Consider the following 72089-nt stretch of genomic DNA (forward strand, 5'->3'; position numbering starts at 1 on the left):
CAGAGCAGAGCCTGGGATGATTCCTATAACGAGTGTACCTTTGAGAGCAATCCTAAGCCAGTCTACTCAGAAGTGAATGCCATTTCAATCATTGGGGCTTACTCCTAGCAAGGTGTTCTTAGGATTGCAGCCATTGCCTAGCCAGAGTTCTTTGCCTTTATCCTGAATACATATCAATGGCTGTTAGCTACAAGAACTAAAGGAGATCTTCATATTGAGTGGTAATGTTCCTCTGAGTATCATATCCTGGAAGATGAGCCACAGGGAATGTTACTCATGCCGACTGGTGATTTTCCCAGAAACATTTGGAACTTGGGGCAATACATTTATTACAATAAGCCAGTGTTCCCATTGACAGATTGATGCACGTCCATGGATATTTGCACCCTGCTTTCTCCCCAGTGGTGACCTGAAGCAGTGTACGGCATCATTCGCCCTGCCTTGGTTTTATCCTCACAACAACAACCCTGAGAGGTGAGTTAGGCTGAGAGAGATTATGATTGGCCTGGCTTCATTCGTTGCAGAGTGGGGATTTTAACCTGGTTTCCCCAGATCCTTGTCTAATGCTCTAGCCCCTACAGCTTTCTTGCTCTTTGCCATTAACAGTTGGGAAAGGTCCACATATGCTTTGATTGGGCTGTTCACTCTTTTAACTGGCTCCTGTGTGCTGCAATGTAATGGTACACACCTGTGTCTTGGAAACTGGGCCTTCTGGCCTCTTGTTGTAATTGCGACCCCATTACTTTTCTAGCTGGGACTACTGAATAGAGATGGGCATGAATAGAATTACAACAACAACAAAAAAAAAACGTACAAACCAGGCTGGTTTGTGGTTCGCAAACCAGTGGTTCGTGGAAGCTTGTTTCCACAAACTTCCATGAACTGGTCTTCTGGTTTGTTTGGGTTGTAAAGGGGCAGTTTAAATGGCCATTTCCCCTGGGAAATAGCCATATAAACTTTTCCTGTGGCTTGCAAGAGGCAGGTCCCTTTAAACTGCCCAAACCCAACCCTCCCACCCCAACCCCCCAGCCCCAGCCCCACACTTACCTTGCCCTGCGGGTCTGCGGCATCCTCCCCCTCCTCCCGCGAGGGATGGGAAGTCTGTTTTTGGCCTCTTCTGCCACTGCGGGCCCATGTAGCGGCGGAAGAGCCCAAAAATGACTTTTCCACCCCTTGCAGGAGGAGGAGGAGGATGCCACGGGCCCGCAGGGCAAGGTAAGTATGGGGCTGGGGCTGGGGTTTGGGCAGTTTAAAGGGACCTGCCGTTTGCAAATGGCAGGTCCCTTTAAACTATCAGCTGGGAGGTGGAGAGGGGGGATGCCCCCTGCTGCCTGCCAGCTGATAGTTTAAAGGGACCTGCCGCTTGCAAGGCAGGAAAGGGCCCTTTAAACTGTCAAATGCCCCTTTCCTTGCCACTGCTAAGAGCCCAGAAAGGGGCATTTAAACCTCACGAACCATGAACTGGTTCATAAACTGACCCCAGTTCGTGCCAGTTCGTGGTTCGTGGTTCGTGAAAACCCACAAACCACAAACCTCATGGTTCAGTTTTTTTGTGGTTCATGCCCATCTCTACTACTGAATATAACACTTTAACAACACCATGATCCTAAGTACAGTAACACCCTTCTAAATCCATTGAATTCAATGGGTGTAACTCTGCTTAGGGTAGCACTGTGAGCACCTTATAAAATGAGCTGTTCTAATATAACGTGTTAGTATTTAAGGTGCTACAAGTTATTTTGGCTGCAACAGATTAACCCAGCAGACCTGGCTGGCAACTGCTTGCTTTAATATTGTTGCATACAAAGATCTGCTCTGCCACTTGCCATGAACACTCCCATAACTTCAGTGAACAAGCCTGCAACACTCATCATTTCTGCTAGCTTGCCTGATCCTTTTTCTTCCAGTTTCCACTTACTGAGTGAGGGTTTTCTTTCCTTATCATAATAGGAACTCTTTGTCAACCATATCTCTATATATCACTCTGAAGAATCTTCAGGCAGGCAGGGAATAAACGGCCCATGCAAGTTACACACCTCAATGGGAACCAGATATATTTGGGCAGGTTATTGGGCTAAACAGAACACTTCCACTTTGGTGTAGTGGTTAAGAGCAGTGGGATTCTAATCTGGGTTTGATTCCCCACTCCTCTGCTTGAACTTTGTAAACCGCTCTGAGTGGGCATTAAGTTGTCCTGAAAGGCAGTATAGAAATCGAATGTTGTTGTTATTATTCCTGCATGGAGACCCTGGATTCATCAGCAGAGCACAACACTCAGGACTGCAGCAGTGGCAACTTTTTATTTTTAAGGGAAAAGACGCATCCCAGGACTCGCTGAGAAGGAAAAATGCTCCCTCCTTGTATTCAGAGGTCCTCTGGTCTTTATTAGTTAATTTCTAGGGCTGAACACTGGGCTGGCACAGTGCCAAATTGGATCCAGCTCAGACTGAGCCACTGTAAGCCCTGCTCTGATCGACTTCATATAAACAGTGCACGACTGAATGCTCTCCTCCATCAAAAACTTTATGCGCATGGGAAATGTGTATCTCAGGCACTTCTAGAGGAGTACTCTGCCTGATATTGTACATACAGGGATTTACTTTATAAGGAAACATCTCCTCCCTATAATATGAGTATTACAGTCCAGGTAGAGCTTTAGTCTCTGATCTACTACTTGCATGAAATGAGACTCAGGATGCTTGAGTGAAGCAACCTTTTCCTCCTTTTCCTCCTTTGTCTGATGGAGCCATGCTGTGCACAACTCAGGGCTATCTAGGGTCATCCCAGAAGGGATGGATCAGCCTCTCTGGACACTCTGCCCTGTGATCAGCAGCAGATTGTCTTCAGGGCCAGGGTTGAATCTTTCCCTTTTTCTTTAGGTATTCTAATAAGAATGTTCCGCAAACGACATGTGAAAATGCCATGCCATGCTATCTGAGCCAGTCCCCTCTGCAATTAAAGCCCGTCATAGCTGACCTGCTCTTTATTAAACATTAATCCTTGACTGCCGCTTAGTGCATCGGTGAGCACAGGATTGGATCTTATTCCGAACCAGTCAGCTCTGCACTCTTAAGCAGTGAAGTGGGAGAAATGCAGTCTTCAACGTACTTCAGCTGGTAATGGTACTGCAAAAGCGGGCAAATCTTTGTAATGCTAAATTAAAGACGGGCTACAAGCTGCAGTTTGATGCCATAGACAGTGGCTCAACTATTAAGTCTTCTTTTCTGCCACTAACTCTGCAGTATATTGATATCTTCTCTTGGAAACCATCGTAGCTCTGAAGCTTTGAATTTAATATTACTGGATAAAATATAGCTGGCAAAAACCGTCCTTGCAGACAGTTTTGAGAAGCTCAGCGTTTTTGTTGTCTGTGATCCATCTGACACATAACCCGAAGAAGCGGAAAGCATTACCAGGCAAGGAGACTGTACTTGAGACAATGGTGTGAGTTTTCTGTTGAACTGCAGAGGCCGAATAAGGCTTCTTTACTCAATCTACAAAGGCGTCATTGTGTTTGAGACAGAAATTCCAAAAGTTTTCACCCAACAGATGATAGAAAATGTAAGAATAGCCCCCCAAACCAACATGTATTAATGGTCTTGAAAGAACGTCCTAACCTAGAAATTAGGATATCTAACCCCATCTAATCATAGGGTGATCTCTGACAATCCATTTTGGGAGGCTGCCCCATAATTGTTGTTTTAGGATAGCATCCCCCCTCCTAGGTACTCTGCCTATCCAAGACAGGAGCCTGAAAGGGACCAGAGTTAACAACTTCAAAGTAGGACCTGGAATTCTCTGGGAAATGCAACTTATCTCCTGAGTTCAGACATCTGTTCAACTGGAGGAAGGGGCAGCTTCGGAGGATGGTCTCTATGCTATGTGACAGCACTTGATTCCTGCTGAGCTCCCTCCCCAAATTATACCCTCTCCAGGCTCTGCCCTCCCAATCTCCAAGAATTTTCCAAGCTTGAGTTGGCAACCTTAGATTAGGCATAGGAAGTGGCAGAGCTGGCACAGCCCTGCACCTTGTATGTATGCATAGGACATCTACACAGGTATGACAAATGTACAGAACTTCTGTAGTCCTTCTCATGTTACCTACATTTCAACGGTGAGCTCCTTAGGTCATGGATCTGGCTTTGCTTATGTTATTCCTTAATGCTCTGTGTGCATTGGTGTTGCTTTATAGTAATGAATAATAAACAACTGTAGAGACTCCCCTTGATTCTGTTCCTCAATTGACCTGGGACGTTATCGAACAGTTGATAGGGAGTTTAGAGTTATGATCTTCCGGAAAACAGTTTTCTAAAGAAATGGGAGATCAATGTACAGCACAGAGGGCCCTGTCTGTAGTGTGGTGAGCTGTAACAACATTTGACTGCTCTGCCCTACTCTGATGTCATAAGAAGACAAGTAGCTTTGTAAAATGATTATCTTTCTTTGTACCTTCAGCCCTCCAATTGGCTCTCCAACATGAAATGACAGGTGGATTTGAAATGTCTTTGTTATTGCCAGTATGGCATATATTAACCTTATCAAGCAGCTGGAGGAAGACCACCAAATAAGATATATATGAATGCAATCAGCTCAGAAAGTTGTTCACATTGGATTTGCCTTTCTGAATTGTGGTCTTGTCTCTGTTGCTTACCTTTATAGCACCATATTGTGATCCTGTAGGACAGAACAGCCTTCAGAAGTGCCATCATCTCTGAAACTTTTGTACTTTGCATTACCGGATGTCATTTCTTTATGGATGAGTCAAGCATTTGATACAACAGACAAGAAGGCTAGGGTAATAGCACTACCAGAATATTCCCAAATTTGGCCGCATCAGATTGATGACTAATAAAACTCATTTTCTCTGTCTCTTTCTTTCGTTATTTCTTCCCTCTCTCCTCTCCACCTTTGCTGAGTCCATTCTCATTAACAGTATTTATTGGACTGGTAGCATTATCTGGTTCAGAGAAGCTGAACCGAGCAGCTTAATGAGAGCACGGTTGGTATTTTGCTGCTATTCTTGCAATGGGTATAGCTGTGCAGCTGCTGGAAAGATAAGACGTGTCTTTATATTGCAGTATGCAGATAGTAATAGATGGGCTGGAATGGTCAATTTGTGCACAATGCCATTTACTAGGTTGCTATATCCACTATAAGTTGTATTCATAAAATAGATGAGAAACATACACATTCTATGGAATATAAGTGATCTTTTACAAAAAACAGCTACCTAAGCTATGAATTTATAAAATATACATATACTTTTTACAACTAGTACTGTTATACTTTTACTAATGCCATGTCTTTGCATGTTGTTATTACAGTCTATCTCTATGACAAACCAAAATATACTACATAAAAATATATCTCCATATTCTACTAGCAAATCTTGTTCATATTAGATTCTTGGGGAATTGAAATATATGCTTTAAAAATTGGGTTCTGTAAATCTGAACACACTAATTATATATATTGTAAACATCAAGCCATCAAAACTATTAAGACAAGTGTTCTGATTGACTCATCAATGCCTAGCCCAACCCCCTGGATCTAGAACCATGAAATTTGGGGGAAACATTCCTTTCATGATGTAAGCACCCACTAAAACGGGGTTTTAAGAAATTCACCCCCTTATTTATTTATTTATTTATTTATTTATTTATTTATTTCGACTTTTATTCTGCCCTCCCCACACAGGCAGGCTCTGGACAGATTACATCAATTAAAAAAATTCACATAAAATTTTAAACCTTAAAGCGTTAAAACCACAACAGCACACTGTTGTTTTTTTGCCTTCCCTCACCCAGGTCTCAGTCATGCATACCAGGTCCATATTAGTCGCTGCAAAGATATCTTGCAGAGTTTTGGTCTTATCATTTATGGACCTGGCATTGCACAACATCATCGTCGAAGGGGGAGTTATTTTCCTAGCTCCAATACTAGTGTGTCTCGGGATGGGATGTAGGTGAGAAGGGCACCAAGCTTTTCTGTATCTCCATGACCTTCTCACCTTAGACCATGTCCCACCACCATATCTCCCTCATCCCCAGAGGACTGGGATCCCTGGCCCCATCCCAGCCACCCCACTGCATCCACCATCATTTTATAGCAGCATCCCACCAGCAGCAAGGAATGAAATTAAGTCTAATCCAATATGTTCTATATGATAACAGCCACAGAATTTTCTCTAAGCCGTGAAATAACCAAATTATAGATCCAACAGCAATTTCATTTTCCATAATCCCAATGGCTTAATTTCCAGTCAATTCAAATTAACCCAACAACCCCGTCCCCTCTCAATCCAATTAATCTGCAAATTTAGTCTTAACCATTTAACTTTGTGATTCTCCAATTTGCAGCAAATTTTATTTTTATTTTATTTTCTATCTCAATTTATCAATTTAATTTTTCAAGAGAGTTTCCTTTTTGAGCAGTTTTGGAAATTCTCTATTTTAAGGCTACAGCTAACAACTGACAGTGCAGTGTACTCAATAATCCTCTAATTTCTGGGAATAATAAAACAATAAAGCAGTCAATTGATCAAGTACCTCTCTAGCTTGCAGGCATCTCAGGGCCTGTTATCATGTTAACATTATATTAATCATATTAGGTATTAAATAACCAGATAAAGCAAACAGGTTCTAGAGACCCGACAACTCCAGGACCTCTGATATCCTGCATTTATTATCAGGAAGCCTGATGTACTGTGGGCCCATGAGTCCTGCTGAAATATTAAGTCACACAAGATAACTGGATGAATCAATTAAAAGAAAGCAACAGCAGACTGAATGAACTTCAAGTAAGGGGGTAAAAAAGGGCAAAATGTGTTTTCCCAAAGGGATACAGCTTTCCTGTGTGGGTGGCAGGCCACTGCCTGCTTGCACCCCTGCCCACTACCAGCTCAGCCACTCTTCCCTGACTGGGCCAGCCTTTCAAGGTCATTTGCACATGCAGCCTGATTGGTCCTCATCCCAACATTCTAAACAGTCTGCAGTTGCTATTGGGAGTCATTGAATGTGTCCTGAGGTAAAATGCACCTCCTAGTCTTCCCCTAAAAGTAGGGTTGCCAGTCTCCCTGTGGGGCCTGGCTTTCCTGTGTGGCTGACAGACTCCTGTCTGCTTGCACTCCCCTCTCTCTGATTTGTCAGCTGTGGGACTCTGTGTTCTGAGGTAAAAATTAGGTCAAGGAAACTGCAGACAGTTGAAGAAAGGCAGTAACTGGATTTAAAGTAGTTAAATCCCATAGCAAAGCACAGATATATCAATTTCTTGCAAAGAATCTCTGAAAGACAGTGAAGCGAGTGTGGAGGAAGGGCTCTTAACTGTGTGGTCTTTTGGAATGTAGAGAGCATCTATGTACATTCTGTGCAGAGGGACACTGCAATGGGCAAGATTCATCCTTGGAAGAGAGCTGCTGCCTGGGACTGCAGGGTGAGCACCTGTGCTACTGCTCCTGGGGAGGCTGTTCCACCTGGGGCTGAGCTTTTCCAGCTGCTCAGCCCCACCCCCAGTCTGCCCTGGCTGAAGACAGCTGCTAACTGGGATTACAGGGTGAGCACCTGTGCTACTGCTGTTGAGGAGGCTGTCCCACCTGGGGCTGAGCTTGATAGAGACCGGTGAGTACATAGAGCTGTTAGCACCTGAGAACTGTTTGTTGGAAAAAGTGGACAATTGTAAATTGATTGCATGGGTGGATCATATGGTGGCCCCTGAGGAAGAGAACATGGTGAAATGAGCTGATTAACTTTTGCCAGCAGCTTGTAGGGCGAACAGAGGGAGGGGGAGCCCCCTTGGGTTCCGCTCCATCTGTCTTCCTCCACCTTAAAACAAAAACACACGGCAGTCACATCGTCATGGGACTCCACTGCTCCTCATACTGGTTTCATTCCACGAAACTGAGATTGGAGCGGCGTCTCACAACAGCAATTGTCTACCATAGTTGGACTTTCTAACTGCATGCACCACAGTGTTTTATTTCATGGAAGAGAACTCATATTGATTGACTTATAAGATTTTGCATGCACTGTTGGCTTCTGGTAGAGTTATACGGTCTACTATAACAGGTCTTCGGTAGAGTTTTTGTACCTTGGGAGAGTTTTTGAGCCTGTATTGATTGTTTGCATCCTAAGCCGATTATTCATGGACTTATAACAAATTTGCATTGATTTTCTCATAACAAAATTGCATAGATTATTTTGCATTGTCTTGTATTGAGTATTTCATTTGAAGATTTATATTGGAGCTTGAAGTTTAGTGGACATATTCCTAGGAGATCACCCTTCCAGCTATTTAGATATATCTCTTACGGCAGCCTCCCTTGTTGGCTCAATTCTTTGGTATGTGGCATCCCTCAGGGGTCGATTCTTTCCCCGATGCTATTTAACATCTATATGTGCCCCCTCACCCTGTTAGCTCACAGTTTTGGGCTGGGTCGTCACCAGTATGCAGATGACACTCAGCGCTATCTGCTGATAGACGGCCAGTCTGATCTTGCTCTGGATTCCTTGGCAAAGGGTCTTGAGGCTGTGATGGTATGGTTACATCAGAGTTGCCTAAAATTGAATCCCCTGAAGATGGAGATTCTGTGTCTGGGTCGTGGGACAATCGAGCTGGGGACCCGGATCCCAGCACTTGACGAGGTAAAATTGAAACCTTCACCTACGATGAGGAGCCTGGGTGTGACCTTGGCTGCCACACTTTCAGTGGAGGCCCAGGTCACGACCGTTGCCAGGTCTGCCTTTTTTCATCTTCGACAGGTCAGGCAACTGGTGCCCTATCTTTCTCTCCAGGACCTGGCTACAGTAATCCATGCAATGGTCACCTCCAGGCTAGACTACTGCAACTCACTCTACGCTGGGCTGCCCATGGGCCTGACCCGGAAGTTACAGCTGGTCCAGAATGTAGCGGCACACATCCTTACTGGAACACCAATTCGAGCGCACATTCATCCTGTGCTATGCCAGCTGCACTGGCTCCCAGTGGAGTTCTGGATCTGGTTCAAGATGTTAACCTTGGTGTTTAAAGCTCTTCACAGACTGGGACCTGCATACCTGTGGGACCGCCTCTTCCATTAAGTACCCTGCAGAGTGTTGTGCTCTGCAGACAAGCAACTCCAGGTGGTCTCCGGCCTGAAGGACATCCGTCTGGCCTCAACCAAGGCCAGGGCTTTTTCTGTCCTGGCCACGGCCTGGTGGAACGCTCTCCCACTGGAGATCCAGGCCCTGCAGGGCCTGTTACAGTTCTGCAGGGCCTGTAAAATGGAAATGTTCCGCTGGGCCTTTGGCTGAGTGCCAGCAGGTATCCTCCTTCTTCCATCTAAGACCACCACTTTTTCTGGGGCTGCCCTCGGCCATCTATGCCCGTATACAGAGTCCCAAATATTTGTTTAAATAGCCTGCACCTGGACTATTTTAATGACTTTTAAAAGATTATTACTGATTTTATGGTTTTGTGATTTTTAATGTATTTTATTAATGTTGTTAGCCACCCTGAGCCCATTGCGGGGAGGGCAGGGTATAAATCAAATTAAATAAATAAATAATAAATAAATCATGCGCTCCCATATATGAGTGGAAAGTGCTTTTGTTTGTATGGGGTGGGGGAGAGTCTGTTTTCTAGAGGCACATAAGGTGTCACTCTGGTGAGACCCTTGACCTTGGTTACTGCTGAAAGGGGAGGCGCTGAAAAGCCCTTGCGTGCGAAAGGAATAGCACACCTGGAAGTTGTGATCCAGGCAAGTGCCCCTATGTGGAGCTCACTTCTCCTAGAGGAGTGGATGGCAACCATTCATGGGAGGATCCTTACATACATAGATTGTTATTTATTAAGGAATATGCACTGGATGGTTTTTTTTCCTGACTAGCAACCAACCTCGTTGTATAAACAATGCGATCTAGAAAACCTGGTGCCCTGGCCACACTCTTGACCCTCCATGCTGAGGTTCCTGCTGCCCCTGCCCCTGCTTGGACCAGTGTCTGCAGCTTGGAAGATGATGGGGTTGCTCAGCTGGCTGTTCCCTTGGGCATCCCCCAGCGCCTCTGCTGAGTCCGTGGGTGTGGACTCTGTCTCCAGGCTCTCATGGCCAGGTAAGTCTGTTGCTGATGACTCACCTTTATCCCTGTGAGTGCACTTGCATGGGGATAAAAAGTGAGTTGTCGATAACACGGTTTGCCTTTTATATCTTAGGATGGGCGAACTATGTCCCCTGGTCAATTTGGGCTTGGGCTTGGCCAACCAAGCTATTCCCCACCCCCTCGAAAATTGGAAAGTTCCATGCTCATTTCTAAAGTTCTGGTCCCATTAGCCTCCTGGGGACAACTTTGGGTGCACACTGGCATCTAATTCCCTCCTTCAGACTTCCTGTGACTTGGGAAAGCTGCCTTTTGAAGCCCTCCTCCAATATTCTGGAGAATCTTTTTGGGGATCATGAGGAGAAGAGCGAGAGAGCTGTTCCATTTGCAGTTTATTGGATTAAACTCATAGGACCCTGTGATCTTTTAAGATTTTGAGTTTAAACAGTTCACATGCTTGCTACCTTCCTAGAAAAATACCCAAATTAAACAAGGCTGAATAGCCAAAGAGCTCTGTCTTATTATAGATAATACTTTTAATACAAACTTCCATGAAGCCAGCCTAGCATATTTTCTGGTTCAAGACACACAGACTGTTTGAGTATGTAAATACTCGTGCTGAACTTTCCAAAGCAATAGCAAAATAATCCTGTTCACTGTATTCCATAACCAAGGCAAAACCTTTTTTCAGTGTGATAGCTGATTTTGGCTAGCATAAAAGAAATAAGTAGCTATGAGTGTGCTATATGATAAACGCCACCACGCAAGTTTAGAAAATGCAGAATTTTGCTCAAGCCAGTGTGGGATACCTGTAAAATGAAGCTTTTTTGCCCATAAGCAGGTAGAATATTTTACAACTTGCTAAACTCCTGATTCTTAGAAAAATGGCATATTCCAGTTGCTATAACCCTACTAGTATTTCTATTGTCTCTTTTGCTGCTTTATACTGAATCAAACCAATTCTACAGCTAATACAGAATTGTCTAGTCTGTCTAAAGAAGAGATCTTTAGTAGCACACATATCATAATCCATAGTCCCAAGTAATTGCCTTAAAATTGTATTACTTTATTTCTGCCTGAGGATACATGGAAGTACAAAATCTCGAGTATATGCATGTGAAAATCAATAATGATTTTATTTGCAATGTCTGTCCCAGAACAGTGTTTGCAAACTGCTGTAGATCTGATAACTGGACATAAATTCTGCAGGTGCCTTGGATGTTTCTGGCAGAGGGTTCCTATCAACTTGATGGAGTGTTCCATTGATGATCTTTTATTGCTTTACTGTTGGATTAGGGAGCCTTCACATTCCGAGGCAGTAAACCTGTTGATACTAGTGTCAGGAGGCAACTTCAAGGGAAGGACTTGGACTCTTTATTCCATGTTATTGATCCTCCAGAATAACTGATTGGCCACTGAGTGAAACAAGATGCTGGATTAGATGGACCATTGGTCTGATCCAGCACAGTTCCTCTTATGTTCTTATGAGTCTTCAGGAATGGAGACTTACTTGACTAGTGACTTCTCTGGGTGGTGGAAGAGGTTACTGTGGCCATGGAGGCTTTTGAAGTGTTGCCCTATTCTCAGTTGAGCAGCTGGAGAGTATCTGAATGTCAGCAGATGAGATGTCAGCAGTGCTGAGATGCAATCAGCTGACCCTGACCTCTTACAAGGGAGAAATCTTACCTGAGAGGCTGGTGGCCCTATTGAGTCTTTGCACCATGAAGGGTTGCCATGCAGGGGAATTGGAGGGTTGCTGGGTAGGAGAAAATCCAGAAGTGACATAGAGTAGCTCTGGTGATTCCTAGTGCTATCCTATGACACTTCTGTGTTTTCTCTGGAAGTGATGTAGGGCACAGATGGAGTCACCTTTGAATTTTTTTTCTTCCACTGCTCGGAGTGCCATTGAGCAACTAGGGCTGCAGACAGGGGGCTTCCTGAAAAGTAACTCCAGTTCCCATGTGCCAGTGTGAGAATGTGTATGTTTGATCTCAACAACGTACGTGCCTTTCCTCTTATCTAGAAATATTAGATCATTTGGGTATGATGAGCCAAGAATGCAGCCAACCCTGAGGCACATTGCTGTGTCAAAAAATACTACAATTCCTAGAAGGCAGTGTGAGAATGCAAATGTGCAAGCTGATGTCTTCTATTTCATTACTAATCTTCAAGCTGAACAGCAACGCAACTCTAAGCTTCTAACTGTGCAATGTTAATGTTTTGTACACTTAAAGAATGTGGCACACACAGCAGACTGGTAAGCAATGGCAGATGGCAAAGTATAGAGAGGGGAACTATGGGAAAGTAGTGTATGACTGCACAACTGCCCTTTTTGCACAGTTGAATATATGATGACCGCTGGTGGACAGACTGCGAGTTAAACTGGTGGGTGATCAAGCACCATTGGCCTGTTTCAGTTTGATGGCTCGTTCACCTCTCTCTCATCTGTACTGCTTCTTTGGATTTCAGCATTCATGAATTTTTAGCATCTTACATTTTACTTTGGCCTGTATTCTTTTGTCAATCTCTGCAGTTTCATCTGCATTCACCTTGTGTTGGTTTGCTCTTATTCCATGGAATACGTTACATAAACTAGAAAAAAAATTCATGGATAGAATGGATTATGAGTTCCCCAAAACTGAAGCATTTTGCTCACATTTTTGAAAACTCTTAACATCCTTGACTCAGAAACATCAATGTGTTACTCGGTACAGATACACAAAGCTCCTATGAGCATGCTAATAGCAAAGATGTGCATGCTGAGTGACTTTAAATCCCTAAAGTACATTGGCTTTTACTCATGTCGCCTTGAAAAAGTATTTCTGTTTAACTCCATGGCTCTCATAAGGGTTTGTTCTATAAGCATATCTTTCCAGACACAAGCCTGCATTCTGTTATGCCTTTTCAGAATAAAATGTCCATCATTCAACATGGTATAGATGCTGAAATTGTCCTATTTGCTGGAGATACACTTAGGTACATGTTGCATAGGTACTGTGGCTGGAATTTGCAGAATGATTCCTGTATTGCACAGTTTCTTCATGCAGTTGAAAATATCTAGAGTATTCTGAGCAGGACATTCTTTCCTGGTGGTATATGCGTATGCAGTACCAGCACCAGTTTTGGCTGGCAGGCTTGGGCCCCCAAGGTGGTGAATATCGGGAGTGCCAGCACCTCATTTTTTAAAAAGAAAAAAATGCACTGGTTCTCAACATACGAATGACTTGAATATGGCCATTTCCACACATGTTGAATAATGCACTTTAGCAATCCAATGCCCTTTAGCAATCCTTTAGAAGTGGATTTTGTGTTTCACACATGAAAACCCAGTTCCAAATGATCATTAAAGAGCATTGAAAGTGCATTATCCAATGTGTGTGGAAGCAGCCTATATCTACTCATAACCCAACAACTGCCAATTCTGCTTTCTGCCTTTAGAAGGTTCTTCTAATCATGAACCTATTTTGATTAGAAATGGTGAAAAAATACTTGGTCAGCTGCATTTTTTTGTCTTGGAATAAACTGGCAAAAAGTTCAATCATGTTGCCAGCTTCTATAGTTTCATGACAGTAATGGGTAGTGGTTATAGTGCCAAATTAGGATATGGGAGGCCCAGGTTTGAATCCCCAACACTGGCATGTAAGCAGTAGTCTCTTTCGGCTGAACAGAAGCTTACGGGGTGACTTTCAGCATAATCCACCTCACAGGGCTGTGGTGTGAGGAAGGAGGCTGGGAAAATGATATAAGCTACTTTGGTTCTCCACTGGGGAGAAAGGCAGGGTACAAACAAAATAAATTAGTATCGCAATTTCATTTATCAAGGGGGCCTTACACTCCTCCACTGGCAACCTGCAGTTTGGGATGTCCTCTATCAGAATTGCTGCCAGAATGAATGAAACTTAACGATGTCATTGAAGACTAGACTTTGCCTCCTTGAATGTGGCAAACAGTATTTCCAGCCTATTCTGTCTCCAAAGTTTCCTTAATTTCAGTCTGCTCATCAAATCCCCAAACTTGGTAGCTATCTCAAAAATATTAATAAATATGTATTTTTTTCACAACGGCATATACATATTTTAGATATATGATATCAGATGAAAATTCACTGTAAAATAAAAACCATTGTTGAGAAAATTATTTGGAGCTACAAAGGCAGTTGACTACTAGACCTAGTATCCAGTCCTATTACCTAAGATCGTTGAGATCTCCACCTAAGAACTGCTGTCTTTCTACATGAGAATTATATTAACTACAACTGAGCTATGACCTTTTCACACCATCTTCACACTTTTACTTTTTCTTTTTTGGTGAGAAACAGCACAGCAGATGCTGTTTAAAACATAAAAACTACAGTTTCCAATTTGAGAGAATTTGTAGCTGAGGTGTATTGTTAACATTTCACATCAAATAATAAGGCATAATTTATGGAGGGATATTAAATTATTAAAGACTTTTAGTCAATTCACTGTTTTTCTTTCTCACCTACAAGTCAATTAATTAACCTATTAAAATGATTACACTATTTCAGTGCAGATGTTTGAAAATAACAGCTCCTGGAATGATAGCTGTATGGACAGGGGGTGTGCTTTGTGTTTCCCAACCCATTCCTTAAAAAAAATCTTACTAGACTTATCAAAAGACGGTGGAGCTTCCCTCAAAAGTCCTCCAATGTTTCCCTTGACCTAGAATCCAAGTATTTGCTTTGAATTTTGAAACTGATGGCAGCTCTAGTGCAAACTAAACACATACATTATTGTTATTACTTGTAAAATGACCAGAAAGTTACAAAAACAGAGCTGGACTTTCAGTGAAACTTTAACCTAATACAAGATTCTACATATTACCAGTAAAGAATACATTCTTTACTGGTTATTTTTATTTTTTTCCTTACCACCAAGAGTCAATGTGGCTGATAGGAACTATCCTGTATCTATGGTGCCCTTTAAATGCCTATTGCTCAACAGCAGCCCCTCCCTCAAAGCCACCGTAGTGTAGTGGTTAGAGTTTCAGAGTAAGATGTGGGATACCCAGGTTCAACTCACCGTTCTGCTTTGGGAGTTCACTGGGTAATTTTGATCCAGTTGCAGAAGGAGGAGACAGGGCCCTTTCCAGGTCAGTTTGGGTCTGTGAGGAAGGATTCCTTGGGTCCAGGCCCAGAAACAACCACCGGATGACGTGATACCATTATCATATGACTTGTATAACTCACCCAGGCCTAGCTGTTTGCTACTGCTCACCAGCAGCCTGCCCCCCTCCCCCCAACAAAAGACAGTGTAGTGTAGTGGTTAGAGTTTCAGTGTAGGATCCAGGAGACCCAGGTTCGAATCACAACTCTGCTTTGGATGTTCACTGGGTGACTTGATCCAGTCCGACACTCTCAGCCTAACCTATCACTCAGAATTGTGAGGATAATATAGAGGCAAGGAGAATTATATAAGCTGCTTTGGGTCCCCATTGTGGAGAAAGGCAGTATGTAAATGAAACAAAAGAAATATACATGAAGATGGGGGACAGGTAGAAGTTGTTTAGTGGGTTTGAAGGAGAGGAGGACATAGGGACAGGTGAGCATATGGAGGCTGCCAGGAGGAGGGAAAGAGGAAACAATGTGGGGAAGGGGATACAGGGAAAAGTGAAGTACCCACTGCAAGCCCTTGAAGGTTCTCTGCCATGCGACTAGGCCTGGCTCAGCTGGTACCATGCAGCTGGAGCTAGGGAAGAGGCTGCAGGGGAGGGGTGAAGAGGGGCCAGACAAAAGTGGATGGGAAGGAGGAAAGGAAGCAGGAAAAGGGAGGAGGCTATGAAGGTGCAGGAGGGGAACATGGGTTGCCCCGCAAGCCCTTGTGGGTCCCTCACTTGTTAATAACTAAACCAGTCCTCAGGGCTGGATTACTATAATGTACTCCATATAGGCTGCCAATAAAGACAACCTGGAAACTGCAGTTCGACAGAAAGTAGATGTTTTGGACATTTGTGTTCTTTCTGGGCTATTTCCATTGACTTGCAATTGGTTTTTGAGTTTTGTTTATGGTCCTGGTTCTTACCGTTAAAGCCTTTCTTTGGCTCACTTTCTTAAGGGACATTAGAAAACTACATTCCTCCCAACAGATTTGTTTGAATATTCCCTCAAGCAGATCTGTGAAATAATCTTCAGTCTGGTCTTGGACATTGCCTGTGATTGTCCCCTATAGAAAGGCCTCCTCATGAGGTTGTCCTCATTGTTGGAGGTTGCTGCAAGATGGAGTTTTTTAGGCAGACTTCTTGTGTTGGTAAAGAGGCAGAGTTTTCATTCCATTCATTTGATGTTTGCTGTAAAAAACGTACATGCATATGACCTTATTTTATATTGTTGGATCTTGGGAGTGTGTAAATCCCCTTGCTGGAAAAATCAATGTTTGTGTGTTATGTGCCAGCAAGCCATTTCTGACTTATGGCAACCCTATGACTTAATGCCCTCCAAAATGTCCCGTCATTGACAGCCTTGACTGGTCTTGCATACTGGAGGCCATTGGAGAAATCATTGGATACACATTTTTAAAAATAACCCATCCACTAATTAATGAATCTTGTCTTAGAACAAAAGATTATCAGAGAAGCCGTGTGGGATCAGATCAATGACTCAATTTGTCCAGCATCCATTCAGATGTTCCAGGGAAGCCCACAAGCATGGCACATTGGAAACATCCCAAACTCACTGAGTGGCTCCCTGATGAAGGGAACTTTGACTCTCAAAAGCTCATGTCCTGAAATGTAGTTGGTCTCTAAGGTGCTACTTGGCCCAAATCTTGCTCTTCTACTACAGACCATCTGAAACTGACTGCCTCCCAGTATCTGATAATCAGAGGCATCCTAACTCTGCCCCCGGAGGTCCCAGTCAACTCTTGTGGCTAATATCCAGTGATAGACCTAGCCTCGCTTCTCTATACATACGGCCAACCACTTTCAAATTCATCTAAGGCTGTGGTTACTATGGCTTTTTATGGCACAGAGTTCCCTGTCAACTGCTTATTGTGCAAAGAAGTACTTCCTTTTGTCTGTCATTATTATATGCATTTCCTTTCTGTTCCCAGTAGTACACGGAGGCCAGAGATCAAACTTTGATGGGTGTTTTTTCACTGTATCAAAATGTATTCTCTTTGGCTAATTCAAGACTCAGAAGGAAACCCTTTATTTCTGAGAATAAGGAAGGGTAGCTTTATGGATGATACTGTGCTTCGTTTTTCTATTCAACATCAGCAGAGAATGATTCTTTGCTCTTATCACTTCACAGGAATTATTCTGCTTTTATCCACAAATGGATGTCTCCTTCATTCCTAGCTTAGGTGTAAGCAATGTTGCTCAACTTTTCTTTTCCAGAGCTTATCTACAAGTGTTTTGAGCTGAAATGGAAACATTGGTGGGGCACTACATAAATCTACATTTTAACTTGACAGGGTTGCTTTACACATTCTGCTTTTTTAATAAAAGAATATATATATATATATGCTGGGCTTACCATTAGTTATAGACATGTCTGTAATGTAAAGAATGACAGTCTTTTTTTTTAAATTTAAGTGTATAGGAACTGTCACAGTTTTCCAAATGCAATTACACACACATGCCTCACATACACACAGAGAAGGTTAATCAAACCAAGAAGTTTAACATTAAAACAACAGTTAATTAGGACTTGTCTGCATAAGCGTATGGAAATTAATAGTCCTTCAGATTTAGCAGAAACAAATGCAGCCAATTCTTAATGAATGTCCAAACCAATTTCTTTTTGATACTTTCAGTTTTTCAAATGAAGTGGCGATAAATTTTTTTTATGCAAATAAAAAAAAACCCTCAGTAAAATGGATATAAAATACTTCTTGTCCTGTTTTTTTATGATTAATTTATCATAGTATGCCAATGTCCCAAGTATAATATATTAACTACAGTTCTATTTAATTAATAACAGTATTTCATATTCAGATGTATTTATTTATTTATATATAGACCGCCTTTCTCACTGAGACTCAAGATGGATTACATAGTGTGAGATTAGTACAATCAGTATCAAGGACATTTCCACGCAGTATCAAGGACATTTCCAAACAGTGTCAAGGACATTTCTATAAACAATGTCATAAACAATAGATTTCATAATAACATACGATACTTCCTCATAAATTGAACTATCTACAGAAATAAGGAAGAACTGATTTCCAAAAGAAGGATAATAAAGAAGGGAAGACCCAGATGTAGGTTAAGGGCCAAAAATGCCAGTGAAGTTTTTAAAAAATGCAATAAACAAGTTTGTTAAGTCCCTCTCTTCCTAAATACTGGTCTTTCAGTACCAGAAAACTCTGTAGTTATTAAAAAGGGACCTGTGATTCACAAACATTGGATTTTGTAGAACATATAATCTGGTAATCTGTGCAATTTTGAAAGAAATTTATTCTAACTACAGATAGTGGGTAAAGTCGCAAATCAGTCTTGGATATCCCCCTGACACATTATATAACTCTTGTAGTTTTGCTCAGATAATATAGAAAACAAATGAAGAAGTTTTCCATCAGATTTTTTTTTAAAAAAAACATTAAGAAGGAAAGAACAACTTAGTTTGTGTACCAAAAAGATGACCATGACCTTCTTTTACAAAGTTGGAAAGAAGACTTCCTGGTGTAACTCAAAGAAAAGAGCAAATTTGCCAAGCTATGAAGATCATTACTGTAATGGCTGAAAGCACAGCACAATCTGACTTGACATGTGCCGTAGAACAAAGAGCTAAAACTTCAGGAGTGGAACATGTTACACATAATTAAATATGGATCCCAGCTAATCAATAGTGAGTACATAATTACTTTTCTCAAGGTTAGTTAGGCAGGGCATTGAGAGGGGACAGAAGTCACACAATGAATAGAGTAGAGAATCAGCGGTATGCTGTTTGGAAACCAAGGGGGCTGTTAGGACTGGAGTAGAGTCCTGTCATAGTTGAGAGGGTCATGCTGAAAATTTTATCACTAGCCTCATTAAGGAGCCACTAAACAAGGTCAAACAGGCCTCTGAGAAATGACAAAGCTGCTGAAATGGTGCCAACAGTTCCTGGTGGGGGTAGGGGAGCAGACAAATAGTTTAGCTAGACCTTGCTTTGTTGGATAAGAGCTAAACCTAAGTTGGCAAGTTTTAAGATGTTCTCCACAATCCCATATACCAAAAATATAAGAATACACTTGTAACTGTGAGAACTTTGGGGTGTATGGGGGTATGTGGGGTGGTGGTGGTGGATGGCCATGCCCTTTTCTGTCATGGTAACAATTATGAATTACTTGAGAACTAAGTAGCAGGAGAAAATATTTTTGAAATAGCTCAGACCTGGTCATTGGAAGCTTCTACCATGAGCCTGTAATCAGAATGTAGGATAAAGGGGTCATAAATGCCTGATGTGAATGGCCTACTTAGTTTTTTTTTTTTATATAAATTTTTTTATTTTTCATAACTACAAAACACTACACAAGACTATCACAAGGAAAGGGGAGAGGGAAGGGACAAAAGGGGGGTGGAAAAAGAAAAGGGGGGGGAATGAACTACAAACACTAAACGCTACACTTCAATGTTTCCCTTCATACTGTCATAATACAAAAATAGCTCCATAGGATAATGATGGAGTGGTTAATCATACAGAGAATAAACATTTCAGATTCTGATTAAACTTTCCTCCCCCTTCTAGGTCCCGGACGCAGTTCTCTCTGTGCAACTGCTGTTGCGGTGCTCTCCTCCTCCTCCCCCCCTCCGGCTCCTCCTTTTCTTCGTTCTCGGTGCAGCAGAGTTCTGGGTTTTTATTCTCAAAATCCTTTAGTTGATCTTCTGATAATATCTTATAGGCCTGATCTTTATATCTGAACCATATTCCTTCCGGGAATAACCATTTGTACTTTATTCCATGGTCCCTCAGAAGAGCTGCAAACTTTTTATATTTAAAACGCCGTTTCCGGACTAGAAATGGAACGTCCTTCAAAATCTTGACTTTCAAACCCATAAAGTCCAAATCCGCATTGTATGAGTTATATAGGATGGTGTCCCGAATCTTTTTAGATGAAAAGTCAATAATGATCTCACGAGGCAACTGTCGCTTTGTTGCATATTTTGAAGAAGCCCGATGGACCTCCAAAATGGCGCTTTTAACCTCTTCTTTAGTCGTCCTCGCGGGTGTCGCCAGTAGTTCCGAGACCACCTCCCACAGATCCTCTTTTTCCTCCTCTTTCACGTTTTGGAGACGCAAAATTGTCTGCGTTCGTTCCACCTGTAGCCCGATCAGCTGGTTCTCCACCAACTTCAGCTCCTTTTTTGTAGCCTTCACAAGTGACGCACTTTCCAGAGCAGACTTTTCTGCCCCCCCGCTGCTGCCTTAATGGTTTTCACCTCGCTTTCAATTAAGCCCACCCTTTGATCAGTTTCGTTCAGCTTGTCAACAAAGGGTTTTATGGCTTCCACCACTGCCCTGCGCACCAACTCTTCGAGCGACTCCCCCTTCTGCAAGGTAGCCGAGATTGACTTACCGAGAGCGGGACTTTGCTTCTTTGCTGCCATTTGGGGGGGGGGGGCGCCAACAAAATTCTGGAACTCAACGAAGGGGAAGAGCGAGTCTTCTTCAGATCAACCTCTCCTTCACAAACGCTTGTAGAACAGAAGGGATTCGCTTGTTTACAGGCTTCCGCCTGTTTCTTTTACTTGCCGTTTCTCGTTGCCCGGCGGCACTCGAGGCGCCGCGCACGTCTGCCGGCCTCCATAGGGACAAACGGGCAATTCCCCCCCCGCATTGATTTCGGGGAGTTCTTCCCGCCGCGTCCCGGACCCTGGCTCCCTCCCTGGGAGTCCTGGGGGCTAATCCTTGCGGATCAGCCGCCCGGTCAGGGTGCCCGGTCGTTTCCTCCCGGACCAGCCGAGAGGAGCGTCCGGCATGGCTGAGGAAACGAAACCGAATCTCGTGAATGGCCTACTTAGATTGACACAAACTACTCACGTTTCACCATTGGCTGAACATGGAACTGATGGAGTAGATAAAAGGCCACAAAATCAAGAGCCAAAGACCTGGTTTCATTTTATGGAGAAACATAGCCCATAAACCATTTCTATAGACTATTTGTCTGGAAGAAAAGGTGGTATGAAACTGGCCTACAGCAAAATTCAAGCCACATTTGAAGGGACTTTGCCAGGCAAAACATTCCAGGGCAAGTTGAAAGAAATTATTAGCAAAATGTCTCTCTGTTTTTTGTAATTTATTAAAACTGTATAACGCTGTATAAAACTGTATAAATGTCTCTTATCTAAGTTGTCACAGAATTATGCCTCAAGTGAAATGCAAGGAGAAATTGGAGGGCCTGCACAAGAGAAACGTATTTAGAAAATGTAAAGGAAACTTGCTTTTAACAGTCAGTAAAATAGCAATATTTCTCAAAGAAGTTTCACAGCTCCAGGTTGGAAAATTTATGGAGATTTTGAGGGTGGAGCCAGAAGAGGGCAGGGTTTGCAGAGGGGAGGGACATCAGCAGGATATAATGCCATAGAGGCCAGCCTCCAAAGCCGCCATTTTCTCCAGGAAACTTATCTCTGCGGCCTGGAAATTAGTTGGAATATCTCCAGTCACTCACCACCTGGAGGCTGGCAACCCTATCTCACACATCTTTACCTTCCATTCAGATTTGGAGATCATCCAAAGTTAGAAAGGAGTTACAGCACAATGTCTCACAAAATTTCCACAAACGTTTTGCCTAAAGTGAACTCTTGAGGCATATTTGCAGTTTCCTGCTTGTAAGCAACAGGTACGAGATTTTTATGAAATTAGTCAGACAAGAAAAAAATGCCCCAGTAGGTTCCCACGCAGCTCCTATCTTCTTCATTATTGCTTGCTGATTCAGAATTGAAATCTGACACTGAAAATAGTTCATATGGCTAAATCAAATACAAGTAGGGGTGGGGGGACGTGAAAGAGAAAAGTTGAATTTGGGCGTCAATACAGGTTTCATGACAAACTGATCTGTAGTTTAGCTATATGGTTGGTGTGATGAATGAATTGAGAAACCATAGACTGCAATCAAGCAGTAATCCAGAGTCAGAAACCTATTATTAAAGACCAGCTAAAATAAATCAGGACAGCGGGTTGGACCCAGCCAGTTAACTGTTAAGATTTTAAAAAATGGTGGTGGGAGGGGTTTGCAGGCCCTGCCCCTAACCAATCTTGTTGGGAGAAGCAGACAAGTTGTTCTGAACTGCATATATCTATACATTCCAACCAGGATTTGGATATTCATCTATGGCTAGCCAAACCATATAGCTACCACAAATCAGATGTTTCCCCCCAGAGGGTTTATCAAATAAAACCCATCCAGGAAGCAATTTCATAGCAAATGTGCAAATGAGTTGGCTGCCATTTAGTTCTTTTGAAAATTATGTTTGTCAGTCATAGTTCATTAATGATTTGATTTTAATGGATTGATGTGCACATTAATCAATCAACTGCAATATCTCGGTGGAGTAGAGGGAAGTTCATGCATGTTCTCCTAACTAAATGATCATGGCAACTCAGTTACAGAATTTGCAGGCCACTGACCCACACTGCAGAGAATGACCATAACTAGGAGTGACCTGACTTCAGTGTAGTTAGTACTGTAAACTCATGCTAGTAGATTACAAGATGTTAGATCAATGCATCATGAGCAATCTATTTTATTTTAACACATCTTTTGCAAGGAGCTCACAGTAACATGTTTATTATTTATGTTATGTTATTTATAATCTGCCTTTTTTGCTAAGACTCAAGGTGGATTATGTATACAATTCTATCCAGAGTTTAGCCTCACAATAACCCTATGAAGTAGGCTAGGCTGCGATAGAGACGGAGGTCAGCTGGCGTGCATAAAAACAACATGGGGATTTGACCTTCAGTCTCTCCAGATATACTTATTCTAATTACATATCAGCTGTCTGAAACAATGCATAATGACCATAGTACGGCTTGCAATACCATCTGTGTGCCGAAAAAGATAGCAACATTCGTATTCCTTCCTATGGAGACTCATCCAAGGGCCTTTCTGCTCATAGGTTTTCCTAGACTTCCACACAGATCATAAATTCTGCACTTGCGACCAAGTCTTGGATGCATGACCCTCCTGAAAGGGTTGATTTGCCTACCTAAGAGTATTATGAAAAACAAAGCATAATCAACAGCTTTCATTTAAATAATGTGGGATTCTTTTTAGAACACAAAAAATTCTGGTTAAAAATATCTGTGGCAGATGGAGCTTTCCTAAAGCGGTAGCGCTTCAAAAACACCACTCATCTGAGCCACCCAGCTCTGATTACCTAGGATTTATCTTTGCTCAATAACGATTTTTGTACAATTATTCTTACAATTCTAAAGTGATCCTGGGGGTGGGGGACACCCTTTTATACTGACTATGACTGTGCGCATAGCAGGTTTAGAAAAAGGAGCAAAGAGAAACTTTATATAAGTTATTTTCCTAAGGAAGGTGTTAATTATATGTAAAATATTTTAAGCTTGTTAAACATTCACAGATACTAAAGCAACAACACAATTCAATCATGAATGATCATCATGCCTTTTTGGAAGTAAATACCACTGAATAGGTAAATATGGTTAGGTAAATGTGGCCAGAAGATTCATAGAATCATAAATTTGGAAGGGGCCTTACAGACAATCTAATCCAACCACCTGCCCAGTACAGGAACAGTCTAAAGCATCCCAGAAAATTATTCATCCAGCAGCAACTTGAACACTGCCAACGAGGGTGAACCCACTACATCCTTAGGCAGCTGATTCCACTGCTGAATTATTCTTAATGTGAAGAAGCTTTTCCTAATGTGCAGCCGGTACCTTCCCTCCTGGAATTTAAATCTATCGTTTTGAGTCTTATCCTCTGTTGCCAATAGGAACAACTCCTTTCCCTCTCCTCAGTGACAGTGTTTTAAATACTTAAAGAGAGCAATCATGTCTCCCATCAACCTCCTCTTGTCCAAACTGAACATTCTCAGGTCCTTCAGTCTTTCCTCATAGGGCTTGGTCTCCAGGCTCCGGATCATCTCCTCTACACCCGTTCCAATTTGTCCACACCCTTTTGCAAGTGAAGCCTCCAGAACTGCACACAATACTCCCGGTGGGGCCTGACCAAAGCAATATATAGTGTAATAATGACATCTTCTAATTTGGATGTTATGCTTTGATACCCCCCCCCCCAAGACTGCATTCACCATTTTTGCAACTGCATCATCCTGACTGCTCATATTTAGCTTCCCATCCCCCCATACCCCAAGATCTTGTTTACACACACTGCTACCCAGAAATGTATCCCCCATCCAGTGTCTATGCTTTGCATATTTGTTACCCAGGTGCAGAACCTGGCACTTAATCCTTGTTAAATTGCATCTGCCCATTTGTGTTCAGATCTCATTGAATTCTATATCTTCAAAGGCGTTTGCTACTTCTCCCAGTTTGGTGTCATCTGCAGATTTAATAAGTGATCCTTCACATTCTCATCCAGATCATTTATAAAAATATTGAAAAGCACTGGGCCCAAGCCCGAGTCCTGTGGCGCCCCAGAGGACAACTCCCTCCAATCAGACGTGATGCCATTGACAACTGTTCTTTGGGTGCAGTAGATATCCAATCAGTTCCCTATCCATCTAATCATCCTAGAGTCCAGTCCACAGTCCTCCAGTTCACTCACCAGAACATTGTGAGGAAACTTATCAAAATCTTTACTGAAATACAGATAAACTACATCAACAGCATTCCCACAATCCCGTAAGCCTATCACTTGGTCATAGAAGGAGATGAGGTTGGTCTGGCAGGACCTGTTGAGGGCAAATCCATGCTGACTTCCTCGTATCACCCTGTTGTCCATCACATGCTTACAGACTGAGGCCTTTAATACCTGCTCCAGTATCTTCCCTGTGACAGAGGTCAGGCTGACTGGCCTGTAATTCGCTAGATTTTCCTTCTCTTGAAGATTGAGATGGCATTTGCCCTCCTCCAGTCTTCCGAAACATCACCTGTCCTCCAAGAGGTGAGATTGCAGCCACAGATATTTGGCGTGCTTAGAAGGTCCTGGGCTGGTTCAGATAATACACCAGCTTGACATGTGGAGGAGTGTGGGTCGAGGGTGAAGAGTTAACCCACACCACCACCTATCCAGTATGGCAGTTCTGCCATTAATGCCATCAGGTTTCCGTGTGTTGCTGTATCATTCAGTGTGGAACACGTAGGCTCTATGTGCCTGGCAAAATATTAACACGAGCTGTGTGTGTGGATTTAGTGAACCACAAGTGTGGGAGCTTTCACATGACAAATCAGATGATGCAGCAACTCATGGATTAGAGTTGCCAACCTCCTGGTGGATGCTGGAGTTCTCCCAGAATCACAATAGATCTCCAGACTACAGAGATCCATTCACTTGGAGAAACGGCAGCTTCAGAGGGGAAACTCTATGATATGCCATCGATTCTAGAAGAAATCTCTCCCCAAATTTTCCTTTCCACAGGCATTGCCCCCAAACCTTTGGGAATTTCCCAGGCCATCATTGGCAATCCTATGAAGGATCGCAACTGGCATTAGAGACAGGGCCTGTGGCAGGGAGGAAAGGTAGGTTCTCCCCAATCCTGGAAGAGAACTTATAAGGCTTATAACTTATAAGGCTACTATATCTAGAACCTTTTCGGAGATGGCCCCCACTTAGTGTAACTAACTACTAGCCAGTAGCTGTCACCTGGTGGTAGACTGGGAGAGGGCATTCCTGGATTGCCAGTTCCTAGAGTGTTTTGCTTTCACTTCTGGGTATCCCCCAGAAGTGATGTAATTACATTGTGGTTATAGCAATTTTTTCTTCAACCTCCCCCCTTTGTTGGCCTCCCAAGCACTGGTGAGGGGCAGGGGGTTGCCGGTGGGAGGTCTCCTGTCATAGCCAGAAACCTAACAACTCTAATTCCAGATAATGTTAAAAAGGCCCTACCACTGCTGCTTTTTAGAAAGCCATGTAGAATCGAGTAATTCAGGCGAGTATTCCTACTATTTTTCTCTCTCACACATATAGCTATATTAGGGATCTGTTTTCTTCTGTTTTAGGATCATTACAGTTTTATTTATTTATTAATTATTTTTTTATTGTTTTTAAGTGAATAGTGTAATCTGCCTTCAGTCCTGTTTTTTTTAAAAAAAGACAGGTTAGAAATGGCATAAATAAATAAATGTCCTAACTGATCCTCTGTTGGCTCTAGGATATCACTTCATATTCATTTATATGAAGCTCCCCATGGAAATCAGGCTGGGACCCCACTAACAATTTGAAGCAATCAAAAATATTGTCTGGGTTTTTTTTCTCTCTCTCCTTCCCCTGTCCTTCTTAAAGGCTGTGTAACTTTTCTCTTCAGGGTCTGAGCGCACATCTTCACATTAAAACAAAAGCTGAATTATTCTGCTCAGCCAGATTTTCATTTGTGAGTAAAGATTAGAGATGGGCATGAACCACAAAAAAATGAACCATGAGGTTTGTGGTTTGTGGGTTTTCACGAACCAGGAACCACGAACTGGCACAAACTGGGGCAACTTTAGGAACCAGTTCGTGGTTTGTGAAGTTTAAATGCCCCTTTCCGGCTGCTTAGTAGTGGCAGGGAAAAGGGCATTTGACAGTTTAAAGGGCCTTTTTTCCTGCCTTGCAAGTGACAGGTCCCTTTAAACTATCAGCTGGCAGGTGGCAGGGGGGGGGAATCCCCCCTCACTGCCTGCCAGCTGATAGTTTAAAGGGACCTGCCACTTGCAAGCAGCAGGGCCCTTTAAACTGACCAAACCCCAGCCCCCACCCCCTGGCCCCGGCCCCGGCCCCGGCCCCAGCCCCTCATCCCGCTCCCAAGCCCCAGCCCCCCACTTACCTTCCATCTGATTCTGGGGTGGTGGAGGCCTCCTCCGCTGCCCTGCAAGCCCATAATTCATAGTTTTGGGTCATAATTCGATTCGTGCCCATCTTTAGTAAAGATACTCCCACCTCCTTTCTCTGTGTGGTTATACTGTGTGTCTATGCCTAATGGGAACCCATCACTATGGGAAAGAAGCCTTATGCTATCCTCTCTGACTAGGATCCCAACAGAATCTGTAAAGCTGCCAACTTTTGGAAAGAAAATATATGGGGAGTTGTAAAGCATTCTTGTGCTGCTTTTGTGGCTGTGTTATGAGCTGTCAAGTCAAATAAATGTTCTGTTGGATTTTGTGACTGAAGTTCCAGGCTGCCTTTAACAAATGCATTTTATTTATTTATTTTAGTGCAGTTTTATTCTGACTTTCCTCCAAGGAGCTCCGGGTGGCATAGAACAATCCCTCTCTTCCTTTTCACCCTCACAACAACCCTGTGAGGTAGATTAGGATGAGAAAAAGAGGGAGGAAAGAAAGGTGACCCAAGAGCATCCAGTTCACTTTATGGAGGAGTGGGTATTTGAACCATGGGTATACCAGATCCTACTCTAACCTACTATACTACACTGGTGCTATGATGCTGTCTCACACAGCTGGCAGTGTTGCTCTAGGGGTCTCAAGTAATGCTCTTTATCAGTTCTCTAGATTCATTATGGATTGTGATGCCAGGGATAGTATTTTTATATTTTAATGAAGTGTCATTTATGGGTTTTAGGGACAGAATAGCAACTCAACTGGCTAACTAAAAAAAGAAATAATGCTGAGAGGTAAATTATGTTGTGGAATCCTCTATAGATTTATGACAATGTCTTGAAGCCCTCTTGGCTGATTAGATTTTTAAAGTGTGATTTTAATTTTTATAGTAGATATATATGATATTTGCCATCATATAAATATGATATTTGTCATCATAGTAAGAAATAAGATATTTTATTATGAAAAATTAGTTTAAAATGTAACTATGTTATTAACTTTTTATTGTGTTGATCTGAGGTTTAGTATTTGTGTTTTCATGTGTATGCGGTTTACTCAATCTTTCTGTTGGGTGAGGAAATTGGGACAGTCTAGCAAGTCATTGTGCTTTATAGACTATTTTATTGAGAATAAAGAAAAAGAAATAAAGAAGTTATGGAATCCCAGCAATCTTCATGGCTAACTAAGAATTCAAACCCTGGTCTTCTTTAACGAAGGAATTCAAACCCTGGTCTTCTTTAATGAAGGAATTCAAACCCTGGTCTTCTTTAACTAACTTTTCTCCCCAATGGGCCCAAACTGGGCTACATTGTTCTCTGGCTTTATTTTTTTTCCCTCACCACAATCATGTGAGGTAGGTTAAGCTGAGAGTGTGTGACAGGCCCAGTTTCACTCAGCAACCTCCCATGGTAGAATGGGGATTAAAATCGTAGTCGCATAGTCTTAACAACAACATTAGGTATCTAACACTGACGCTTTGGGGATGGCTTCTTTTATAATTCTATCCATAGGAGCCTGATGATACTACACAAAGATATCCATGCATAAACATAATGACTCACTTGCTGGAGAAGGGAGGGTGAGACAAATTGTACAAAAGGCTGATGTCAATTGAAGAGCCCTGGAACTTATTCTTCAGCTGACAGATGCTTGCTTGCTGACACTACAAATGAATGCAGCTTAATAGAGTTGTGTGCATTCTGCTGTAAACAGTTCTTTGGCTTGCATTCTTCCACAAAACCATATGGGCAGATCTCCTAGATGAGGTGGCTTGCATTCTAAACAGGGAAGTCAGGCAGTGCCTATGACATTGGGTCTAAACCGAGGAAACTGATCTCAGCAACCTTCTGCAGAGGTTGGATGCATCTGGTTCAGTTATTCTGTTTTGCTTTGGTGCAATACATTCTAAAAGGGTGTTACAGACATTTGCATGGATGAAGGATGTGTGTGGGGGGAGGCTAGCTAGAGCTATGTTCATTGGTTGACCAAGCAGGAAGCAACTGATGCTTTGGAATATGACAAAAATGGACAATAAGATATTGCCCAGTAAGAAGAAAATCAAGCCAGTATACACTGAACAACGCATATTTCTATTACCTAGGTCTGCCAGTTTCCCACTAAGGGTTAGGGAGGGTGTCCCTTGCCCCACGCTCTCATTTTCCACCACAGTTCCTGAGGCTGGCGTGAGAAAAATAATATAAAAAATTGCCATCAGGTGATGGCTTGGTTTCCCCAAAAGTGATGTCAAAGCTCTTGAGGAACCACAGGAACATCTATGGTTTTACCATAGAGTTTCTGAAGATTCCTAGCGAGGAGGGACATCACTTCCTATTTTTCCCTGAAAGTGATTCCATGCCATTGCCTGATGGTGTTGCCCCATATCCCTGTCACTCCCCTAAACTCTTTCCAGTTGCCAGACTTTGTCTGGCTGCTGGACTATTAGCAGAGCACATGCAAATGTACACAGGAGGAATCATCCCTTGAGACTGTGCCTACACTAGAAAGTTTAATTCCCCCTTTTATAATGAACTGCCGGCTACCATCTCAGTAATTTTGCTTCAATCCGTGTTTACTCTCCAACATCCTGGCAAGCTTGCTGTCATTGGCTCGGCTCCACAAAATGCAACTCCAAAACGTCCTTCACATATCACCTGTTTACTACAATCCAATTTGAGCCGATGTAAAATTGATCAACTACAATTATTGTTTAGCATATGTAGTACAGAAATATTTTAGGATATACTATTTCAGTCAACTTCTGTCCGTATTCTGAGACAGAGGACAACACTGTTTTCCATCATAATGGTTGTGTTTATTAAGCATAAAAATGTAGGCATAGAAACAAATAACATGAATGCCTCTGGAGAATATTGCAGTCGTTTTCGTTGCTGCTGTCAACCCTACACCTCCCCCCCCCCCCACCCCAGGAATCCTGTATAATATCAATTGACATGAATGGGAACTGCAAACAAGAAGGATTTCCCATAAATGCTGTATTCCTTTTAGAATGTTCTGTAAACAATATCCTGTAAACTCTTACTGTTGCACTATTTTCTTTTGTGTTTCTATAATGTGGTGACTGGATAATCTGCTTGAGCCAATTATCGATAAGAGATTGGCTTGTTTAGATTTTAGTTTATAACCAAGGGTACTTTGTTGAATTTCACTGAAGTGTTCCTTCCATTGCACGTAGAATTAGAATCCTAGTTCTATGTGCTGTACACTAATGAAGTTGCTTTGTTAAGTCTTAAGTTGTTTGATGCATCATTTCATCACTATATCTAATAGCAAAGCAGATGGCTCATACCTGTCATGAAAGCAGCAACATCAAGCCACTGAGTGACAGATGAAAAAGAGATTTCTACATATTCAGGAGACACTTCAGGCTGCAGGAAAAAAAAATTAATTTCCAGCCTATAGAGCTGGGCTTAGGGTTCCCAGGTCCCCTCATCCTTCAGGTGGGAGGTGGACCAGGCACTCACCTTTGCCGAGGTCTTCACATGTGTACGTGCCCCTGGACTGCACAATGATGTCACTTCCAGGACGTAATGTCATCATGTGGGACATTGTGCCAGCCCTGGGAGCCCTCCAGCGCTTCACAGTGGGCTGATTTTGGCATGTTTGGGGCCAAATCAGTCCCATTTGGGGCCTAAATTGGGGCACTTCACAGCAGGCCTCCAGGAACCTCCTGGTAGTGCTCCCATGCTTCGTGGCAAGCCAAATTGGTCCCATTAGGGGCCAAAATCAGCCCTTTGCCGAGTGTAGGAGCAGGGCCCTGGAGACCTCCTGTGCTTCACAACGAGCCAATATAGGCCCCAAACGGGCCTGATTTGGCCCCAAACAGGCCCAAATTGGCCCACTGTGGAGTGTGAGAGTGCACTGTGCCTCTTGGGAGCATGGCCCAGAGGCTCATTCCCCCAACTTTCCTCCCTGCCGGCCAGGTAAGTGGTGGTGGGGAGCAGAGGGTGTGAGCAGGGGATCCCCCATCCCAGCAGGGGACTGATTACCCTAGAGCCAGTCTCAGTTTTAAACAAGTGACAAGAGAGTGATTGGCATAATTTGCTGTGTCATGTGGAGAAGTCAATCAGAAGGTGGCTTGAGAAGTTTTTGAGCTCTGTGCCACTCTCTAGAGCTGGCTTTTGCTGCGTGTTGGCCCACCCACCCTTCTTATAGATAACATGGGAGCAGCTTTATGGGAGCATCTCCTTTAAGAGATGAAACAGGAATTTTGGGGGCCTCCTTCAGACTGGCGGAAAAGGGTGTGTGTCTTTTTTCACCTGTCTTGTAGTGTCTTAGGAGCGATGGTGTTCTCCAATTGGGCCTTGTGTCTTGATGGGTTAGACTATAATTAGTTTTGGTAGGGATGGTGTGAGTTGCTACAGGTAGGAGTAATTGGCAAGCACACTGAGCCATTTAAGGATGGAGAATTGTTCCTAAGCTAGCCTATCACTTGCTCAAGTGGCTGTAATGGTCAGGGAAAACCCCAGAAGTGATGTCATATCTCTCTAGGAATCAAGTTTTTTGTGATTCCTAGAGAAGATTTCCTAGGGAAAAATAAAAGTAAAAAATGGTCATTGGGTATACAGTGTGACATCACAGAGATAACCTGGAAGTAACATCACACATCTCTAGGAATTGCTGGAATCTATGGTAAAATCATAGAGTACTCAGAAATTCCTAGAAAAAACTAATATTACTTCTGGGTTTTCCAATGAACTGATACCACACCATAAGCCCAATGGCCATTATTTTTTCCCCAGCTACTGCTCTAACCAGCTCTAACGACACTTTAACTGGCAGCAGGAAACAGGAGCTGGGGGGAATCCCCTACCTCCACCAGGGGACTGGAAACCCTATATGGTGAGAGACTTACTGCTGGCAACCCCCTCTTCCCATTCACTCTAAGCAGTGGCAGGAGGAGAACAAATAATAAAAATCACAATCAAGCCAATGGTGTGACATCACTTCTGGGGTAAACTAGGAAGTGATGTCAGTTCTCTCTAAGAATTGTCAGAAAGTCTATGATTTCCTAGAGAGATTTCTAGAAAGATTTTGCCCAGAAGTGACGTCACAAAATCACTATTGGTACCTTCACAATGTCTTTGCCCCCTGACTCCTGCTGGTTGCCAGGATGTACCCGGCAAACCTATTCTCAGCACTGATTTACATGTTAGAATGAAGGAAGCAAGAGAAACAGAGCTCCCCAACAGACACACTCTGCTGTCCTTTTCTAGTATATATTCATGACCACCTTTGGTGTGGTTGCTGATGTCTGTGCTGTCTGCAACCTATCAATACTATCTGCTCTTTCAGTTACGCTTCCATAGAGTTGTACTGATTGGTGTTGTACATGCTGTTTTTAAACACCCAGCATAAGCTGCAAATTCAGCACCCCTGCCCAGAGAATCCTGGGAATAGTTGAGAATGAGAATACTTTGTGCTGAAATTGCGAATTATCTTTGCTCATACAGACTGCTCCTGCCCAAAGGTATGGTAGCTGCTTGGTGCTGTCCAGCGCCACATTGGTTTTTATTCCACCGGTGGCTGGATACACTGTTCTTTAAAGTATAGACCAATGAGAAGCCGGAATTATAACTCTCTGTATGGCATGCTGTCCTTGCTAAGCTGTTAAACATCCTAGAACCTAGCTTTTCATCTTGAAAATATGATTATTTATTTATTTATAGTCCACCTTTCTCATTGAGATCCAAGGAAGACTACACAGTGTAAGTCAATATGATCAACAATGCAATAGGTTATGGACCGCAGAAATTTCAATACAAGCAGGAATCTGATACAACACTGAAACAAAACTAAGTAATTTAAAACGACATATTAGATGACACAGAAACTACCCAGTAGGAGCATATTTGCAGCAACATATGGTACGCAGAAGTATAGTGTACAGTCCCTTTCTCTTTACCAAAGCATCTCTGTGTAACCATTTCCTTACAGTGCAGCCCTATTACCTACAGATAATTCAGTGTCGCATAGTTTGTGGAAAGCCAGGAAAGTGGGAGCTTTCCGGATTTCTTCTGGTAGGCTGTTCGATAAGGTGGGAGCCACTACAGAGAATGCACATGGATGGGCAGTTGTTAATTTGTAGGGTGGCACTTGAAGAAGGCCCTTTTCAGATGAGTGAAGCTGCTGTGATAGATCATAGGGAGAGATAGGAGATGAAGATATGAAGGACCCAGACCATGAAGGGCTTTGGATGTTATAATCAAAACCTTATGGGTAACCAATGTTGTCACTGTAGAATGGGGGTAATATGCATGCTCCACCTATCTCCTGATATTAATCTAGCTGCAGCATTCTGCACCAATTATGGTCTCCAAATTGATTTTGAGGGGAGAACTATGTAGAATACATTACGGTAGTCTAGTGTCAATCTTAACATGTTATAGATCCAGGTGGCCAGATCAGCTGTGTCAAGGTAGGAGGCCATATTTTGGGCTAGACTGAGTTGGTCAAAGGCATTTTTTGCAGCTGCATTAACTTGGTTTTCTAGCAGCAATACTGAATTCAGTATGACTTCGGGTCTTAACTGAATCCGTAAGGGTCTTTCTAGATGTTTCCAGCCCTCTTTAGATCACCCATCTCTGTGGTAAACCATGGGACTGGCTTCTACCAGAAGGGTAGGAGAGGTAATTAGTCCACATTGAAAAATTTCATAATGTAATTCTTATTATAAGAACTATTTGAACCATGAAGTGGCCTTATACTGAGTCTGACAATTGGTCCATCAAGGCCAGTAACGTTTAATCTGACTAGCAGCAGATCTCCTCATCTTTTTTACTGGAGATGCCAGGGATGAACCTGTCATTTTCTGCATGTAGATCAGAAACTCCACCTCTGAGCTCTGGCATCTCTTCTAAAAAATAAGGGAGTGCTCTTGTGAACACACGAAACTACCTTTTACTGGAGTGGATCTACCCGTATCCTACCCTTTCACTGAATAAAGCTTATTTATTTATTTACTAAACTATTTATACCTCACCTTTTGGGGGCTTAAGTTTGGAGCTTTCCTCCAACTTAAATGGCTCTTCCATTGGAGTGGCTCTTCCGTTGGAAGAAGAGCCACCTAAGTCGGCAGAAGACTCTTTGGGCTACAGGAGGGCTACTTGGAGGATGGTTGAGTCAGACGATTGATCTACCAGGTCAGGATTGTCTGCTCTAATTGGCAGCACTTCTCTAGGGCCTCAGGAAGACAACATTACCTTTTACATGATCCTTTTAACCAGAGGTACCAGGAATTGAACTTGGGACCTTCTGCATGCAAAACAAATACTTGAAGACTGAGCCATGCACACCTCCCCCCCCCCCCATCTTATGTGACATTTGATTAACTTTTTTTGGCCATATTGAAGTTGCATATAATGTAACCAGGCCTATTAACATTACTGGATATCCCTCCAGTGGGTCCACACAGAAAGCTCAAAAGATGCCACATAAAGAGCTTAGTGGCTACTGCGATTCTAAAGCAATAGTATTCCCCCAATAAGACAGCAAGGTGTTCTGGCATGACCATAGAAATTGGTTAATACATGGTATATATTGCTTGGTTTGCAAAATTTTAGAACTAGTAACTTGCCAGGTATTCTGTTTGGAATGAGAAATAGCCTGTGTCAATATTGACTCAGATGTCAGTGCTCAACCCTTGTAAATTGTAACTAATGTAGTAAAATATCAATAGTTTGACTCATTATTCAAAGATGTCAGAGCTCCATGCACATGACCTTGAGGTACAATAGCAAGAAGGCATCCACTTCACAGGAGAAAACAGCTAAACATGCAAGGTTACTGGCTTTAACATTTCAACATGAATTTCCCTACCTCTTATGCTCATAATTTAAAGCACGTAATGGGATGGATTTTCAGGATGATAGGGGACAAAAACCATTTGGTGTGGAAGATATGTATACGGCCATAGTCATTAAGCATACTTGGGCTTTAAGCTTGTGTCATGTAATTTAAAGCACCTATAACCAGTATGAAGTGTGGTGCAAAAATTTATTTTGCTATGGATTCATAGTTTGGGATGTGATGACGCTCTCAGCAGCTTCCTGATGCATATGGCCTCAGCAAAATAAACTCTCGCACCATACTTCATAATGACAGTTTTCATACTTTATTCTACCCAGAGGTCATCATCAGCGTGCTGGGGGGAAAAGTAAGGCATGAAAGAGGAGTCAGTGGACTGCTTATTTTGATCTTCTTTCACCCATCCTGCTCTTGAGAATATCCTCCTTGCCTTCTGGGCCCTCTTCCTATACCACTATTTAACCCCCATGCTTCTTCCTTTTCTGTCAACAGCTTGGAATACCAATATGTTACTTCAAATGTTGCCACAAGTTTCCACATTTTGACAGATTAAAGCCCAAGGAAATTCTTTCACTCCAGTCTTCAACATCTGCCCTGCACAGAATGTAGAATCTCTGAAATATCTTGGTCATCAGATTCCTTTATGCTGTATGGACAACTTCACTATCTAGCAAGCTGAAGACATGCTGAGGTTCGGACATCATTTCCAAGTCTCTCAGCTCTGCAGGATCCAACAAGAAAGGTCAACTCAGAGCTCCTGAGAGGACAATGCAAGATCCGCTGTACTGGAAGTCATGAATGTTCATATCCTGGGGTGTTTTACTACTCGTGAGAAAAGGGTAGAAGGAAAAACCAGACTGAAAACAAGGGCCTTCTGATGTGATATTCTTCCTCACATAAATGAGAAGTGGGAGGCAAGGACAGGTCAGGGCTGAGCAAAACCTTGGATAATGCTCTATCTTCAATACTTTGATTTCCATGTTACCACTACATTAAACCATTGTAATACAATGCTGCTGTTACAGCTATGTGTTACACACCATTAAACAATTAGATTAAGCAAAGAACTAATGAAATGCACTGAACAATAAACTGTTTTTGGTTAGATATCCAGTATAGGAGGGGGAGGGGGGAGGCTGAAACCAACTCCAGATTCTGCTAGGCTCTCCCATACCTGCCAGGTTCATTTGGTTGGCATTTGATTGGCACCTGATTGTATTCCACCAGGTGCTGTCCTTGACATGACAGATCCTTCCTAACCTACCTCTGCCTACCTGACCCCACCAAGAGGTGCAATCCTCTTGAAATCAAAAGTTTACAAGCCCAGCTAACAAAAAACAATTCTAATTTTGCTCCAATCTTGAGTTATTTTGTGGTATTCTTTCAAACATCCCTTTCAGCACTGATTCCCAATCCAATTCAATATTGGCTCCCTCTCTGCTTTCCCATGATAAATTGATTCCAGAAACGCTAGAGATTCAAGCAGAACTTTTGCTGCAGGAGTCAGAATTCTAACTCACCTTAGCTAGGTGCTTTTATTCTGCTATATATCTTCTTAACAGTCAATCAGTTGTTGAAACAGGAGCTGGCTTCCCTATACTTCACTCACTTTTCTTTTGCAATAATTTATGTTAGGAAAGCCTAAAGCTGTTAGAGAGGAAAACAAAACAAAAATAATACCCCAAAGTTACACAAAAATTAGTTTCTTTCAGCTACTGAAAGTATAATGAGCTGTTCCCACTTCTCAAAGCTAAGGACCTGATCTGTATCCCAGAACAGAGAGGTGGGAGACTCTTAGCATTGACCACTAGTCTAGTATTTCCTCAGCCCCTATGAAAAACATGGATCGCCAGCTCAATAATCAGAACAATGATCATACAATTTTAAATTAATTAATTAAAAACATTTTATCCCACCATATGTTGTCAGACTCAAGGGGGCTAACAAAGTAGCAACCGAATTATGAGGACACAAAATATACCAGTCCAATTAGCAAGATTAAAACATAGATCAAAATATGCACATTATGAATTAAGAAGCACTGAAAATGCAAAAACATGCAGAATTAAAAAAAAACCCAGAATAAAACAAACACAGCCAAATCTGCTGAATCAATTTACCTCCCAAATACTTTCTGGAATAAAACTGTCTTGCATGCCTTCCTAAATGTAGCAAGTCAAGGCACCCTCCTCAACCAGTCTGGAAGGCCATTGGGAAAGGCTGGGCCCACCTCAGAAAAAGCACATGACCTAGCTGTAACCGTACAGATAATCCTAAAGTAGAGCATCACATGAAGTCTGTCTGAAGAATGTATCTGGTACTACGTTCTTGTTACACTGGGAGATGTAGCTTGATATATTCAGGGAAGCACACATAGCTGTTCCTCCTTTCATCACCACAGCACAAGGTAAGTTAGGCTTAGTGACAGTGACTGACTCAAGGTCTTCCAGTAAGCTTTATGGCACTGTTCGTGTCTTTGAACCTGGATACCTTCAGACCTTCTTCAACCAATGTGCCAAATTGAGTAGACTATCTAGCCATTCTCCCTCCTTACAGCTGTGCAGTGATGTCACTTCCACTGATGACACTTCCGGTAATGTCATTGCACAGGGGAAGGGGGCATACCCGCTTCAGAGCAGGCCAATTTGGGTCTCAAATGGGTCCAATTCAGCCCATTTGAGGACCAAATCAGCCCCTGGAGTGCTCCTGGGATGGTGTGATGACATCAGTGACATCGTCACGCTGCCCTGGGAGCATGCCTAGGAAGCCTGTTCCCATGCCTTCCTCCCCTACTGGCCAGGTAAGTGGAGAAGGGGGGTGGAGGGTGAAAGCGGGGATTCCCCTGCCCCCAGCGGGGGATTGAGATCCCTACTGGTAGTTCTTTCCAGTACACAGCTTTTTAAATTACATCATCCTAAATTCTGGTATCGCATAGCCTAGTATTCCCTAGGGAGTCTGAGGGGTGGGGACATGCCAGGGTACAATAGGATATCATATAACATCACATTTGGGAAACACCTGGAGGTGACATCACACCACTCTAGGAATTGCTGGAAACTTTATGGTTTTAAAGTTTCAGGCAATTCCTAGAGTGGAATAACAACACTTCTCGGTTTCCCCTGGAAACAGCATAATGCTGTCTCACCAAGAGCGATTTTTTAATCTTTTTCTCCCACTGTGTGCCAGCAGGCAATGGGGGCTGAGGGGTGGGAGCTTTCCTGCCTAGTTGTTCCTAATGTGATAATTGTGGGCTCCAAGGTACCCACCCGCTGATGAGATTTCTGGTCCCTGCTTACTTCTTCCCCCAAACAAACAGTGACTTCTGGCTTTCTTCTACTTAATTGAAGCAGGAGGCGCTTCAGAAGAACCTTCGTGGCAGCTGGGAATTCTCGTTCAGAAACAGGAGCCTCCATCATAGAGACATCCTTGGCTTGGAACATCCCAGCACTTAAAAAAAAAAATTATTGGATGGGTTAACAAATATAAACATACAAGTCATTACCATTTTCCACCCCATTACATTTTCCCCATCCTTCCCCCCCCCTTTTTCTGGTGACTCCCAACAGTTTTCCATCCCCAACTTAAACTAAAGAATATATCATATCCTAAAATCTATAATAATATATATCATATATATCTAGTCTATTTACTTATATTAACTATCATAATATAATACTTATCTAAATTAAGAGTATGAAAATTATATAACCATATAATAAGTACATATATATATATATAAAATATACTATTCCAGCACTTTGTGATAAGCCACAGTACTCCATGGTAGCCATTTTGTGATTGTCAGCCATGGTAATCATTTTGTAGTGGCTCCTACTTCCCATTCTAAAACTTCCAAAAGTGCTCATAGGCTCAATGAGACTGGGAGTCACCTTAAAAATCAAATGCCAGTCATATTGGAGGTGGTGGGAGTGCTTTCAAGCCGTAGATGACTTATGGCGATCCCTGGGGGAGTTTTCATGGTGAGAGACTCCCATCCATTTACTGCCCAAGGCTGATCCTGCTTAGCTTTTGAGATCTGAGAAGATCAGGCTTGTGTGGGCTATCTAGGTCAGGGCCCAGTTGTATAATTGCTCTGCTAATGTTCACCCACATGAACAGCAACACCAATAGGTTTTTTTGAGTTATTATGAAGTTAAATAAATAAATCTGCAACAACTTCTTGTGTCCATCACAAGAAGGTGACAAAATGCACACTTTGGGCTTTTCGTCATGCCCCATATATCATTTTTTTCTCCCCACCTCTTTTACTAAATACTTAGCCCAAAAGAATGTCCACTTCTTTATGACAGTTGGGTTGATCCTAATAAAAAAGGGATCACATTGCTGTTTGGTTTTGCTTTTTGAATTTTTTCCCTAATGGGTCAATACAGCTACCTATAAGACTTGGCTTTTTGCCTACGTAGACCTGCATTTTCTGCTGTGCGGACCACATTCTGCCCATGATACCAAAGACAATTCCCCATTGTATCTTGATTATGTGAGTGATTTTGTATGCTTACTTCTTAGGAAGTTTAGTGTTTATTTTGCTAGCATTATTTGGAAATGAATTACAGCACATCAACTAATATAATATTTCAATATATATCATCATCTCCCTAAGCTCTTTTTAAAAAACCCCAAATTAATAAAAAATTCATTTAAAAACATATAGAAGAGAGAACAATGAATTTCTAAGCTAAATTAAAATAGTTTGTCTTAGAAAAATTAAAGGAAGGCAGTCCTTCCATAAATAATAATCACATACGTTGTCATAATTGAGCAATGTTGTTGCATAAAATCCTGGTAGTTCTAATGTATACACTGTCTCACATTTCCTTGATATCAGGCTGTGCTGTGTGTGCACATTTATTTAGTCCCAAGGTGAACTTTTCAAGGGAGCAGAGAAAAAAGCGGATTAATAAAATGTTCCTTGCTTTACAGTGCCGTGATCCTCAGCAGACCCTTCTGAGGCCAATGATTTCAATGGACTTAGAGAGCTGTAACTCTGCTTGCTGTGCTAAGTCAGTGGGTAAGGAGGATGGAAATCTGCTAAGGGCGGCACTTTTATTCCTGCAGATCTGGTGGTTTTCATTGCATTTAAGAATTTCCATAATCATATTCACCATAGACAAACAAAAGAAGGAGGTATAGGGACGACGACTACTACGACTACGACTACGACTACATTCGATTTATATACCGCCCTTCAGGACAACTTAATGGCCACTCAGAGCGGTTTACAAAGTATGTCATTATTATCTCCACAACAAACACCCTGTGAGGTGGGTGGGGCTGAGAGAGCTCCAGAGAGCCGTGACTAGCCCAAGGTCACCCAGCTGGCTTCAAGTGGAGGAGTGGGGAATCGAACCTGGCTCTCCAGATTAGAGTCTCGTGCTCTTAACTACTATACCAAACTGGCTCTCAGCTAAGAGAAGGAGCAGGACTGGTTTTGGATGATGCAGCAGACTAAAGGATGTGGCCACTCTATCTGATCCATATATTCCTGTGTGTATCACACAGCCAGAATTCATTGATCTGGACCTTCTGGTGATGAGAATGGCCTTCTTCATCCCTCCCATCTTAACCTTTGGCTGCAGATATCATCATCATGGAGATATTCACTCCATGATGGCTGAACTCCATGTAATAAAAGCGTCTGAAAGTGGGAAGAAGCCTTCGCACAGGAATGGTGTTTTGCTGGGATTTTTCTTACAAGACATTGTATCGACAGGTGCTGTAAAGTATATGACAAACACATTTAGCAGGCGACTGTGCTGTTTTCAACAATCACAATTATTCATTAGCTTGATCTTGAGTCTCTCCTCACTGCTGTCTGGATCAAGCAGATGCTGAACAGATCCACCCACCTCACAGGGTGCTTTGTTGTGGGGATAATAATAACATCCTTTGTAAATTGCTCTGAGTGGGCACAAAGTTGTCCTGAAGGGCGGTATATAAATCAAATGTTGTTGTTGTTGTTATTTGTGGCTGCACAGGTGTAATGGTGGACTTTCATTTCCTTCTGCTTTGTGAGAGCTTTTGCATCTGCACAGTAGCAGAAAACAATTTTCCCCAAGCTCATGAATAGTTGTGTTAAGTAATAATGTGTGAGTGTGTGTGTGTGTGGGGGGGGGGACAACAATGACTCCCATAAGGCTATCTGAGAATGCACATGCACCAAATAAGTTTGAAAATGTGGACTTAGGCAAGCCCCCAAATAGTAACACTTCTTTGTAAAAATGCTTATAAGTGAGGGCCGAGCTACAAGTGACAAATGACACTTGAACAGCAAGTGTATTTCTCCCTGTTCACTTGCCCTCCACTCAATCCACTTGCCAGGCAAGTGTCTTTCGTCATGTGTAGCTTGGCCCTGAGTGGCTGCAGAGTGGGGCATAGCAATAACAGGTAGATAGTGTTAGATCGAGATGGGTAGCCGTGTTAGTCTGTCTGAAGAAGTGAGCTGTGACACAAAAGCTCATACCCTACCACAAATTTTGTTAGTTTTATTGGTGCTACTGGACTCTTGCTCAGATCTAGTGTGTGTATATGTGTGGGAAACTAGGACTCCAATGTGGATGCATGAAATGTTTCTGTTGACATTATTTGGACAAAGAAAGACACCGACTGAATAGAAACAAGCTACTCACAGGAGCTGAACTGCTCCACAACAAGTCAGCTCCCACTCACCACCAGCAAGGAGAATGTGATTTGAACAAGTGGGTGTTCAAGCATCCCTAGCTCTGGCTCTTAACTTGACATGCGCAGGTATACCTAAAGCATCCATCCTTTCCCTCTCCTTTCATCACGTCTGCACTTTGCCCTGGTTCAGAGGATATGGCTGCTTTAATAATATCGGACAAACTACTAGTAATTAGATGTTCCACATAAGTGGAACTGGGGACATACTTGCTAGTGTTTGCCTTCTTCTGACCTGTGGAAATTATGGAATAAACAAACCCATTATAGGAAAGAAACTAGGATGCTTTCTGTATAGTGGGCTGTTCAGGTCTCTGGCTGTCATTCTACCTGCAGTATAGAATTATTGGAATATTAACACTTACCTGTCTACATATTGCCTGCCGGTTCCATATACAAAATTGTACATTGACAAATATGCACCTACATTTCACAAGCCCCAGCACCACTATTTTTATGTCTATAATTTCCTATAGGTTGGTGTCAATGGATCTTTCTGCTAACCAAGGTGTGTAAGAAGAAGACTAATGCTATCCTTTACACAGGTTTCAGAGGAGGACCAACCAAATAGTTAGAAAGAGAGAGGTCAGGGATCTGTTTACATTTTGCTCAGTATTGCCCCGGCACTATCCTTTGATGTATAGAATGCTATTCCCAGAGACTTCCTCCTCTTGACATGTCACAGTATCCATCTTTCCTTTCCATCTTGCATGGATGCAAGGCCTCCGTCCTGTCCTGCCATCCATTGGCATCCTTAGACTAGTTAGCTAAATAGAGATCTCTCTCTCACCTTCCCTATCACATATGGAGTTCACACAATAAAGAATACTTATTTTTTTCCTAAAGCTTTTCTGAAGCTTAACCAGGGCTCTGAATGTAAGTTTGTTTCTTTCCCCCACACACATTCACAATGCAAACTCCTACACCCCACATTTCTCTGCTGACTATTCACTCTGCTAATACTCTGCAGCAAGGTGCATTCCGAAAACTTGGGGAAGGGGAGATCCCAATTCTTATATTCCCTCTTTTGCAGCCAGCTCAGTCTCCCCCTCCCTCAACATGGCTCCATCTCCCCCCTCCAGTGGCTCTGCCTTCCCTTCCCCCTTGCCAGTGGCTCCTCACACCTGAGCTCCAGTTCTTCCTTCACCTCTTTCTCCAGCTGGCGAATGCTTACTTCTAGTCTGCCTCCTCCCACTGCCTTCTGCTTTCAGCATTTGTGTGCCATTTAGGGTTGCTAGAGCCTAACATGCCACTTGAACGCTGGAAGTTCAGTTTTTATGGCATTTGCACATGTATAGATATGACTTCTTGAGTTTTTAAAATTCCTATTTCTAAAAACAAAACACAAAAAACTGAACTCCAACCCAATAAGATTATTTTCCTGCAAACTGGGTCATTCTTCTAGTTTTGCATTGTCCAGGGGTACTTGTGCCTGGCCCCACTGTACAAATTTGCCCTAGGTGCTACGACTTGAGATATGGTGATAAAATATATTTGGAAAGGAGGACCATATTCATCTATATTTAAGCCTCTGTGCCAACCACATTTCCCATGGGTAATGTTTGCTTTGATATCTGATGCACAGTTGTATATGTGTATATGTCCATGTGTGTTTTTTCTGTAAAAACCTCAGATGGATCTGTGCTGATACAGTTTTGAAAAGCTTATATGCGCCTTAGGGGTCAACAACACTTCTTTTTCTGTGCTACCTTTCAGCCATACCACACAATGAAATGATTGGCTTCCATTATGCTGATAATAAGGGCCAAACCATTTTTCATCCTTTCTGCCCATCCCTCCTTCTCTCCCATGTATCAAAAGCACACCTTCCAGACTCCAGCAACATCACACTTAATCTTCCAGAGAAACTATTCAAAAAAGGGCATTTTACCGGTTTTAGAAAAGGCATTGCTTGAGAGAAAAGCCCTTTGAGCAAAGTGACCCGACCTTGAGTCATTAGGCATCTATTTTTACCCGGGAAAGCTGCAATTTGATCAAACTGCATCTCTCACAGCTGAAAATGAGCTTCCAATGACCACTGCTGTGTATAAGGCAAGAATAAGTGACTGGGGTGTTAATAGGGCTTGGCTGCTATTCAGCCCATGAGATGCTGGTCCTTTCCCACCTTTTGCTGCTGTTGATTCAGTTGGCAGTTTAGCCAGTCTCTTTGGAGGAATCCATACAAGTGTAGAAATCTTCATGTCTCCTTGGAGACAGAGGAGTGTGTGTCTAAGGCTGATGTAGATTGGCTTTAAACATCATTTTTCTTGCAAAGATGGCAAGTCCGAGAAAAATTTTATCAGCATGTAATTTGAAGATGTAAAATCTCCAGAGGGGAAACTTCTTCTTTCATTGTGTTCACCACCACAGAGTTCATTTTAGAGTGTGGGGTTGAGAGAATAGGTTCTCTACATGAAGTACAAGAGAATTTTTGAGGGGGTGGGGAGCAGGGGTTGCTTCTTAGGACAGAATTACCTCATTGAGGCTGTTTGAAATTGTCTTGATGACCGTTTCAGGCAGCAATCCATCAGCTTGTATTGGCTACTGTGAGGAACAATTTGTCCAATGTATTTTTGATGCAAAGAACAGGTAAACACAGGGAATTATGGCAGAGATTCAAGCAGCTTTCTCTTGTTGGCTGTGGTGTGATCAGTAAACAGTTCCAAAGTACAATATTGTCCCAATCTTCCAGGGCCTATGGTTCCCTTCCATCTAGTCCTTTGATTTTTGATTTATTATCTCTAGGTGCCAGAGACCACCTACATCTTTCAGAAACACCTAATCGCTGCTGCCAATCTTCCTGAATTCCCACTGCCCATTTCTAATACTCCCAGGGCTTTTTTTCTGGGAAAAGAGGTGGTGGAACTCAGTGGGTTGCCCTTGGAGAATATGGTCACATAGCTGTTGGCCCCGCCCTGTGATCTCCAGACAGAGGGGAGTTTAGATTGCCCTCCACGCCAAGGCATGGAGGGCAATCTAAACTCCCCTCTGTCTGGAAATCAGGGGGCAGGGCCAACAGCCATGTGACCATTTTCAAGAGGTTCCGGAACTCCATTCTACTGCGTTCCAGCTGAAAAAAAGCCCTGAATACTCCAACAGCACTGGAAACCACCTGGATGGGACACAAGCACCCCTTTCCAAATCTCTAAAACATTAGTTCAAAGTCATTAGGTGCCTCCTGGGGTTGTTTTGTAGTCAAAGCATTTTGCTTGTAGCACTATTAACTCAGCTGTGCAACTAGCTGAGCTTTCATTGCAAAGGCCAGTTCATACATTCAGTTTAGGCATGATTTGATCATTGATTGCGCAACATTGTTTGGTTCTCATAGAATGTGTGAGCAGATTGTACTTGGAGATGATATGAAAGTTCAGCATGTTGGATTTGGTTACGGATGTTGGTTGATGATGTATCATCTGATGATGATGTGCTGATGTACTGATCTGTTGATCAAGGGATGGACACACACAAGCATGAACCAGCCATAACATGGAAGTGCTTGACTGGAATAGGAGCTCTAAATTGGAACATTTCTGAGAATAATGTTTGTAGTTTAGAAAAGGACCAATTAATATTTTGGTTGTAGAGAAATTCTCAGAATGACAGCTAATTTCCTGCTCAACAGAAAATAAAATATTGCGGCAAAAAAGTTTCAGGGTAGTCAGCTTAGATCCTTCCACTCAAAAGATAATGAAGTACTTCTCAGAAGGATGTGGAATCATCATACTGGAGGCACAGAAGGAGTTAAGGAGTGAAACTGAGGCATGGCATTTGAAATCTTTTCATCCTCCTTTCCCTGTGTCTTATATGTCAGCTATGCATCTCCTGGAAGTCCTTGCAATGTGCCAGAACGGTGCATGTTACATGGCATTTGAGCTGGATTAGAGAATCCTTGCAGTGACTGAATCAGAGCTCAAGGAATAACAGCAGGATGAAATCAGACAAACACAAAGCAACCTGCCTTTAAACTCAGCACCTTCTATGGGCCAGGTTTTAAAGCTTGTCTTTCATTTACCCAGCATGTCGATCCGTTTCAGAAATCTGGTTGGAGGAGATAACGATGGAAATAGCCTTTGTTTTGTGGATCTTTGAAAACCAAGGCCCTTTGAAAACCTGATATTCATTTACAGAGCAACTTATAGAATTAGAAAACTGGCAGGGGCCTCAAAGATCCTCTGCTCACTACGTTTCAGATAATATTCTTAGAATCCGGAGGTCCCTCTGATACTTCGTGGGGGTTCTTTGATGAGAACACCAGTTATGTCATCCAAGGTTCTCTGAAGGACCACCAGTCCTTCCACTAGTACCAATCTTCCACCACATTGCACAGTTGTAAGAAAACATATTCCCCCCCCCATGTTTGGGAATGCGCTTCCATTTTATATGGGGGAACAGTGTGGTCCAACACACCTTCCCATAGAGGTCAGTGAGCATAGAAGGGGGTAACTGCTTAGGATTGCACTGGTATTTAGGGAAGAGGAGAAAAACAACTTAACTGAAAACATTCCACAGACAGTATATTCTTATAATATTTAGCTCTAATTGGCATAAAATACTGTTCATCATGTCCCAATACTTGTAAGGTCTTCCATTATATGCCTCCTTTTGGAGCTCTACAGGTAGAAACCCTACTGATGACTGTAGAGAATACGTTTAGAATTACTCTGACAATTTGGTTCAAGTGAAAAATAAGTACTATGGGCTTCAATGGGAACTACATGAGAATCAGTACACATGACAGGCCTCAATTCCCAACAACTGCTACAAGTAATAATTACCTTTATATTTCACAAGTTACAGTGTGTGTGTTTGTATTTATGTCACTTTAAGAGAGAAAGGCTTTTTTTTTTAAAGGTGCAATCTGTGCAATCTTTAGTCTATTGGAATGTGTGGGTTCCCCTCCTCCAAAGTGCTTTTAGCAGATGCAGATTGCAGGCTTTGCCTAAATGGGATGAAGCAGTTGAAGACAGGGCTAAAGTATTGGACTAGGATTGGATTCAGATACCAGTTCAGCCATGAGTGACACTGGGCTTCTCTTTCTGCCTAACCTACCTATAGGGAGAGCCATCTATGGTGCCCAGAACGCCTTCAAGGAAGGCAGGATAAAAATATGATAGATAGAAGGAATATTACTCCATAATAGATAGCTAATCAAATTAGATATCACAGTACTGTAGAGTGTTCATTGCCTGGAATCAATTTAAATAAAGATGGAATTGGTAATTGGAGAGCCAGTTCGGTGTAGTGGTTAAGAGCGGTGGGATTCTAATCTGGAGAGCTGGGTTTGATTCCCCACTCCTCCACTTGAAGCCAGCTGGGTGACCTTGGGTCAGTCACAGCTATCTCAGCCCCACCCACTTCACAGGGTGATTGTTGTGGGGATAATAATGACATACTTTGTAAACCTCTCTGAGTGGGTATTACGTTATCCTGAAGGGTGGTATATAAATTGAATGCTGTTGCTGTTGTTAATATTGACAGTATTTCACCTGGGTTGCCCAAATGCCGAAATGTTGCAATTCACAGAATATTCCCACAGCTTTAAGAAAGCCACCATTTCTTCGATGCTTATTCAATGCCTCCTGAAAGCATGGCACTTCTGAAACTCTATTTATTAAAATTTGGATTTCTAAAAATCATTTGATTTTACATTTCTTATTTTATTGATTTATTATTTTGTTCCACTCAACTTAGGGTCTCCTTGGTGGTGAACAATTAAACCATTAAAACATGTAGATCAGACAACTAGTTTGATACCTGTGCTTTGCTATGGTATTTAACTACTTTAAATCCAGTTATAATACTTATGGGTATGTAACATTTTTTGTTTTTTTGAGCTGGCAACACCTAGTGAACTTTTAGAGGAAGATTGGGAGATGCATTTTACCTCAGAACACATTCAATGACTCCCAATAACAACTACATACTGTTTAGAATGTGGGGGGGTGAGGACCAATCAGGCCGTATATGCAAATGACCTCTGTGTTCCAACTGTCTCTGGGGGGAAATGAGGTGTGGAATGTTGTGAGCCCCAATAAACCTACATATGCAAATAACCTTGAAAGGCTGGCCCAATCAGAGAAGAGTGGCTGAGCTGGGGGTGTAAGCAGATAGCAGCCTGCCAGCCACACAGGGAAGTTGTTTTCCCTTTGGGAAATCACATTTTAACCCTTTTTGTCCCTTTAGGAGGCAAATTTCTTAAAATCACTTCTTAGTAAGTGTTTAAATCATAAAAGGAATGTTCTCCCCAACTTTTATATTTCTAGGTCCAGGGGTTTGGGCTGGGCATTGATGAGTCAGTCAGGACACTTGTATAGATTTAATCTATGTATAGATTAAAAACAAGTAAAACGCAAACACATGAACAGGAAGGAGGGTCAGTGAGAATCATTGCAAGTTGTCATGGTGCAATCAAGCCTTTAAAAACCTTTGGGATTCAATTCAGGCTTCTATTTTTACTGCTATTCTCCAGCACTAATAATGAGAATTTCTAGTACCCCAGAGACTGGCTTGGTAACAGAGATTTCTATTCCTCATTAAAACTCTGGAGCAGTGAGCTAGGCTATTGCAAGAAAAAAAGAGGATCCTTTGGTAGTTCCCTCTTGCTACAGCCCATTGACCTCCCTGATGCACTGCTCCAGAAGGATCCTCAGGAGTGGCATGGGGAGGGGCAAATTGGGTGTTTGCAACAGGAAGGGGAATTGGCAGAAATTACGTATCTCCTTCTGTTATTCAGCCTGGATCCAACTCAGTGGGTCTGCATAGGGCCTCTTTACACATGACACACAAGGGGATCTTGCTCAGTACATTGTATGCAGAAGGTCTCAGGTTCATTTCTGGGCATCCTTAGTAAAAAGTGATCAGGTAGTGTGGGTTATGTGAAAGACTTCATTGGCTCATCCCGAGTTTCCCCAGGACCATTTCAAGTCTGGAAAATGGAATTGTGGAAAACATGAAGCCCCTTCTTCAAATGTGTCGTAGTCATGATCTGAATCAAGTGTGCAGGAATTGAGGAGAACCCACAATTCACTTTAGATTGTTACACAGGGCACAAGGTGGGACTCTAGACCCAAACTAAGTACTCTGTACTATGTGGTGGTGGAGAGCACTGAAGTCATAGCTGACTTATGGTGACCCCTGGTGGGGTTTTCACGGCAAGAGACTAACAAAGGTGGTTTGCCATTGCCTTCTCTGCAACTCTGGTCTTCTATGGAGGTCTCCCATCCAATTACTAACCAAGGCCAACCCTGCTTAGCTTCTGAGATCTGAGGAGATCAGGCTCACCTGGGCTATCCAGGTCCAGGTACTCTGTACTATGTACAGGGCCGGCACGCCTATTGAGGCCAGGTAGGCGGTGGCCGCAGGCGTGGGGTGCTGGAGGGAGTGCCGGAGGAGGCGCGGCGGGCGGGAGCATGCGCCACAAAGCACCAGCCTCCTATCCCTCCCACCCCGTGCTGCTGCCGCTGCCAGCACAAGCCCCCGGCCAGGCGCAGCCACCACGGGCAGGCATCTGCGGCGGCGCAGGCAACCGAGCGGGAGAGCTCGGAGGCTGCCTGCCGCAGCAATCGGGCCAGCAGCGGTGCGTGCGCTCCCATGATGATGTCACGTGTGACATCATCATGCAGGCTGGTGTGCGCACGCGCTCATGCGCGCGCGGCGGTGCCCGGCCGGCCGTGAGCATGGCAAACCCTTGCACCGCCCCTGACTATGTACTAAGGCTCTATTTGGTCTTAGTGTGCCACAGAATTCTTTCATGGTTGGTGTTGTTTTCATTAGTAGGGACACTGCAAATTTCTCAGCAAACCTGTTCAGCAGTTGAACTGACCTTATTAAGCACTCATGATCAGGCTGCAAACTGATCAGGGATATGTTCAAGTTTGTATCTGCCTGTTGCTCAGAAGATGACCCAGGGCTAATCAGGGGTCAGCTAGAAGCAGGGTTCTGCTCCGCAGTGAAGCTGCCAAAGAGAGAGGAGAAAGAGTTCCTTTCCTCTCCTCTGTCCCCAAGCTGGGCAGGGATGGGTGTGGTGCTTTTCTATTTAAATTCTTTCCTTTCTCTGCTGCCCAAGCTGATAGCTTGAGTTGAGGAGAAGAGAAGGGGAATCAGCTGGGAAATCCCCAATGCTTTATTTATTTACTACTTCATTTATACTCCAGTTTTCTCCCCAATGGGGACCCAGAGTGGCTTATATCCTCCTCCTCCCCTCTGTTTTCCCTCACAATCAACTTTGTGAGACAGGTCAGGCCGAGAGTATGTGACTGGCCCAAGGTCACTCAGTGATCTTCTGTGGCAGAGTGGAGATTCGAACCAGGGTCTCCCAGATCCTCGTATGTCACTATACTCACACGGGCAGCAAGATTTTCAGGATGGGAGATCCAAAGAACTTTACTTCCAGTTGATCAGCTGGGAATCAGCTCCTGGTTCCCTCCCCCGCCAAACCTCTCTGCTGGGTACGGCAGCTGATCAGAAGCCAACTCCCAACTGATCCCTCATTATCTGGGACCTGGCTTCCCAGTAGCCTGTTCCTGTGAATATGTGTGGTTACAAACAGCCCTGCAATTACTTGGCTGCCTGATCACCACTGGCAAATGGGAAGTGAGCTGAATCAGATGATGTCCCTAACCAGAACTGTGTGTCTTATCACAGCACTTTCACAACTCTCTCTATTATAACAGTAATAAAAGAGATGGATAGGTTCAGGAGAACACAGAAAGCACTCTGGGTCACTCTCTGTCCCATATCTTTCATTAGTGGGCAAAGTAGGCTTAATTACTAGGTGGCCTTTGTATTGATGAGAACCATTCCTTTCATTCTCAGTTGGCTGACTGAGAGCATACTTTTTTTTATCTCACTGTCCACCAAAATGCCTGTATAGCTATTGAGAACTTGACCCTACAACTTGTTACATTTTTAAAGAGAGCATCTGAGAGTTCTCAACTCCACTTACACATAATAGAAAAACGGTAGCTAGTGAACACATTTCAGAAATGGCCACTTCGCTCCCCAATTCTCAGAAGCCAAAGATGCCTACCCAGAGCCATTGCAATAGCAGAACTGCTTTGTTCCAGATTGATCCAACCTCTTTGATTCCTTCTCCTTTGTTGTGTTTTTTAGAGTAAGAGTTCAGATATATGCAATCAGAAAGGCATGACTGCATAGGATTGTACTTCCAGGATAATAATAATAACATTCGATTTATATACCGCCCTTCAGGACAATTTAATGCCCACTCAGAGCCATTTACAAAGTATGTTATTATTATGCCCACAACAAAACACCCTGTGAGGTGGGTGGGGCTGATATAGCTCCTAGAAGCTGTGACTAGCCCAAGGTCACCCAGCTGGCTTCATGTGGAAGAATGGGGAATCAAACCCGGTTCTCCAGATTACAGTCCCGCGCTATTAACTACTACACCAAACTCAAAGTGCCTAGAGAAGTGAGGCTAGCATCTTTGTGAGTGTAGCACAATATTATGGTCTTGTGTTTCAAGCCAAGTAACGTGTGCAGGGCAAAACTGGCCATTATGGCCAATGGGTAGGTTTAAAACAAAAACTGCCCAAGTAACCTTACTAATAAGCTCCAAGTACCCAATCACAATCCTATTTATTTACAATTCATTCATATAAAGTCACACAGTAAGTTCACCATAACAAGTTAGGAAATTTCTGAACCATGGAAAATTCCTACAATGCTCCTACTCACAACTGGAAAACTATTTACACAAGTGCTAAAATGCAGGTACCATCAATCAATAACTAATAAAGTGCTAGTGCCCAAAGTGCGATTGTAATTTGTCACTGTACAGAATAATATTAAAGTGCAAATGCATATATAGCACCACATGAACACAAGTCCTTCCAACAAATATAAAAGGTTGCAACCCGAGCACTAAGTGTTAATGTTAATGTTAATGTTCTGTGCAATGACAAATTACAACAGCGCTTTGGGCACTAGCACTTTATTAATTATTGATTGATGGTACCTGCATTGTAGCACTTGTGTAAATAGTTTTCCAGTTGTGAGTAGGAGCATTGTAGGAATTTTCCATGGTTCAGAAATTTCCCAGTTTGTTATGGTGAACTTACTGTGTGACTTTATATGAATGAGTTGTAAATAAATAGGATTGTGATTGTATCCATGGAGCTTATTAGTAAGGTTACGTGGGCAGTTATTGTTTTTTACATTGATTACCGCATTACTCTCTGTTGTAGTTAGCAATGGGTAGATTTGCCATCCCCCCACTGTAGGGGGAGGGGAATCCCCTTCTCCCAGTCTGCCCCTTCTGTTCACCTGGATGGCAGAGGGAAATTAAAAGGGAAAATGGGGACTCATTGACCGGTTTACATGCTTATCAGTGACATAATGATATTGCCAGCTGATACACTGATGTCATGTCCCATGAGCCAGGAAGTGAAGTCATCACATTGCTGCTGAAGCCATGGTTTGGAGTTTTTTCCCTCAAACCAAAGTGGTTCCAGAGACATAGAACCATAGAATCATATGATTGGAAGGGACCTCTAGGGTCATCTAGTCCAACCCCCTGAACAATGCAAGAAATTCACAACTGCTTCCCCTGCCCACACCCCAGTGACCCCTGCTCTATGCCCAGAAGATGGCAAAACACCATCAGGATCCATAGCTAAACTGGCCTGGGGAAAATTGCTACCTGACCCCAAGGTGGTGATCGGCTTTGCCCTGTGAATGTAAGAACTAAGCTCTGATGTAATCCTTCCTGCCCTCCCCTTCATGATCTGCCCAGGTCCACAGAATCAGCATTGCTGTCAGATGGCCATCTAGCCTCTGCTCAAAAACCTCCAAAGAAGGAGAGCCCACACGATCTCCTGAGGAAGCCTGCTCCACTGAGGGACCACTCTAACAGTCAGGAAGTTCTTCCTAATGTTTAGCCAAAAACATCACTTCTGGAAATGACATAGTTATATATTGTTGGTGTGACTCACCAAAGTCACCCAGCTGGCTTCAAGCCGAGAAGTCGGAAATCAAATTCAATTCTCCAGATTAGAATTCTATTACTCTTAACCACTACACCAAACTGGCTCACCAGTGAGCACGCCCACTGGTCATTAAGTGTCCCACCTCACTGCCCACTGTCTCTTCCACTTCCTGCTGGTTGCTAGGCAACTCTGCCACTTTGACTTCTCCTCATGAGATTATGGCCTATCTGGGCCAGGTCAGTCCAGTGGCATGAATGTCAGTGCTCTGCCCAGCCAAGCTGCATGTAGAATGGAAAAGGTGGTGCCCAGCTGAGCCGAGCCACATATAGTGTGGGAAAGACAATGCCTGGCTTAGCTGAGCCATGTGCTGCATGAGGGTGGCCGGACAGGCCATTTGGCTCTTTCTCCCTTCTTTGGAGGGCAGGCCAGGGGGTGGAGCTGGAGTGGGCTGGGGCCAGAATCTTTCCCCAGGACCATTTATTCCTTTCAGTCTGCCCCTGATTCTGTGATTCGACTAAGAAACATGCTGGATAAGACCAATATCCTATCCAGCATTCTATTTTCCAGAGGGACCTACTGGATGGCCCAAAAGGGCAGCGGTGCACAGATTCCTTCTGCTACTGCCCTGCAGCAATGAACATTCAGAGATATATGACTAACAGACCTCTTCTCTATGAATCTGTCTAATTCCTCTTTAAAGCCATCTATGTGAGTGACCATCACTACATCCTACAGCAATGAATTACACAAAGCCAATGATGTTGTCTATGAAAAGTACTTCTCTTTTGATCCTGAATCTACTGCCTTTTAACTCATTCACTCTCAAGCACAATAGAACTTCTACGGGGTACCAAGTTTATGGCCAAATGCACAGGTTAGTTTTTTGTAGGGCAAACTTTAACAAACTTAGAGAAATGATGACAATTATTCCATGGACAAGAATGATGGAAGGGAAAGGAACGAGAGAAGGGTGGGCTCTCCTAAAGGAGGAGCTCTTGCAGACTCAAGCAGGGCCGGTGCCAGAGTTTCTGGCACCTGCGGCCACATGCGTTGACGTCATCATGCAGCGCAGGATGGCTGGGGCGGCACGTGGAAGCTGCTCCGTGCTCCGCACACCACCCCAGCAGCAGCTTGCGACTTCTGCGCCTGGCTGGGGTGTGTGGGAGTGGAGGAGCATGCAGTGGAGCTGGCATGGCTGGCTGCAGCCATCCAGCCCCGTGCTGCCACCGCTGCCACCTGCCCCAGCCAGGTGCAGAAGCCGTGAGCCGCTGCTGGGGTGGTGCGCGGAGGCTGCTCCATGCTCTGCATGGAGGCTGCTCCATGCTCGCGGCTTCTGCGCCCAGCTGGGGTGTGTGGGGGCAGAGGAGTGCACAGCGGAGCTGGCGTGGCTGGCTGCAGCCATCCAGCCCCATGCTGCCACCGCCGCCACATACCCCAGCCAGGTGCAGAAGCTGCGAGCCACTGCTGGGGCAGTGCGTGGAGGCTGCTCCATGCTTGTGGCTTCTGTGCCCAGCTGGGACGTGTGGCGGTGGTGGTGGCACAGGGCTGGCTGGCTGCAGCAGCAGCTGCAGCCCAGTCACACCAGTTCTGCTGCGCGTGCTTCCGCCCCCGACACCCCCTCCGGCACCTCTCCAGTGCCCTCACGCCTGAGTCCACTGCCTACCTGGCCTCAATGGGCGCGCCGGGCCTGGACTCAAGCTATTACCATCCCAGCAAGATGGACATGTGGTAGAGGATCTCAGAACCCAATGCGGATGAACAGAGAGCTCTGTGATGTGCTAAGGAAGAAAAAGGAGATGTTCAAGAAATTGAGGGAAGGAAATGAATCCAAAAAAGAGTATCTAGGCATTGCTAGGCACTGTAGGGCAGCCTCCAGAGAGGCCAAAGCTCAGAATGAAGTGAGACTGGCCAGAAGGGCTCGCCACAACAAAAAGACACTTTTCAGATACGTGAGGAGCAAACAGAAGGTAAAGCGAGCGATCCCCCCATTGCTGGGTGAAAATGGAGAAACTTTAACAGAAGACAGAGAGAAGGCAGAAAGGCTCAATGACTATGTCACCATGACGTTCCCAATAGAGTGAGGTTTGTTTGCTGTGCATGCTCTGGGGTAGAGAGAGGGGCAAAGCACAAAACAGAGCACATTCAGTTAACTAGCCAACTCTGTTTCCCATGAATGCCGGGTAACAAAGCTTTTATTCTATATAATCCTGAGGAGTTAGCCGTGTATAGAAGGTATGGAAAGGTGAATTTCTAGAAGTTATAACTCATTTGACATTCTTTTTGGATTCCTAACTTGCTGATGTTCAGGTTTCTACTCCCAAGAGAGAAGTCACTCTTGCAAACTTAACATCAAGATCTTCCTACCATTCTCAGCACAGATAGATTTCTTTTTAAAGAAAAAAAATCTATTGAATTCATTCTTTCCCTAAATCTTTCATTGTCTTTATTATTATTTTTTTCATTACCAGCAATGCACAAAGATGAGGCCAGTAGAATATGCCATGTAGTTGTCAATCAAAGGGAGAAAAAAATACAATATGTGAATAGTTAAATCAGCTGCCGTGCTTGTTGGAGTTATCTGCATGGCAGAGATGTCAGACTATTGTTTCCAAAGCCTGACTTCTACATGGAAGGAGTAGCAGAGCATGTCCTGGCCTCTTTTATCTTCCTCAGGAGAGCAGCCAAGTGGCATAATCAATTCTTCCAGCCTTTTGTCTTTCACCTGATGTTTATTTTGCTCAGCGCTTAGGGCTCAGAGGTCCTTCCGAATCTGTTGACTTTCCCGCAGTTATTAAAAGGAAAGATGAGGGGCGCCGGACTAGAAAGTTGTATCAGACTGTATTAAAACCTTCTGAGGGACATTTTCCAGCCCCTCCACCACACTTCTTTTCATCCTTTGGCATAAGAGTACAAAGTTTCTTCACTTGTTCCAGGAAAAGTAGGCATATAAGGAGCTAAATGAGAACAAGGGATAACCTTCCCAGGGCCAGCTACTCAGGGGATTTTTCGTCATGCTCACAGCATACTTCATTGGCCTCAGGTATATATTACTGTGTCTAACAGAGGTCATACGTGAGGAAAAATGACTTTTTGGGGTAGCCTTTGGACTTAAAAAGAGAGACCTGGAGCTGACTCAGGAGAAATTTCCACTTCATTTTTAAAATGAGGGGCTCGGGTCTCTTCGTTAGCCTCTGAAATTGGGAGCTGTTTTCCATATCTTGATTAAAATGCCAAGTCAGATGTAAATGAGAATGCGGAGGTAATAGAACAAAAAACGCCGCATAAAACAAGGAGGAGAAATTCATACATATACTCCAGCCTTTGCAAAACCAGAAACTAGCACACCGTATAGATGTTCTAGCCCAGCCCTTCCGTTCTATGCTACGTTTCTGTTTGCAAGGGTACTCTTGTACAAGGACGGGGGTAGAAATAAGAACTACCACCTACATTCTGAACTGGTGTGACCCATTCTGTTGCCTTATTCCGTTCCATTGTAGGCCAGATGTAAGGCTAGATAACATGGTGGGATTCTGGACTATGCCACTTCTAAGAGTAGGTGTGTGTGGGGGGGTCATGTTTTGAAAGCTCCCCACTCATAGACAGCTTCTTATATGTAGTCAATTACGACATCGGGTTCTAATATCAGCAAGCATTGAAAAATATGAACCCTTCGTTGCAGCATTAAATGATACATTCTCCAGTTCTTCAATCTCATGATTGGTGAGCTCAGACTGGGAAACTCCTATCTGGTTTCATGTAGGCAATAGATTGATAATGGTGGATTAATGTTATTATTACAAGCAGGGGACCTATAAGGACTTGCAGGGGCCTCTCATTTCTCCCTTCCCCACCATGTCTCTCTTTCCCTTCGCTGCTCTCCATAGCCTCTCCCCCGTTTCCTACTTCCTTCACTCCTTCCCACCACCTTTGTCAGCTACCCTGTCTTCATCTTCCCCCTTCCACCCTGGTAGCCTCTCCCCTATGGCCCAGTTGAGTGGTGCTGGCTGAGCCAGGCTCAGTTGCATGGTGGAGAATCTGCAGGGATTTGTGTGTGTGTGTGTGCGCATGCGGGGGGGTACTTCACTTTTCCCTGTACCCCCTTCCACACACTATTTTTCTTTCCCTCCTCCAGGCAGCCTCCACCTGCTCACTTTTCCCTTCATCCTTCTTCAAACCCACTAAACAACTTATCTTTTACCTTTCCCCCATCTTCATCTATATTTCTTTTGCTTCATTTACATACTGCCTTTCTCCACAACAGGGACCAAAAGCAGCTTATATAATTCTCCTTACCTCTATATTATCCTCACAATTCTGAGAGATAGATTAGGCTGAGAGTGTCGGACTGGATCAAAGTCACCCAGTGAACATCCAAAGCAGAGTTGTGATTCGAACCTGGGTCTCCTGGATCCTACACTGAAACTCTAACCACTACACTACACTGTCTTTTGTTGAGGGGAGGGGGGCAGGCTGCTGGTGAGCAGTAGCAAACAGCTAGTCCTGGGTGAGTTATACAAGTCATATGATAATAGTATCACATCATCTGGTGGTTGTTTCTGGGCCTGGACCCAAGGAATCCTTCCTCACAGACCCAAACTGACCTGGAAAGGGCCCTGTCCCCTCCTTCTGCTTTTCCCTGAGAGAAACTAAGGGCCAAGCTACACATGACGAATGACACTTGAATGGCAAGTGGACTGAGTGGAGGGCAAGTGAACAGGGAGAAATACACTTGCCGTTCAAGTGTCATTCGTCATGTGTAGCTTGGCCCTAAGATTGGAATACTATTATGGTTGCCTAGTAACAGCCACTGAGGGCATCTGATTCTTAAAGCTTCAGGGATTTCTTGCATTTTTCATGCAGGTAGGTAGAGATGGGCACAAACAGCAATACGAACAAAAAACCCCCATGAACAGCCCAATCTGCTGTTCGAGAACAAACTGTTCATGAGGCCCCATTCTAAATGAACAGGTGGTCATTGCAAGCCTTGTTCGTTGCTGTTCATCAAGCCAGACAGTCTGGCACCTGCAATCAATTCCCTTGGCAACATAGGCAGGGATTGTCTGAACTCTGTCTGAACTCCTGCTTTTGCCCTGGAAACCTCAATCTAAGCCCAATTTAGCTTGATAGGCAGGTCTTCCTTTCAAGTGTGGAGCTCCAAATTTGTTACAAGGGAGCAAAGAGCAGGGGGGAGGGGGGCTCCCAGTTCTGGCTTTGCAGACAGTGGAGAGGGAGAGACAGCTGCTGTTGGCATTTTGATAGAGAGAGTGCATTGGAGCTTGAATTTTCTTTGTGTGTGGTGGGATAGGGATCTACCCCTTCAGGTTCCAGGTCTGCCGCCAGGCTCTGGGGCCAAGCTATTATTTATTATTGGTACCTTTCCTGGTGCCTGCTCAGGTCAGGTTTATGGGAGTGGTGCAGTAGGGATCTTGACCAAACTTGGATGATGGCTGGAGGAGAGCCTGCTGGCCCCCACGAACCGCCAACCATGAACATGTTCGTGAACAGGGTCATGTTCGTGATTGTTCGTGAGTCCCTGTTTGTGGATGGCAACGAACAATGAATATTATGTTTGTTTTTTTCTGTCCGTGCCTATCTCTGCTCTAGATGCATCCTATCTCCCCATGCTGGCTTCACTTTCTCCTGGTGACTCTGTTTGCCTCTCCCCATAGCTTTGGCTCCAGCTTTACTATCACCCCTGACTTCTTCTAGTGCCATTTTGGATTGCTACAGTAACCCAAAATGCCATGTGAACTCCAGGGATTTTTAATGTCTGTGGATGCTCATACATCACTCTGGATTTTTACCCCCTCCCGCTTCTGTTTTTACCAAATCAAATATTTGTACAAGCCTGTGGTTTCCCCCAGGTTTTCAGAATTACAAATAGTTCTTAAGGCTGAGACTATTTTGCAGATTTCTTTGATTCACACAGGGGCCAGCCCTTGCTTGTCTGATATAAGGATAGTATGAGCTGAATATAAGGTAGATTTAGAAGTTTATAAAGATAGCTGTAGTTTAGGATTAGTAAGTTGCTTGCTGTTGTGGGCAGCCTCCTGCCCCATGCTCCAGGTTCTGCTCTCACTCAATGGAGCAGTGAAAGCAAAAATGGAGGGAGGGATATGACATCATGGCATATGTCACTTTAGATTGAGGAATTCTAGAGTGGTGCCAAATGTTCCCAGCTGACAATTCTACTGTGACTACTGACCATTCATATACTGAAAAAGCTCTCACTTTTCCTTTAAAATTTCTAAAGCTGAATATTGACATTGCAGATAGGTAGGGTTTTCTCTTCGCTCCCACACCCAGTATGATGATGCCACTTCTGGTGTGACTCTGTTTTCTGTCTTCACTATGTTTTGGGTTAATTCTTAAAGAATAAGCCCTGGTGTGATGCTGTAGCTTCTGATATAACTGGAAGTGATGTCATCACACAGGGCACAGGAGCACACGTGGAGTCATTTTCCTAGGCTGCCTACCAATAAATGGCACTTGAAATCACCAGAAATTCTACAGTTTTCCATAGAGTTTCTGACAATTCCTAGAACTACCCACTGTCACTTCTGGGTTATACCAGGAAGTGATGTACTGGCACAGAGGCCTGCAGTGTATTTTTTCTCCCGCTACTGCTCGGAGTGGTGGCCTGCAACAGTGGTGATTGGCAGGAGTGGTTAGCCTGGCTACCCTAAACCTAGGTCCTTCTCCCCTGCACAGTTCATCCAGTTGTATTTGTTTGCTTTGCAGGAAGATGAAAGGGACTAGCACCTCCTTCCATAAGCCAGTTCATTACAATGTGGGTGACTAAAAGGAACTCATTTTTATCCCCCCTTTCCGCCAATGAGCTCAGGGCAACATTTATTTTATTCTCACTCCAGCATAGTGAGACATGTAAAATGGAGAAAGGACTTGCCCAGTGTCTTCTAGGGAGTTCTTCATAGTGAGCAAGAATTTGAAAGAGGGCCTCCCAAGTTGCAGTCTAGCACTTGCACCACTACACCACAGGCTTTCATGATTATGAGTTCCAGAGGGCTACAGATGAAATTGTCGCCACTACAAATGCTCACACAAAACCACAAGGCACACGCGCATTAGGTGTGATAAATATTATGGGGGAGGGTCTGTGTCTGCAGCCATAGTACATATTCTACTGGGATTTGGTTGTGCTGGTTAATGTCAATGTGTGAAACAGCCCTAATAATGGCTAATGTTAGTTAAAGTTTAGTAACACGACAGAAATCTGACAGACTTTTAAGAAAGGGAACAAGCCACATTTTTTATGTATCCATGACAGAAGGTCATGTTTAATGGCCAGCAGAATAAAGACGTAACCCTGTATCTGTCCCCTCCAGTTGTTTTTGGTTAGTTGCAGTCCAGAGCATGTAAAAGAGGAGATATTGACTTTTGTTGGCTTAAGTCAATACATACCCCTTGGGACAATAAATCTTGATATTCATTGAAACATAAAGTCAATTCACAGTATGTACTGCTACCTTTGTTCATTTACAACCCATTCATAGAACTGGCTTGATATTCCTGCTGCAGGATTTTTAAAAAAGTAACACTAACCTGGCAAACTAACTTCAGCCTCAAAAGAAATGAAGCTGATCTCAGACCGTGGAGTTTATCTGATGCTACTTTATCAGTACACAGTATGGCCAATGCAATTTGGTTATAAGGTGACTGTTAAGTTTGTGATGCACCAAAAAGGTTTTAGCGCCACTGTGGTTCAAAAATACCCCCTATAGTTCCTTAAGAGCATCTTTGCCTGCTAACTTGATTATACATCCCTCCCTTTTCTGGTCTGATATGGGAAATCCATTGATCATTGCCTAATTGGCCCTGCTTCCAGCAACAGTGCCAGCAGAAAAACTGGTAGAATGTGGTAGGTAGGGTCTACCATGTATGACAATGTGTGCTGTAAAATGGTCATGCAAGGGACCTGCCATGATGTGACTATGCAATGCAATACTAGTAGGAGAGAGTGTTGAACTCACGCTCCCACCCAATTCAAATTTCCACATCTAGAATGAGGCATTTTAATCAGGCTGTCCTGCATTCGCTCTCACACCCTGGACTGAAGATGCACGGTTTAAAACAGCATGTATTCCACTGGATAACCTAATTCACTCAGCCCCAACTTGTGCGGATCAACTAAAGCAGCCTTCGGTGGCTGCTCAATTCAGGAGAAACCCGCCTTGGCTTAAAACTCAGCATAGCAGCTGCTGCCATGCCTTGCTCCTCATTCCCTACACACGAGTCTGTGCTGAGAAGTGCTGAGCATTGTTCTCTTCCCCACATACTATACTGCAACTGTGGTTCAGAATAATTATGCTCAGCACCAAGGCAGCCCCTTCCCCACACACCCCTGTCTGTACAGCCTATAAGCTTGGGTGAACTCCCTTCATTACTGGATGTTTACCAATTTCCCTGCCTAACTTATTTGACCCAACACATTCCTTCTGTCTAGTTAGGGTCTAACCAGTCAAAACCAGGTCTATTTAATTAATCTAACATTCCTCCCCCTCCCCAGTTGACAGTATGAGCAGGCAAAAGAAGATCATAGCCAATTTGATGTGCCTATCAATGTCTTCCTGCTTGGCAACAAAGTGATCGGCTATTCCCATCCTGCCAACCAAAGGGTGGGGGGAGGAAACATGAAGGGAAGGTCTGTCACAGACGGTGGGGCAGGCTTTAAAATGGGTGCTGCCTTTCATTGGCCAGAGGACACGAGGCACTCACTTGCCAACAACCCAAGTCATGCCTTGCTCCCTTATTCTGTTGCAAGAGGTTGCTGTATAATGGAATTATCTGTCCACACGATGCCCTTAACTGCTGGTAATTCACACACCATCACTTTCAATACAGAACAAAGATTTTTTAAAAGTTCCATAACTATAATGGAAACTGGAATAGTTACATATACCCCAGCTATTCATTTTGTTCCATGATCACACAAACACTGCCTTGCTTAGATGCTTAGAAACATGCTTAGAAGTTCATGCATTGCAGTGCCCTCTCCCCAAGGGTGACATCATATTGCCCTGTGTATACTTGAATAAGTGAAGCAACCCTCTGTTGACTACTCTGGTGAAATTATACTTACATTAGAAAGGCCTGCAACAATCTAAGTCAAATATATTTCCCCAAGATCTGATATGTTACTAGTGTCAAAGGGAACTTTAAAAAGATTGCTGAAAAGCATTAGATTTTACAGTTACAGAATATGGCAGAAAACATGAGGTCAAAGGCAGCAGAGCAGAATACAATTAGCACACCTTTGATTTTATCGTCCTGTTACAAATTAATACTGATGTGTGGTGGCTGAGTCGGGCTATTAAGAGAGTTCTGGGAGAATATGAAAGAAATCCCTGACATTATAAAATGTCAGCTTCCCACAGACTGAATCCACATATCGTTACTTTATGCTGCAGAACAAAAACCAGTATTTTAATCCACATGAAAAAATAATTTTCTTGTACTGGTAAGAAAAAAGGCTAAGAGCTAAAGAACAGACTTTGCTCTTTCTGCTGTCATTTGAATGCTGTTGTTGATACATCTTTAGCTGCTTGTGTACAGGACTTCTTGTGGAAGGAATTACTTCTTCAGTGAGTAGTACAGTACATTAGCTACTGCAAATACATTGGGGATCCCGCCCAAAAGATTTAATTAAAAAAAAAAGAAAATATAATGCACAGAATGGATCCTCTTTGTCTATAGGTAGTCGTCAGTTAAGAACAGAATGGGAAGAGGGTTGTTATGCTTAAAGAATAGAACATATAATTTCATTTTGAATGATTTGTATCAGCTTAAGGGAAGAAACAAGATATTCAATGGGACCCAACAAAGACTCCATGAGAAAGACTGGCAGCAGCGACTCCCCTTGGAGTACATTGGAGCTGAAATCCAAAACAGCATCTTCTGTGGCAGCTGTGTTACACAGTTTTTGCCCCCCTAGTCGGAATGAGAGACAGACACCGTATTTTGGGATATAAATGGGCCGCTTTATTAACATTAACAACAACAAACATCAACTACGGCAAGGGCCTAACTAGCGGTACAGGTCAGGCCCTGGGGTCACTCCGGACCCCGCCCTGACCTGTCTGGGCGAGCACCCGCTGCCCCGGGTGCGAGCCATCCATCCAATGGCTGGGACCCGGCCTGGCCAGGCGAAGTGGTTCACCCCTGTAAAGCTCCCCCACCCGGCCGTACGGCAGCGGGGGGAGACTGACTTGTCCAGGGGATCCCCACCCAGGGCGTCTAACCACGTAACTGGGCCGTACGGCAGCCAGTCACTTCTGGCAGACCCAATTCCCCACCAATGGGGAGGTGCCAAGGGTGCTCACCGGCCCGCTACAAATTCTTCCCTGACTAACATCCTGCCATCGCAGAGGCCAAGCCTCTGCTTAGGCCTCCGCGCCCCACAAATGGCTTAAGGCCAAACGCAGCCCTTGCCGCAGGTCGTTCAAGAAAATACTGTTGCCTCTGCTAGAGAGGTGCACACCATCCCCTCTGTAGAGGTCTGCAGACTCGGCCCGTATCTGCGGATGGGGCAGATATATGCCCAACCCCCTTGCCATTGCTTGAAAAAGGGCTCTATTGGCCATTCGGCGTGCCCTTTCGATAGCATTGTGGTCCAAAGCTTCCCTCCACACTCGGCGCGGAAGCATTGCCGACCAAAAGATCAAGACACCGGGCCATCTCCTTTGAATCTCCAAAAAGTCATCCCGTGCCTGCCAGGAAAGGGCCACGCCCTTCATCAGCCCTAAATCGTTGCCACCTAAGTGGACAACCAAGATATGCGGTGGAGGGGCACTCCTCCCTTCAAACAATAGTGGCAGCAAACCAGACCAACGCAGGCCTCTTCTGCCCTGCCACTCCACGGTGGCCCATCGGCTGAGTCCAAGCTGGGACCCCATCTGCGTCCTCTTCGCTTGGTGAGCCGCCCAAAAGACCATACTATGGCCACAAATGAGGATCCGTACCCTCTCCCGCCGCGGCATGGCACCTGAAAAAGGAGACAAAGTCAGCACAGATGGCCTCCAGACAAAGGCCTAACATATGACTTGTAAGCAGCAGAACGCCATCGTCCCACCCTCTGAATCTCAACGCTGGAATACCCCATTGCGGCGGCCGTGGAAGCTGCGCCTATCCGGAAAGAGTGGGTTCCAAATTTCACCCCACCCAGTCCCAACTTAGTGAGCGCTCTGCCCGTGACCGTCCAAAACTGGTACTTCGTGAGAGGGGAACCATCGACATGGCAAAACAATGCCCCAGGCGCCGCACCACGAACCTCCAAATATTTTCTCAAAGCAACCAAGGGGCACAACTCCACTATGGCACATGGGCCAATCACCAGATCCACCGCTTTTTGACACTGATCCGTCTTAGAGCGTCTGATCCGTATGACCAAACGATCCCCTTGAAACTTTACATCCGCTACCGAAATGGCCCTGCCAGAAGCATCCTTAAGGGATTGAGGGACCAATTCGCTGACCCTAAGGGCTCCAAAAAACGCTATCAACGAAGCGGCATGGAACAACAACTCCTCAAAGGGAGAACTGCAAACAAAGGGCCAAGTTGCTTTCAAACCCTGCAATATATCGGGGGAAATGGGCTGCCTCGCATCTCTCGGAGCTGCAGCCTCCCTGGACCAACCCTCCAACATTTTTTTTATACGAAAGTCCCCAGTGGGGTCAAAGAGGCCACGGGCCTTGGAAGCAAAGGCCAAGGCCGCCAGCTGGCTACGAATATACTTCACCCGTTGCCCCTTACCTTTTTGGGTGACACAAAAATGTGCCAGGTGTCCCACTGGGATGGGCCACAGCTGGGGGAGACCCACCTCCTGCCTGAAACCCGTAAAGTACCTTACCGCCCTGTCGTAGGCTTGTCTGGTACTGGGAGCCAGTGCTAACTGGATGGCCCTGAAGGCCTCGGACTCCCAATCCTCCACAGTTCTTGAGGAACCCGGGCAGGCAGTAAATCCGCCTCTGGGGCAAGCTGACGAAACCGGTCCATCTGCAGACGAGACAGGGCGTCTGCCACCTCATTATTCACCCCAGGAATATGTCTAGCTGAAAACAGTACATTAAGATGCAGGCACCTTAACGTAAAAGCTCGGACCAGTCTCATTACCCTGGGCGATCTAGAAGAGAGAGAGTTAACAACCTGCACCACAGCCATGTTATCGCACCAGAAGTGCACTGAGTGGTGCGCCAGCTCCTCACCCCACAGATAAACCGCCACTAAGATAGGAAAAAATTCCAGGAACGTAAGGTCCCGGCACAGGCCTGCTGCCGCCCAGTCAGCAGGCCATTCCACTGCACACCAGTGTCCTCTGAAATAAATTCCAAACCCCTTCGAGCCAGACGCATCGGAGGAAACTTGTAATTCCCCCTCCAACAGCATTTCTTGTCTCCAAAAGGAGACCCCATTAAAACCACTCAAAAACTGACACCACATCTCTAAGTCTTCCCTCATCCCAGGGGAAAGCCGCATCTTATGATGTGGGAGCCTAAGGGTCCCCATTGCAGCGCAGAGGCGGCGCAAAAAGGCCCTACCAGGCGCCACTACCTTGCAAGCAAAGTTAAGGTGGCCCACCACCTGCTGTAATTCCAATAATGAAACCTTCCTCTTCCCCAAGAGGGAACGTAAACGAACCCTCATCTCCTGAAGCTTATCCGCCGGTAACCTGGAAGATTGCTGTTCCGTGTCCAACTCAATACCTAGGAAAGTCAGGATGGTCGAAGGACCCTCCGTCTTTTCATGTGCCAGTGGAACACCCAACTCATCTGCCAGGCATATAAATTCCCTCAAAAGCCGGGCACATTGCCCTGAACGCGGGGGCCCAACCAGAATAAAGTCATCTAAATAGTGGGCGGTGTCGCGGCAGCGCTGCCTACGACGTAAGGCCCACTCCAAGAACGTACTAAAACGCTCGAAAACTGCACAAGAAATAGAGCACCCCATCGGGAGGGCTCTGTCCATGAAAAATTGGCCCTCAAATGAAAACCCCAGGAGTTCAAAATCCTCGGGGTGTACTGGCAGAAGGCGAAAGGCAGACTTGATGTCGCATTTCACCATCTCGGCCCCCGCCCGCAACGCCTAACCACTTTGACCGCCTGGTCAAAGCTTGTATAACGGACCGAGCATAAATGCTCGGGAATTGCATCATTGACGGAGCCACCCCTAGGGTATGAGAGATGATGAATTAGTCGAAATTCACCAGCCGCCTTTTTGGGCACTACACCAAGGGGAGAAACCCGCAGGCGAGGGACAGGAGGGGAGGGAAAAGGGCCTAAAACCCTGCCCTCAGCACATTCCTTTGCTATTTTTGCCCGCACAACGTCCTCCATGCCAACCACAGACCGCAAGTTGGACGACATAAAGGCAGTTCTAGGACCTTGAAAAGGTATCCTAAAACCAAACAAAAAACCATGTAACAAGAACTGAGCGTCAACCCTATTGGGGTAATCCGCCAACAAAGCCCTAAGGACCTTCACTTTTATTGGGCTGGGGCCCTTTACTAGGCCCTTGCTGCCCAGAGGGAGCTCCCCCCCTTCTTCCAAATGGCCGCTGCTTCTTACAGGCACTGAGGGGATGAGGCCCTCTGCAGGTCGGGCACTCGTGGCCGAAGCGGCAGTTCTTACGGCTGCATACCCCTTTTGAAGTGAATTCAAAACAAAGCAGTCGGGGCTGAACCGACTGCCCCGCAGAGGCGCGGGAGCCGTAAGTACCCTGGGGAGTTCCCCAAACTGGGGATGAACGCTGAACGATGTGGCCACTATCAGATCGGTCACCAACCGCAGATTTTGCTGGAGTCATCAGCTGTAACCATAAATGCTGATGAACCTGATCCCAGGGCAATGATGGATTAAGTGCCGCCCGCATCCTGAATTCCTCATCATATTGCAGCCAGGCTGCACCAGCGAATTCAGAATGAGCCCTGTAAATAATATCCAAATACTGGAAGAGCGGTGCGGCTCTCCAGGGCTGTGCACGTGCTATCACTCCTGCATATATCAGGAAACCGGGAAGCCAATTAGCCCAGGTCCTGTCTATCTTACGGCGCTTAAGGCGTTCCTTATCGCGGTCTTCGAGGTCCTCTTTATCCTTCTTCTCCAGTTCCCTGAAGAGAAGGGTAAAGACATCCACGTAGTCCCCCCACAAAATCTTTTCTCTAGTAGCCGGGGTAAGGTGATCGCCCAGCGGCATGGCTGTGTCGCCGACTGGAAGGGCTCTGTATGGCACCATCCCATAATTGGACCAGGGTACTCCAAAATAAGAGCCCCAAGGAGGAACAAAACCCATACCCAGGGCCTGGGCCGGGGGGGGGCAGACCAACCAGATGCCCCAGGCAGTTGACCTGGCATGGGTGACTGGCCCCAGGGGCCACCATCAGGAACCGCCCCAACCCCTGGCGCGCCTATAGGGGCACCCAAGTTTGCAAGTGAAGTGTGTGGAGAGGCCTGAGCACCCAAGTTTGCAAGTGAAGTGTGTTGAGAGGCCTGAGCCATCTGGCCCCAGGGCCAGGCACCCAATTGCTGGGGCCAAGCACTCTTACCTTCATTATCCGGAGGTTGTACCACCACAGCCACTTGACCCGCCTCCTGGGACCAAGTCCCTTCCATTTCAACAGCTGCAGGTTCCGCTGCCTCTCCTTCCATCACCTGACTGCTCACCATTACTGACGGAGCCGAGCCACCTCCAGAAGACGTACCCTCCAAAGCAGCCAAACGAGAGAGGATGTCATTAATAGATGCGGCCTTGGAAGCCCCCCGCACCGGTCTCTTGCTCGCAGGAGGTGCAGCAGATGACCTAGCCTGTTCTAAGGCAGCAATTCTGGCCAAAATATCCTGCCTTAGGGTACCCTCTTCCTCCTCATCAGAGGATAGAGCGATGGCAGGGCGCTTGGGGGGGCGCCTAGCAGGCTGCTTACCCTTGGATTTACCTCCTCCTTTCTTTGGACCCATCCTGCCCCAGATGTGCACCAGTGAATGAAAGCACCTTTGGAAGTCCAGTCAGACTAGCCAAAGCCACTACCGGACAAAGGGGGAAAATGGGATTCAAACCAGCAAAAAGGTGCCTGCAATGCACACACAGGACCAGTATGCCCAGACCCCAGAAAAGGAATATGCTGCTGGCACTGGGAGGCAGAAGAAGCCTGCAGGCGACAACAGGGCCCCACCAGCACAAGGGTGCACAAAATGGCCGCCAACCACTTCCAAAATGGCCACCGCAATTGCAAGGGCCACTATAGTGGCTAAGAGCAAATTGCACCAATGCAGCCAGCAGGTTAGGGAAGGCTATGTCCACAAGCCCAGATGGCGAGCAGGGAAAAAACACAGCCCCACCTGCAAGCCACCCTGAGTGTGCACCGCACACAGGAAAGCCTGGTGGGAAAAAACACGTGCCAACCACCACCCTGGGTGGCTGTAAGGCGGGGCAGACGTGGGGGCCTCCCGTAAAAATTCCCCCACCCGGCACGTCCAGCGGGGAAAGGCAGGTTGGAAAGGCAGCCGAAACTGGGAGCCTCCTAGAGCGCGCACGCGCGCAGCACAAAGCCTCGTTGGGGAAGCACGTGCCCACGCTGCACTTAGCAGCGGCGACGGCCGCAAGCCCGCCCCAAAGGCACCCGACCGGGCGGGTGAAGCTGTGGCCGCACAAGAAAATCCCCACCCAGTCCGCCCAGAGGGAAAAGCTGGGTGGTACAGGCAGGCGGACCCGAGGGCCTCCTAAAGCGCGCACACGCGCGGCAAAGCCTGTGGGGAAGCTCGAGCTGCGCCGCGCCTAGGAGCCGCAACGGCCACAAGCCCTCCCCAAAGGCTCCTGACTAGGCGGGGAAGAAACAGCCGCCTATTAAACTCCCTGCCCGGCTCGCCCCAAGGGGAAAGCCGGCGGGAGAAAGAGCAGCCGCCCGAAACCGAGGGTATGGAGAAATCCAACCCCGGCCCCCCAGCCCAGACCAGCGGCCAAGAAAAAAGGAGCAGCCGCGCAATCCGCTCGCCGCACGCCCCGACAGCAGACCCGACGCGACTCCAACGACGACGCCTCCACACGGGTCCACCACTTGGTCCCACGCAGGCCTCATGCTGGGGAGCAAGAAACGTCTTGCCTCCACCGAGCACGAGTCCAAACTGGAGCCAGAGGGGGCGGAGAAGCCAGCAAATGCTGTAAACTCCGCCCCCACGGCTAAGCCCCGGATTGAGTTCTGACGCACTGTCTCCCTCCTTCCAGTGGGGCAAATAACTGCCGCGCGCCTAAATGGCTATGCCATAGGTGCGACTGGCAGACATAGCATGCATGCGCACGCTGACATGCACGCACGCACACACACAAATAACTATCAGGTAAAGTACATTTCAGAAGAAGTTTTAAAATGGTAAAAGTTTGATTCTGTGAACTTACTGAATCAGAAAAAATACACAACGTTATTAGACAAACAGACGAATACATAATTTGTCACAAAAATATGTATGAAAGATGCTAAGACAACAGCACAATGGTGTGTGCCAATACCACTGAACAGGCAACAGTCTCCATTATCAGACGTACCATTTTATCAGCACTGAAAGCTCTTGTAGGTCATGATATGTATAGAAGGATTATGTGCCAAAGTGGGTTATATTTCTTATGTTCGTCGTTGTCGTTCTGTGCAGACACACATTGCTGTCGAGAGAGGTTCTTTAACTAGTGTTCTCTACTGTTGTTTCTTTAGCATTTTCTCTTGTCTTCTTCTCTGGTGTGATGTCTTCATCTCTTTTTAAGAAATGTCTTTAGTATGGGACTAAAATGACCCAAATGGATAAGCACAATTTATGTTTATTGTGCCTAGGGGAAGGTCATAATGTGACTGCCTGTAGCCTTTGCCAAGCCTTCACAAGCAGTCCTGTGAGCTGAACCACAATTCTGCTGATGTTTGCACCTGGCTAGTAAAAAGCTCATTCTCACTCCTCCCAATATGTTGTCATCATCATTCTATGCTTCTGTGGCTGCCCCCTCGCCCACTTTCCTGGCAGTTGTCATGGTGATAACACCTTCCTCTCCTATCATCCCAAATGCTAACATGGCATAATCCTAAAGACCAGAGCATCTGGGAAATGTAGTACTTAATATGGATGTCCGATACCATGGAAACTAAACATTCCACTGCTCATTTTGCCTGGGACAGTATCATGGGCCTTACAGTATCCCAGAAGCCTTGAGACATGGCATTTCCAGGGTGTCTGACACCCACCTTGAATAACTAGGAATTGGATTGCAATTCACTTAAAACTGAACCATGAATATCCATCAAAGTGGAAGTAGACTGTTTTTCTATATAACTCTGGTGGAAATGTCTTGAATTCTGATGTTCAGCATTTCCCCTCACACTCCAAAATGAAGACACAACCTCCAAAAACACAGGTCCCAAAAATCCAATGCTCAACTTCAGGGCTGCCAGGTCCCCCAATGGGGGTGGGGGAAACCCCCTGCCCCCTCCCCGCCCTCTGCTCCCACCACCACTCACCTGGCCGACGGGGGGGGGGGGAGGTCAGAGAAACAGGCCTCCTGGGAGCGCTCCCAGGGCGGCATGACATCACTCCTAGGAGTGATGTCCTAGGAGTGATGTCATTGTCCAGCCCCGGGAAAGCTCCTGCACTTCAGGCAAACCAATTTGGGCCCCAAACAGGCTGAATTGGGTCTGTTTGGGGCCCAAATTAGCCCACTATGAAGCACAGGAGCGCACCCAGGACCTGCACCATCCTGGAAGTGCGTATACTTTTCATGTGTGTGAGAACATCAAAAAATGTAAGTGCTGAATTCACCCCTCCAGCCAGGAAGGTAAGGGGACGTAGCAACCCTAGTCCTTATCAAGACCTGATTCATGTCCAGTGGCACCTTAGAGACCAACAAGATTTCGAAGCGTTTGAGAGTTAAAGCTCCCTTCATCAGATGGAACCATACTTTGAAAATCTTATTGGCCTCTAAAGTGCCTCTGGAGCCTCTAAAGTGCTATTGGATCTTGCTGTTCTCCTGCAGACCAACATGGCTACTCACCTGAAACTTGTCAGGTCCTGCTTACAGACCAGAGTCCTCCTTTCCCTCAAGCAAAATTACAGGGAACTTGAGAGACTTCTTGGACAACTCATTGTGGCTCATCACTCTTATCAGAGCATGAGGGTCACTCCATCTGCTTTCATCTGTAGGCAAGTGGTAAGATGAGAAGAACTGAACCTACTCATTACTATATCGTTCTTTAATTAGCTCAGTGCTTTCACTGGCATCTCTGTGAGCTAAGCAGTTGTTAAACTTTGAAAGCAGAACAATGCATGAGAACAGAAGTCTACATTATTATGTAAAACAACTGTGCTCGAGACAATTTGGGTCTATTTCTCTGCCTTTGTGAATCAAAATGTGAGGATTTTAAGAACAAAACAAAGAGCTATAACTTTTTTCCTTTGTGATCTCAAGTTTAGTCCTTTTCAAGAAATAACGGCACTAACTGCCAACCAAAGGATAGATTAGGGACATGTTGGCGGTAACATTCAGCAGAGTGCAAAGAGTGAATTATTAACTTACTCATAAAAAACCCTGTAATTCAGTTATGGAATTACATATGGGAAAAATATGGAACACCTTTGAAAACAGGTGAATCATTTGTTTATTTCAGGATTTATGAACCACCTTGCAATAATTGTTTCAAATGCAATTTAATAGCTTTGTCCAAATGTGTCTGGGATGAGGTCACATTGATTTCTATAACAATGTATCATCAGCTGAGTCTAGAAGTCACTGTCTCACAGTCCCATTCAGTTAATCCTTTTATTCTTATGCAGCCACCCCGGCTATTGAAGTGAATGGGAATGACTTGCATGTCTGAGAGTTCCATGTATGCATAAAACTGTGTGTTAAGCTCTGGTCTGTAAGACCTATATGTCCTTAAGTACTGGCTGCATCACCCAGTCCTAAAAGCATTCACTTGCAAACTATTTTCAAAGGAAAATGCCATATAATCTGCATGGGAATTATTCCCATTGCTGATCTGTCCATTTAGGATCATATTGAAAGTTCAGGATATGTTTTAATAAACATGGCATAACATGAGAAAAATTTGTGACATGTGACCATTGCAACTTGATCTAGCATCATGGTTCCCTTCTGTTGAACAACCCACAGTTTGTTGTTTGCATTTCAAAAGCCTGTCAAAGACCAAATTCAATGTGCAAATTTTTGACCTAGTGTACTAACAGTGCAATCCTAAGAAGAGTTACTCCAGTCTAAGACCACTGAAACCAATGGGCTTAGACTGGTGTAACTCTGCTTAGGATTGCACTGTAAGTGTAGGGACTGCTCCTCCCAGGATTTTCCATCTTGGACTCTTTTAGGGACTTTTTGTTGAGTCCCCTTCTTTAAACTGGGTGCATTAGGATGTAATATTATTTTTAGATATTTGGAAACCTTTTATAGATAATTATGTGTAGATTTTTTACTGTTGTTGTTATATGTTTATTTGTATTGAGTATGAGGCTTACTCCATTTTCCTTTTCTTTTCAAATAAAAAAATTAAAAAGAAAAAAAAACCCTACAGTTCGTTGTTTTCCTGGTAGAGACTTCACAACTGTGCTTAGTTCAGAATTCTGGAGATCTTCCATCTCTACCCAT

Source organism: Eublepharis macularius, chromosome 10 (assembly GCF_028583425.1).
Source record: "Eublepharis macularius isolate TG4126 chromosome 10, MPM_Emac_v1.0, whole genome shotgun sequence".
Taxonomy (NCBI): Eukaryota; Metazoa; Chordata; class Lepidosauria; order Squamata; family Eublepharidae; genus Eublepharis; species Eublepharis macularius.